The sequence below is a fragment of the Phoxinus phoxinus genome (assembly GCF_949152265.1).
Source record: "Phoxinus phoxinus genome assembly, chromosome: 19".
NCBI lineage: Eukaryota > Metazoa > Chordata > Actinopteri > Cypriniformes > Leuciscidae > Phoxinus > Phoxinus phoxinus.
The window spans coordinates 17,601,220-17,673,308 of NC_136894.1; the positions used below are offsets into that span (position 1 = coordinate 17,601,220).

Below are 72,089 nucleotides of genomic sequence, written 5' to 3' on the forward strand. Positions count from 1 at the left end.
CATGTTATCACTGTGAAGCTGCTTTGATACAATCTGTATTGTAAAAAGCGCTATATAAATAAAGATGACTTGACTTGACTTGACTTATTCCTCTCTTTATTCCACCAAGTCCAAGCTTAATCCTTGTTATTTCAGCTTCAAAAGTCCACTTGATGTCACGGACTCACGGTGACGGATGACAAATTAAACGAGTTAACGTTAGCTGCTAACTCGCACAATAACTTTTGGCTGTTTGCCCTTTTGAACTATAATAACGATTGCTCGTTCAGTGCCATGGCCGCTGCGCTGACGTTATTTATTTGCTATCATCTCCGTGCTCTCTGCTCTGCATCATCGAGTCTGAATCTGACCACTAAAACTTTAAGATTAAACAAAACGGTTAATTGACATTGTAAAATCTAAAGCGCGGTTTGGCTGTCCCTCACTGAAGCTCTGCCTCTGGTAACTGGTTGCCATAGAAACATGACACGCGCTTGACTGCATATATGCGCTCTAGCTGGATCAACCTAAAATATGCTTTTTAACGCAATATATTTTGAGTGTCAAAGTAAACATTCATGTGACAGTTCACCTCAGATTATGTTACTGATTTAAAATATATTAAATATGAGTGTGACAAGACGCATTTTTGAGATTGATGACTCGCACGGGTATTACACACAATGTTAAACAGACCCGGGACCCGAAGTAGGCCTAATAGATTCCGACCCGACCCGGACCCGGCTGATCTTTTAAAATGTAGACCCGAACCCGTACGGGTCCCGGGTCGGGTCCCGGGTCAACGGGTCTCGGGTTCACTGTGAAGACCTCTTCGTCAGAGCCCGCCAGAATGGGGTGGCATATGGCTATAAAAGCCCACCATCTTGCCATAGCATCAGGTTAGATCGACTAAAGCGAAAAAACCCTGACAGAGTGCAATAGTGCAGCAGGCTACGCAATACTCGCTCCTTACTCTCAGGAAACCGAAGTTACGAAAGTAACAGAGTACGTTCCCTTTAAAGAACGGTCACTTCGTATTGCGTAGCTAGTACGCAGTGGGGGTGCAATATAAAGCGCCGCACTATGAGCAACTGACTCCGTCCTGAACCAGAGCCTAGGCCAACAACCTGAGGTTCACAGTAAGACACAAGCCATAAATAATACAACAGGAACCAGACCTGAGTCGGGTCCTTATGACGTAAATGAGGGCTGGAGCCTCAAGGGTCCAAGCTCGCTCATATAAACAATATACTTCCTAGGACAGACTTGTGCTTATGGACAGTAAATTGAGTTAGACTGATGAGACCGGACGACTGTCGCGTCAAACTCATTACACTGAGAGAACTTGAGCTTACAAGCAGGGAGCCTCCAAATTATAGAACCTAACACATATGGACGGCGAGGACCAGCTGGACGCAGCACATATGTCTTCAAATGGTATAACACTGGACCAGGCTTGCCTGATTGCCTGATCTGAGGCCGCCCTTGGGATCTATGTAGGACACCACCGAAATGTTGTCTGTTCGGAACTAAGACATGGTGTCCCCTCAGGTCTGGAAAACATTTGAGGCCTAGACAAACCGCTCTCATTTCGAGGCAGTTGATATGTAAGTTCTTTTCCGGGCTCGACCAGAGGCCGGAGACAGGCTTGGCCTCGTGCAGCACTCCCCAACCTAGGTTGGAGGCGTCCGTGAAAATTGTCTTCCTTCTGAAGACCACGCCCATGGTCACGCCAGACTGGTACCAGTCCGGGGCTTTCCAGGGAGCCAGGGCCCTTATGCAGCCGTGGTTCACTTTGATGTGCAGGCGTCCTGAACGCCATGCATGGGCTGGCAAACGTCGTTTTAGCCAGTGCTGTAGGGGGCACATATGCAGTAGACCCAGTCGGAGTACTGACAATGCCGCGGCCATGAGACCCAAAAGCCTCTGAAACTTCTTAAGGGGCGCGTGCGCACCCGCCCTGAAAGAAGCCACTAGCCGTTGGATAGAGAAAGCGTGCTCTGACGTGAGCCTTGCTCTCATTTGTGTCGAGTCGATAACTGTGCCCAGAAAGGTTACATTCTGGCTGGGTGACAGTCTGCTTTTGGAAAAATGTATCCTGAGCCTGAGGCATTCCAAATGACAGAGGAGCCAGGATCTGTGTGTCAATAACTCGGTCTTCGACTGAGACAGTATTAGCCAGTAGTCAAGATAATTCAGCACACGCACTCCCCGTTGTCTCAGGGGAGAAAGCGCTGCATCCATGCACAGTGAAAAGACTGCAGCAATGAAAGGATAACGTAGTCGCCGGATGGCCACAGGAGAACGGCGACAGAAGAGAAGCGGCTTCTATGCAGTGAAGAAGGCGCTGGTCCGCTGCAGGTAAGGCTCGTTCTAGCTGATATGGCTTGATTCGACGGCGATGGCTTCGTGATGAGGCAGAGACGAGAAAAGGTCGCTGAAAGAGATTAAATCTGATGCTATGGCGAAATGGCGGGCTTTTATAGCCATAGGCCACGCCCATTCGGGCGGGCTCTGATGTGCTTGGCGCTAAGCTGACTGATTGGTTCGGGTTAGCGCGTCTGAGCCGCCTTGCCATAGCTGTGCAGTTGCTGCAGCACAGCCAATGGGCGAGCTAGACACTCTGCTGGTGTTTTCCGTAGAGCTGCACTGCGTTTTAAAATATAGGCTTCAATATTCTCGAGGAAAGGAGTTTCCCCCACCATGCCCATGAGACACGGCCTTCCATAGCTGAGGCTTTGTAAACTTTCATGGGAGAATAATTTAACAGTAATTGAAGAACTGTGTATATGTCAAACTGTACTGATGATGTGATTTGGGTGGAAAAGAGATTGGATCCATCCTTCTGTAATGTGTACAAATCAGAATGTGTACAAATCAAACCCAAAATATTTGGGAAGATTTAAATTTTGCATTGTTAAATCTGTATGTATCAGAAATTACAAATGTATTATATTTACACAGAAACAAACCATCTTAAACCACAGAGAGAAAAAAACACTTGGGAGGATACTATATATATATTTGTCTGACTGTCTTTATGTCTTTATGCTGTTTCTATGTTAATCTGAAATTAAATGTGAAATTATCACAATATAAAAATATATTAAAAACTTTAATATTATGTTTTATTAATCTCAATTAATTACAGAAAAAATGTGCTATTAAGTATTTTTTTTATTGATTGACAGCACTAATATATATATATATATATATATATATATATATATATATATATATATATATATATATATATATATATATATATATAGGCTATATTAATTTTACAATTTTAGTTAATTTTTTTAATTGATTGACAACACTAATATATATATTAGTGCTGTCAATCAATACAAAAATTAACTATTAATCGCACATTTTTTCTGTAATTAATTAAGATTAATAAAACATAATATTAAAGTTTTTAATATATTTTTATATTGTGATAATTTCACATTTAATCTCCAAATTAACATAGAAACAGCATAAAGACAGTAGCCTATATTTTAAATATTTGTTTAATGGCATCTTTTTTTATGAAAGAAGGCCAGCATCATCAATACCATAGTGCTATGAATGTCTCTATGAAATTATTTTTTTTTCTTATTAATTTTAGCAGTTAATTTAGCATTCAGCAATACAGTATAATTGAAAGCTATCTTTTATTTTATTTTTTTATATTTATTAGACTTTAAATAATATAACTTTCAATTGAAGTGAATTTAAAACAATCTTCACATAAACACATGATAATAAACAAATGTTATTGCCCCAGTCAGACTGGCTCAGATTTTTACTTGCCCTGTCAACATGCAAAAAAAATAAAATAATAATAATATTAATTTTGACCCATGTAACCTTGTAAACAGTGCTTTAAGATTTTTAGGTAGGTCTAACAAAAAAATATGGTGTTCTTTGCACATAGTAACAGATCAATTTAGAACCGTATCTTCGTGAAGAACCCTTTATATGCTGAAATGGTTCTTTGTGTTCGAGTTTAGAGTTCTTTATTCCCGCCTTTTTGTATTTCAAATCTGTAACTCAATGTAACGCCGGTGTGGCTGAAGCAGAGATGAGGCAGGATCCAAATGCAGCACACGCTTTATTTAACAGACTAACTCAAATACTAGAAACTAGACAGGACAACGGTACTCGGGAACGGGAACAGGAACAACCAACATTGACGTTAACAGTTAAACATTAAACAAGAACTCACAAGGACATGGCAGAAACACAGGTCTTAAATAATCAGAGACAAACGAGCTAAACAGGATAACAAGGGGGCGTGGAAAATGAGAGACACCTGGGATAACTTATAGACAAGACAGGGAAACACTAAACATGACATAGCCCCCCCACAAAGGAGCGGCTTCCAGACATTTCAAACACGAACCAGGCGGGGGGCAGAGAGAAGGCGATCCTGGGGGAGGGACGGAGGGCCAGGCCCGTGCAGGGGAACGGGACCAGGACGCAGGCACGGAGGGCCTGGACCATGGAGCGTGGGTGACCAGGGCGGAGCAGGGCGTGCCGACGGCCAGGGCGGAGCAGGGCGTGCCGACGGCCAGGGCGGAGCAGGGCGTGCCGACGGCCAGGGCGGAGCAGGGCGTGCCGACGGCCAGGGCGGAGCAGGGCGTGCCGACGGCCAGGGCGGAGCAGGGCGTGCCGACGGCCAGGGCGGAGCAGGGCGTGCCGACGGCCAGGGCGGAGCAGACACAGACGGGGACCTGGGCGGAGCAGACACAGACGGGGACCTGGGCGGAGCAGACACAGACGGGGACCTGGGCGGAGCAGACACAGACGGGGACCTGGGCGGAGCAGACACAGACGGGGACCTGGGCGGAGCAGACACAGACGGGGACCTGGGCGGAGCAGACACAAACAGGAGCATAGGGCTAGACAGGACCAATGACCTGGAAAGCTCAGGCGAAGGTGGTCGAGCAAAAGACCATGTAGCACGTGAGAAGCACCGGTTGAATGTAGCCCACGTGAAGCACCCGTACCTCCTCCGCGAAGCCCACTGCAGACGACGAACCGCTCATAGAAAGAGCCCACTCGACATACTGGATCAAAGTCACGGAAGGATCAGGTCCGGGCATCTGTGACTGAAGTGGATCTGATAATCCCCCGTGGAAGAATATCTTCAAGCACTGGGTGCTCATTTGCGCGAGAGGCGCCAGTTTCATGAACTCCGCGACGTACTCCTCTATGGAGCGATCCTCCTGATGGAGACGGAGAATCTGCACGTCTGGACTCCAGAAAGGCATGGCTGCTGGATCACGATGTGGTGAGTTCTTCTGTAACGCCGGTGTGGCTGAAGCAGAGATGAGGCAGGATCCAAATGCAGCACACGCTTTATTTAACAGACTAACTCAAATACTAGAAACTAGACAGGACAACGGTACTCGGGAACGGGACCGGGAACAGGACCAACCAACATTGACATTAACAGTTAAACATTAAACAAGAACTCACAAGGACAGGGCAGAAACACAGGTCTTAAATAATCAGAGACAAACGAGCTAAACAGGATAACAAGGGGGCATGGAAAATGAGAGACACCTGGGATAACTAATAGACAAGACAGGGAAACACTAAACATGACACTCAAAGGGACTCTGACCCCGGGAACCGGAAGTACGCGGAGAGACTCAAGCGAAGAAGCGAACGAAGGCAGATTGTAAACAAACTGTACCGTGAGTGTAACAATGGGTGATAGCTCAGATGGTAGCGATAAATATGGGAGATTTTCAGAGATGGAGGTTAGCCAAATTAAATTGGCAAGGAAAAAATCTTGGTCTGAAGCGAGTAGTGGAGGAGAGAATACTCTAAGACAAGTTAATAAAAAGAGTAGAGCTAAATCTAAAGAGAATAGCAGACCTGATGATGATGATGATGATGATAAGCGAGAAGAGTGGAAAGTTATAGTTACACTTAGTAATGATAAAGGTCACTTTCACCCAGTACAAGTGACAAAAGCAATTGAGAAAGATATGGGGAAAATCAAATATGCCAAACTTCTGAGTAACAGAAGAATTCTAATTTCAGCAATTAATAAGAAGCAGCAGGAAATGATTTGGAAAATGAGTAACCTTGGAGGTGGAAATATCAAAGTGCATGTACCAGGAATGGCAGCAAAGATAAGAGGAGTGATTTCAAATGTTCCTCTTGAAATGTCTGTGGAGGAGGTAAAGAAGGAGATAAAAGGTGGGGAAATACTAGAGGTGAAAAGACTACAAAGTAATAAAAATGGTGTTAAATCAGACAGCCTGTCTGTTCTGCTTGTTTTTGAAAAATCTCTGCCTTGTGAAGTTAAAATAGGATGGATCAATTACAAAGTTAGAGAGTATGTCCCACAGCCGTTAAGATGTTTTAAGTGCCAGAGAATGGGACATACAGTTCAACAATGTAAATGGAGACAAAGATGTGCGAAATGTGGAGGAGACCATGAATATGGAAAATGTAATAAGGATTCAAAGTTAAAATGGAGGTGAGCATAGTGCTGCATATGCTGGATGTGTGGTCCAGAAACAAGCTAAAGAAGTACAGAGGTACAAGGTTGAGAATAAGGTGTCTTACGCAGAGGCATTAAAAACTATGGGTAGTTATGAAACCAAGGAAAATAAAACAAAAGAGAGTCATGGAAATCTAAATGAAAGTATAATGAATGGAGCAGGTCTACCTCAGAGAACGAGGAAAAAGAGATTTCAACCAGAAACAGAAGACATAATGCCAGTAATCATGCAGCAACCATGTACGCATAAGTGTATAGTGGAGGAGAACACCTTGATGGTGGAAAAAAAGTCAGGGTGGAGGATGTGCAACATATGTAAGGGATGGAATACCATTTAGAAGAATAGAAACAACAACAGAAATAGAATGTGTAATTATTGAAATTTATAAACCAGATGGGCACTTAGTTGTAATTAACTTGTATAACCCCTGTAAATCATTAAAACTAGAAATCTTGGAGGAAATAATAAGTAGACAAGGAAATAGGAAAGAAATTTGGTGTGGAGACTTTAATGCGCATAATAGTCTTTGGGGAAGTAAGTATACTGATAGTAATGGAGAAGTAGTGGAAGAAATTATGGATGTTAGGAATTTAGTTTGTTTAAATGATGGAAACGGTACAAGAATAGACATACGGTCCAATAAATTATCTTGTATTGATCTTACTTTGGTTTCTAACAATTTGGCAGACTCTTGTGAGTGGAAGGTTGAGGAAAGTACAAGTATTGGAAGTGATCATTTTCCAATTCTTTGCTCTTTAAATATTGAAATAGATCTTCAAGAAAGGCCTTATCATAAGAAGTGGCAGTTTGATAAAGCTGACTGGGAAAAATTTAAAGAAATATGTTGTATTTCAGCAGAGACAATTCTAATGCAGGGTGATATTGAGGAATGTGCATATGAGGTTACACATTTAATATTGAATGCAGCTTTAAAAAGTATACCATATAAGTCAGTTGGGGGGAAAAGGAAAATGGTCCCTTGGTGGAATGATACATGTACAGAAGCTATTAAAGAAAGAAATAGAGCTATGAGAATGCTAAGGAATAACTTGAATCAAGATAACTTAATTAATTACCAGAGGAAAAAGGCTCAAGCACGAAGAGTAATTAAGAATAGTAAACGGAATGCATGGAGGAACTATTGTTCTACTAGGGAGGGAAGTTAAAATAGGAGAAGTATGGTCAATGTTAAAAAAATGAGTGGGAAAAATGTGTATACTAAAATACCAGTATTAGAGGGGGATGGAATACTGGCAATAACAGATAAAGAAAAGGCTAATTTATTGGGACAGAAGTTTGCCAGTGTACATAGTGGTGATCATTTAGATGACATTCACAGAATACAGAAAGGAAAGATTATTGAGGAAAATAGAGATGTGTTTATTAAAAAAGATAGAGAGGAAAGCACTTTGGATACAGAAATTAACATGCATGAACTAGTTATAGTGCTAAATGATATTAGTAATACTGCTACAGGAGAAGATCAATTGAGTTACGTAATGTCTCAGAAACTACCTGAAAAAGTATTACAGTTAATATTATATTTATTTAATAAGATATGGGAAGAAGGTATAATGCCAAAAAAACTGGAAGAGTGCATTAATTTTGCCATTTAATAAACCTGGGAAAGATTCTAATAATGCTGGTAATTACAGACCTATTGCCCTAACGTCGCACCTTTGCAAGTGGATGGAGAAGATACTAGTCAGAAGACTTAACTACACCTTAGAACATAGAGGACTATTTGCACCATATCAAAGTGGGTTCAGGAAAGGGCGTTCCACAATGGATGCTGTTGTAAAAGTAAGTAATGAGATAGAGAAAACATTCAAAATGAAAGAAATTATGAGTATTGTGTTCTTTGATATTGAAAAAGCGTATGATTCTATGTGGAGGGAAGGATTGTTAATTAAAATGAACAAAATGGGAATAAGAGGTAGGTTTTATAACTGGGTGTTAGACTTTCTGTCAGAAAGAAGATTTAAAGTTAGAGTGGGATCAGACAAATCTGAGGAATTTGGAATTGTTAATGGAATCCCACAAGGTAGTGTTATTAGTCCAGTTTTATTTAATGTTATGATTAATGATATTTTTGGGAATCTGGACAGAAGGATTGGATCAGCTCTGTATGCAGACGACGGGGCCATCTGGGCAAGAGGACGAGACCCTATAAGGGTGAGGAATAAAGTAAAAGAAGCAATAGGAAAGGTAGAACAATGGTCGTATAATTGGGGTTTTAAGCTTTCTTCAAGTAAGTCTTGTCATATTCACCAGGAAGAAAGGAATAGAAAAACAGAAACTGCAGTTATATGGCCATAATATAGAAACAGTAGATCATTTTAAATATCTCGGAATGTGGTTAGACCAAAAAGGATCATGGAAAATACATATTGAAAAAGTGGAATCAAAATGCAAGAAAGTTATTAATTTAATGAGAGCAGTAGTGGGGAAAGACTGGGGAGCAAATAAACAATCCTTAATGTACATTTATAGGGCGTTAATGAGGTCAACAATAGATTATGGATGTTATGTATATGGAGCAGCAGCTAAGACACATTTACAGAAGTTGGATAGAGCTAGTAATAAAGCATTGAGGATCTGTGCGGGTGTAATAAGATCAACACCAATTAAAGCAATACAGGTAGAGTTAGGAGAAGTACCATCAGATCTGAGAAGAGAGAAACTCATGCTTACATATTGGAGTCGCTTAAAGGGATGTGGGTATGGAAACCATGCAAAGAGTATTATTCAGGAATGTTGGGAGTATTTTTCTTTTAAAGGTAATGGCTTTGGATGGGTAACCAAAGCAAAATCGGAGGAATATGGAATAAATAATATTTGGATTAATTCACCTACACCTATTAGTAATATCCCTATATGGTTGTTTCCAAAAACTGAGATAGATTTAAATATATTGGAACTTAAAAATGAATGGGAAGAGAGTCGGAAAGGATACCTGGCAAGTCAATATATTAGGAACAAATATTACAGTTACTTATGGCGCTTTTCCACTGCACAGTACCAGCTCGCCTTGGCTCGCGTCACCTCAACTCGACTCGCCTCTGTTTGGTTTTCCACTGTGTAAAAGTTGTACCAGTACCTGCTTCCAGGTACTTTTTTTCGTATCACCTCCGGCGAGGTTCTAAGCGAGCCGAGGCGAGCTGAGGCGATACTAAAACGTGACGTGACACACGGGAGACTGCTGATTGGTCAGAGAGAATCGTCACTATTCACTGTGCCATCATTGCACGCGCCAGACGGAGTATCCTGAATAACCCCGGCATTTTTAAATAGTTTTGCCAGAGATTGCGTGATATACATTACTAATATTATGTAAAACAGCATACACTCGATTTCCTCCATTGTCCTGTGTGTGTGGGTAGCGGGTGTGTGTCGCGTCGCTATGACGACCACCAGGTACTATTGTGGAAGTACTATGCAATGGAAAACGGAGCGAAACGCGAGCCGAGACGAGCTGAGACGAGCTGAGTCGAGTCGAGCTGGTACTGGTAATGGAAAAGCGCCATTAGATGTGTATACAGACGGATCTAAAGATGGAGAGGATAAGGTAGGAATAGGAGTGTATATACCAACAATGCACTTAAGTATTGGGAAAAGATTACCTGATCAGTCTTCAGTAGCCTATATACGGCAGAGATGATGGCAGTTATTATAGGACTGCAGTGGGTTGAGGAAGTTAAACCAGATAGAGTGATATGTTGTGTAGATTCTATATCAGTGCTTTATAGTATTCAAAATATGGAATCTAATAGAGAAGATTTAATGCTAGAAATACAACAAAGTTTATTCAGATTACGGAGACTACAAATAGATGTGAGATTCTGCTGGGTACCTGCTCATATAGGTATAAAAGGGAATGAGGGAGCAGACAAAATTGCAAAAAGATCGACAAGGACAAACGATATCATAAGTATACCCTTTGGAAAAGGGTCGGTTAAGGCAATAATTAAAAAAAAAAATCACGAAGAAATGGCAGGGTAGGTGGGATGTGGATAAAAGTGGAAGAAATTATTACAGATTGCAAAAATCTGTTAATGCACAGGGTGTAATTAGAAATAATAGTGCGTTTTAACCAGGCTGAGGTTTGATCACACAGGGTTAAATAAAACAATGTTTTTAATAGGCAAAAGTCAAACAGAGGACTGTTATGATTGTGGGTCCAAAGAAGATGTTGAACATGTACTACTACACTGTAAGAAATATAGGGAGGAGAGAAGGAGTCTAAAATTAAAAATGAGACAGGCAGGAAGAGAATGGAATATTGAAGGTTTGATAGGAACAATAGGAGATGGGGTTAGTGATACTCAGGAAGCAGTGGTACAACATCTTAAAAATATAGGGTTATATAGTAGGATTAAGTTTCGTTTTTTTTTTTTGATATAGTCACAATATAGCTCATGTTACATACTCCTGTACAGTAGGTGGCGGTATGCACCTTATAGTCATGGTTGCAATCTGCCATTAATCGAAAAGAAGAAGAAGAAGATGACACTCAAAGCCTCCTCATTACTGATTTTCTGGAGCTCAGCTATACAACTACACAGACCTTCAACACTCTCTTAACAGGTAAATGATTTCTTTCTTAAAATGTCTATAAATTATAACTTAAAAAATTGTAACAATCATTTCCAAACAATCATGTCTTTTTCTGTTTTTAGTTTAACAGAACATGAAAGCAGCTATGTTCAGTTAAGGACACTCATCTGCTCTTCTCCACAAAGTAAGTAACAGAGATATGGAATTTATGATAGGGTTCTGCTATATTGTTATCAGCCGGAGAACCTTATTTTGGTAGCCTACTGGTTAGAACCATTTTTCTTAAGTGTAGGATTGTAGGAGTGTAGGATATCATACAGAAATTGAATACAGTTATGGAACACTTCACACTCTCCATTGCATAAATTGACAGCACTAATCTATATTTGTCTGCAAGATCAATTCCCCACTCCTTTTGTCCACAGCATCATCAGTAAAGCTTACCTTCAGGGAAACTAAACCAGAAATGTGTTTGTTTAATATATAAATATATTTATTAAACAAACACATTTCTGGTTTAGTTTCACTGAAGGTAAGCTTTTGCTGATGGTGCTGTGGTGGTGGACAAAAAGATTGGGGAACTGATCTAGCAGACAAAGGAGTCTAGACAAGACTGGTCTAGAAATAGATCAACAGGGGGAGTGTCTCACAGAGCTGGTTTAGTGTTCTTCAAACACACAGTCCTACCAAGGAACAGAGTTCAAACAACACATGGGTGGGTCATTATCTAATTTATTATATATATTATCATATTACTGATAAAGCTTATATGGCATTTTAATATCATTCTAAGAGTCTGTTTTCTCTGTGGTTGAAAATGGTTTGCTCCACAGCTGTATAATAAGCAAGGGCAAACATGTGTGAGTGTGTGAGAAAGAGGAAAGTCTCCATCTAGAGTACAAACTTTGTACATAGCATCATAATATATGATTTGTGGGTGGAAATAGCATCATAATTAAAACAACTCATTTGTCATTAAATAATATAATGAAGCACATTGTTCTGGGACAAATTGTTACAACACAAAATGGAAATTAGATACAGTGGATACATTGTATGGGACAACCCATTTATGGCCATTTTATATATTACATTAAGTAAAATGGTATATCAAATCATTCTATTATTGTCATGGAACAAAAGAAAGCAGACACAGGTAAAATCTGAAGAGTTTATTGAATGACACAGGATGTTAGCAGGTGAGTCTCTGGATTGCAGATAGGTATAGTGAAACTGGCATGAAAGCTACTATGGTCTTATCTGTTGCCGGCTGAGATGAGAGGTTACTTTACAGTGATTCACAGAAGACTGGCGCTGAGACAGGCTCACACAGGTGGGTAGTCAGGTATAAGTTCAGTCTAGAACAACAAGACCAGACCAACGTGTATGTTTGGTGCTGGCTTTTATGGAGGAACTGATGAGTCTAATGGCAGACAGGTGTAGTGAGTGTTGATTGTACACAGGTGGTAGCCAGAGAGGATGATGGGAAATGTAGTGTGCTGAGGTGACTGGTCTGGTGACAGAGACATTTTTTTTTTGACTATCCTATATTGTATGTCAATAAACCAAGCAAAATTGCAACTCAGCTTGCAGAGTAAGCAGCTTTGAGATTTTGATAACTCCTAATTTGAATTGCCACCTGTGTTCTCAGTTCTTTAAACTTTATTCAACTCAACTAAAGATGACATCCACAATAATATATAACATAAAGAACAAGAAAAAAGCCAAACTCATGTGTGTGCTCTGCACAATTTAAATATAGTAGCCTAATTTTACAAAACGTGAAAATATGGAAGAGGCATATGCAGTCAGTTTGAATGGACATGACACTTCTGGTGGTAGTCATGAAACTGCCATATCCCGAAGGCTGTTATTTATCATGTCAAATGGCTTGGACCTATCAGTTACAACCAGTGTTCTTAACATTTGTCCAAGTTTGGCAATACTGGCATTACTTTTTTACATTTGAATGAATATGTATATTTTGCTGACTGATGCATGGCTTATTGGCTAAAAATAAAGCAAAGGGACTCATTTTATAGTTGACACATAACTGCCAATTGTTAGATTACTTTTCATGTATTGTTTTTAACTAGTTCAGTGTGTGCTTAACTTACTTGACAACATTTTTTCTTTAAGCTTGCATAAGTCTAGACAAGTCACAACAGTTTATGAATAATTACGAGTCAATGATACATCATCCCATCATTCTCATCCCAAGAGAAACATTCTGTGAAATTTTGACATTTACACCACACTTAAAAATATATCTCAGTTGTTGCATTATATACAAAATATCAAAGCAAGTGTCATTTTAAAGAAAGAAAACAAGTACATTTTCAAGCAAGTGTATTAAAAATCTTGTGCAGCGTTTGCTTGATGACAAATGCTATATATTTTTTTACCTAATTCAATGATATTTAGACTTTTTTTAAGTGTGACATGGTCTCTGTAAATTATTTTGAAATAGTTTCAATAAAAGATTGAAAAGAGCAGAGTTACCTGAAATTATCAAAAAGAAAGAGTTAATTATGATTTCAGCCTAGGCCTACTCCACTTGCAAGAATGTGTAAATTGGAAGAATCAAACAGAGCAATATACATATAAAAACAATTTAGCCACTTTTACTACTACAGTATTTAGAAGAACTATTCTACTAACTTATATATTTTGTTTATCATTATAAAGAGTCAAAACAGAGGACCTGATATAGTTTGCATGTGTAAAATATTGAACAAACATTTAATCTTTCAAATGTAAAAATAGATGCAAATACTCCTCATCCTAGCCCAATATTACACTATGTACAAAAACTCATAAAGATTTTTTATATCAATCATGGCTCGTCCCAGCGAGCAGAGTCTCATTTCTAAAGACAGTCGGCTGAGGTCATGTCTGGTCTTTGATGCTGTTGTCTCTATACTGGCACGTCTGTTAATGTGTTAATAGCTGTGAACAGACGTCCAGTCTCAAGCTGCTGACTGACAGAAGGTGACTTTGAAAGCTGTGTTTTCAGACATGATGCATACTGTGTTGGCAACACCAGTGACAGTGCCACCTTCTCCAACATATGCTGATCACAAACTATCACTGTTTGCTTGGAATAAATACATATTCCATAAGAATCTTTCAAAGTCTTTGTTAGAGGTAACCTGCCTATTTCACAAGTCAAAAATGCCACTCTGATTATCACACACCATAACTACAAGACATAACATGAAAGATTTGTGCAATACACCGGTACCATGACACATATTCTGGTATGTGAAGAGATAATTAATGCAGTAGAGACCAGCATGACATTACTAACACATGATGTGTTAATTTATTTGATATACTGTGCGTTAATATAATTTATTTTCAAACGAGCTCTTGATATATTGACATACCAATAGTATCATCTGATATGTGAATATTTGTAATAGTCAAGTCACATTTATATAGTGTTTTTTACAATACAGATTGTTTCAAAGCACCTTTAGATAACAGGAAAATAATGCACTTTAACTGCTGAAACATATTTGTTTCTTATACCAAAAGACAACATGGCAATGACAATCACAATGATTGATATATGGGTAAACTATGCAAACAAAATATGCCTCTTCCTGTTACGTAACGTGTAGTGTAAACAGGCACGAAGAAGAACAATTAGAAATGGTATAATGGAATAAACTTGGAATCAGGAACATCAGAACAGGAGACTCACACTAACACAACCTTACATTAACGAGAACGGATGAAGACTAAGGGTATGTTTACACGACAACGATATGCTTAAAACTGAGCATATCTGTAAAAAACACTACTCTGCTGCCAGGCCATTAGATGGTGATGAAACACTGTAGACTGAACACGTAATACGCATGTGCAGGACATCATAGTCTTCAGCGTTTCGCCTTTTTATTGTTTACACTGAGATGGTTTTCAAAAACTTGCACTTTGAAACCCATTTTCAAAAGTTTGCATTTTCAGGCACCCAAAACTGCTGTGCTCGTGTAAATGTATGGCCAAAACGCATAAAAAGTGTAACGTTTTTAGTAGAAAATTGTGTTGTGTAAACAGCCGCTGAGGGAGAACACAGGGTCTAAATACACAGAGCAAACAAAAGGAACTAAAATAGATAATTAACAGTACACGAGTAAATGAGATGACTAACAGGGGAAAACTTGGACACAGGACTAAACCAAAAACACTATGAAACATGGGAGACAGACAATACATGTAACAGAATGCCTCCTCCCAAAAAGGCGTGTCCTCACGCCATAAATAGTCCAAATGAGGAGGGGGCTCTTGAGGACGTGGACCAGAAAAAAAAAAATGTTCAGGGTAAAAGCACAAGGAGTCCGTGGATGGTGGGAGGAGCCAGTGAAAAGACAGAAGCGTCAAGATGTTAGGCCAGAGACCAGCCAGGACGTAGCCCCAGGGCGGAGTTATGGTGTAGACAACTTGATGGAAGGTACCCTGGGGAGAATGGAGAAGCTGCCACCAATGATGGAGACCCGGATGGAACCGATGAGACAATGCGCCGACGCAAGACCAATGGCACTGGAGACCGAGGCGGAGCCGCGGTGACGAGCATCCAAAACGGAACCGAAAATCCAGAGGACAACCCTCCCAACCCTCAAGCTCCAAAATCACTCCGTCTGCAACGCACAATGTTGCCGCTCACGCACCTGATCAGACTCAACATATAGGACAGGGGCGATGACTCCGTTCCAACTTCTTTCTCGGTTCAGGCTCGTCCATCGCAGCAGGCCGGTCTCCATGATCTGCGGTGGGCACATTCAACTTCTCGGCTGGTCTTTGGCAGCGGTGGAGTGGGGCTGGTAATGCTTTCATCCTCAGCAGAGCCGATGGTAATTGTCGAGTTGTTATTTACCAGCACCCACTCAACGAAAGCGGCAAAATCTTCCTTTGGACCGCCCGCTGGAATACGTGCCTTCGCTCTGTGCATTTTACCATACCAACATGAGCGAGCGTTCTGGGTAGTGCGTCTGGCATGCCAGGTGGAGAAAATGCTGTGTGTGTTCTTCCAGCGGGCGATCTTCCTGCTCCAGGAAGTCACAGAATGTGACTATTTTCGGGATTCTGATTGGCTAACGTGGGCTTGAGCTTCTTCTACACTGCCACCTACAGGCTTGGCATGCTCTTGACCGCACGGGTTTGTGTAAGCAAACACTTTTCTGAAAACTGACAGGTGTGCACAATGTTATTTTTGAAAACGGAGAGGGGTGAAATGTCCGTTAAAATAGCCGTCCACGTGTAAACGTAGCCTGGGTCACAGGACTAAACCAAAAACACTATGAAACATGGAAAACAGACCATACATGTAACACTTCCATATAATAATAAATGTTCTGAGTTAAACTACATCTCTGGCCTTCATGAATGTCAGTTTGTGTGTTTTCTACATGGCTTATTAAAATAGAAAAAACACTAATATAAATGCACATATAAACATTGGAGCCTGCCTGCTCATATCCATATCTATATATATGTACATATTACTATACGTTTCATCTACAACGCAAAACTAGATCACTTCCATCATAATTAACAGAGTTGGCTACATTTTGACACACTGCAGCTACTCCAACCACTTTTGTTTGCCTGTCTATTTGAACTGAAATTATTTTGTTTACAAATACCAGATGTGTGCTGTGATACCAGTGTATTTTAGTAATTTATGATCATGGCTTCCCATGTAGTGTCGTATAATAGTATTTATTAAAAGTTAGATTTATTAATAGTTACTAATTAGCATTAGTGATTTTGTTTTGTGGTAAAATTGTAGCTCGACTCGCTACTGGCCAGAACATCACTTGACCTAGGTAATCTAGGACATCTACCCTATAGTCTCATGGAAATAACAGACACACAGGCATAAGTCTGCAAGTCCACTGGCAAGTAGCCATAGCGTGTACAGTCAAATGTTATTCTGCACATATACCTTGTCACTGAGGTATTGCCACATTTATTTTTGATTTTCTTTCTTTCTTTCTCCATCAGTGATGTTGAACAGGTGTTCATTGTGGGAAATTTTCAGGATCCATGTTTCTCCTCAGAGCTTTCTGGAGGGAGTGGAGCATCCTGTGATGTTGGAGACTGAGCTCCTCCAGGACCATCTGAAGAAAGAGAGCAAAAGGACATGTTAATGCACAGAACACAAAAATGTGTGTGTATGTGTCATTTGATTTACCTGTGAGGGAGAGTTCAGCCAGTTTGAGTGGCAGGTCGGAGGGGTTGACACCGGCAGGAGAGCCCAGGATATCCGGCAGAGCATTACGACGACCTGACCGACCCGATGACGCAAAATCCAAAGCCGGCTCCACCTCCGTCATCTCACCACTGCCATTCTAGATTCAAAATTAAAAAAAATAATAATAATTTAAATAGGCAATTTAAGCAAAAACTATAAAAGTTGGTTTACACAAGTAGAGGAAAGCTTAATATTCTCTTTTAGATCTTTATGGCCCAGTTTCACAGACAAGGCTTAGATTAAGCCAGGATTAGGTTTTAGTTCAATTAGGACATCTAAGTAGCTTTTTTAAACATGCCTTAGAAAAAACATTAGGCTACTGGTAGCAATTATTACTTGAGACAAAACAATGTTACTGACATATTTTAAGATATGTCAGTGCAAGTTGGTGTCCGTTAAAACAGCACAACATGCATTTTAGTCTTGGAACTAGGCTTAAGCCTTGTCTGTGAAACTGTCCTTGAAAGAAACAATATAATCTGTTTGCAAGAGGAAAAAAAAATGCTATGAGTGAAATTGTCAGAGTCTGCTCTGTCTTTGTTCTCATTGTGTTCCCCCCCAGTTGTCCCATGTGTTTCTTTGATTCATCTTTCACCTGGCGCTTGTTAATTAACTCATTAGGTCCCTCATTTAGTTATAGTAGAAGTACTACATGTTTTTTTCAGTCCATTGTCCTGTCTCGTCGGTGCTTTGCTGTTTCTTCAAGTTATCTTGTGTGTTTCCTTGGTGGAATCTACAATTAAAGGGGTGGTAAAGTATGATTTCACTTTTCTAACTTTAGTTAGTGTGAAATGTTGCTGTTTGAGCATAAACAACATCTGCAAAGTTACAACGCTCAAAGTTCAAAGCAAAGGAAGATATTTGCTTTTAAAGAAAAGGACTACAACAAACGGCTGGCAGGGACTACACAACATTCCTCCCGGGTTAGTAACATCAGCAACCCTAAAATGTACATAAACTCCGCCCCCAGGAACACGTTGAGAAGAGGAAAAGTTGTTGTATAAGAGTACATTTGTGAGTCAGCTCAAACTTTAGCATCCATCTTTTCACATACAATAGAGTCACTCTGTGTGCATCTCACAACAGTTCCTATACGAGCGATTTATAGATAACCATGACAGAATATCCTAATTGAAGATAGTTAACTCCACATCAGCAACATAAATTCATCATCTAACCATTCAGAGACGTCCTGTTGCATATTACATGTTGTCGCTTCTTCTTGAGAGTCTCTTCATCTTTGTCTGACTCTATTTTAACATTAAAGGCAGATCAGTTTCTGTCATTTTAGTGTCTTCACGCGTCACAGCCCGCCAGAATGGTGGTGGCTTAGCTTATAAAAGGACGGGCTCGTGGGCTGCTTAGCTGGTTTTAATCGACTGAAGCGAGATCGGCTCGGGTCATGAGCACGGCAGGTTACGCAAATACTCGTTCCCTCTTCTAGACAGAAGCGAGGTTACGTTAGTAACCGAGTACGTTCTCTTACGAGAGGCTCTCTCGTATTTGCGTAAGTATCTTACGCTACGGGAACCCTTTGTCAACGCCGTGCGCGCCCAGCATCCACCACATAAGTCCAAGGGGCACACCCGGGGAACATACTTTTAGTGGGAGTGAGACTGCCAAATAAGTGGGCCAGTACATAAGCACACAATGTCATAAGGCAAAATGTACGGAGCGGCGCTGCCGGTCCATACTGAGAAGAGAATAACCATCCTTATAGTACAGCTCAACCAGGGGAGCTGGGATAAGCCTGAGAGTAGCCTGCGCATGAACGAATCAGGACAGCTGACTCTATACTCATAAGTCAGACTGATGAAAGTCTAGCCTGCAACGCAGGGACTTCTAGGTTATAGAACCTGACAAACGTAGAAGGGGAGGCCCAGCCTGCTGCCATACAAATGTTGTGAATAGAAATCCCGCTGGACCAAGCCCACGAAGAGGCCATGCCTCTAGTGGAATGAGCCCTAACGCCCAAAGGGCACTGCAGGTCTTTTGACGCATACGGCGCCGTGATAGCGTCCACTATCCATCTGGATAGCCTCTGTTTCGAGGTGGCGAGACCTTTAGCGCGTCCACCGAACGAAATGAAGAGCTGCTCCGAGTGCCTGAAGGCAGCGGAGCGCGTTACGTAAACCCTTAACGCTCTAACAGGGCAGAGAAGGTTAACATCAAGCTCGCCACCGGACGCCGGTAGAGCCGATAATATAAGAACCTGTGCTCTGAATGGAGTGCCAAGCACTTTGGGGACATAGCCATGTCTCGGTTTGAGGATGACTTTGGAGTCATTAGGTCCAAATTCAAGACATGCGGCATTAACAGATAACGCAATGCAGGTCACCCACACGCTTGACTGACGATAAGGCTATCAGAAGCGCGGTTTTGAGTGAAAGAAATTTCAGGTCCACCGTCTGCAAGGGTTCGAAGGGATGTGCTTTCAAAGCCTCTAGGACTATAGAAAGATCCCATATAGGAACCGACAGGGGGCCGCGGGGGACTCATCCTCTTCGCTCCTCTAAGGAAGCGGATGATGAGCTCGTTCCTTCTTATTGACTGGCAGCGCGTCGACTCTGCGAACGCCGCAATGGCCGCTACATAAACTTTGAGCGTGGAAGGGGTCCTGCCCTTATCCAGCAGCTCTTGAAGGAAACAAAGTACCCCCAAGACACCACACGTTTGTGGGTCTAGGTTTCTTTTCGGCGCACTAGCTGGTAAACACAGACCATTTGGACGCATAGAGTCTTCTAGTAGAAGGAGCTCTAGCCTGCGTGATCGTGTTCACAACCCCTTCTGGCAGAACAACAGGTAACCGTTGATTGTCCATGCATGCAGAGACCATCGCTCTGGATGAGGATGCCAGATCGAGCCGCCGGCTTGAGACAGAAGATCCCTTCTCTCCGGAATCGGCCATGGGGGGATGCTCATCAACCGCATCAGCTCTGGGAACCAAATCTGGTTCTCCCATCGCAGGGCTATGAGGAGCACAGAGCTGCTGTTTTTCCTTATTCTCCTGATTACCTGTGGTAACAGCGAGATCGGGGGAAAGGTGTACAGAGGGCAGCTGGGCCATGCCTGGGCCAGCGCGTCCTCTGTCTTTGACGCAAATAGGTTGACATGCGCTTTGCCGAAGCGGCGCCACAGCAGCTGGACTGTTTGAGGGTGCAGGGACCATTCCCCTGGGGGAACGTTGTCCCTGGACAGTCTGCCTGGACCGTCGTTCAGGTGAGCAGGCACATGCGTGGCTCTCAGCGAGAGCAGCGAGTGCTGAGCCCAAACGAGGATGCGTTCTGCCAGAGCATTGAGATTCTTGGATCTGACACCGCCCTGGCGGTTCACGTAGGCCACCACTGACATGTTGTCCGTGCGAACCAGTACGTGGTAGCCCCGCAGGTGTGGTAGGAAATGTTTCAGGGCATTCTCGACCGCCATCATCTCTAGACAGTTTATGTGAAGGTCTTTCTCCTGGTCTGACCATTGTCCAAAGACCGGTCTGCCCTCGCAGAGAGCGCCCCAGCCTAGGTTGGAGGCATCTGTCGAGACAACCTTCCGGAACGAGATAGCGCCCATTGTCACCCCCGACTGGTACCACTCGGCCACTGTCCAAGGCTCCAGAGCTGAGACGCAGTCTCTGAGTCACCCTGATACGCAGGCCGCCGGAAGCCCAAGCTCGGTGCGGTACCCGTACGTTCAGCCAGCGCTGTAGGGGCCGCATACGTAGCAAGCCCAGCTGAAGCACTGCTGCGGCTGAACACTCTCTGAAAAGTTTTCAGGGGAACAAGGCTGCCCTTCTGGAATGAAGCGGCCAGGCGTAGAACGTAGCGCGCGCGCGCTGCAACGACAAGCGGGCCGTCATAGACACAGAGTCCAATTCTATTCCCAGAAAGGAGGCTGAACAGAAGGACGGTGTATTGATATACCTGGCCATCTCAAGAATGCCCTGTGACGGGGTATTATCTGAATCTGAAAATAGCCGTCTTTCAGATCGAGAGATATAAACCAATCCCTCGGGCGAATATGCCCGGGCTCGTGAACCTGAGTCGGAGGTATCGGGCTTGAATACAGCGGCTCGCTGGGAACGGCGGCTAGTTTTCTACATGTAACAACCCGGCCGCTCTGGGTGGGGAAAGTTTCATGGAGGGAAGTCCGGAGCGCGTGTGTAGCGCCGGGCATTTTGTGTTTGACCGTAAGCGTGGGCGCTTGTGAGCGGGCACAGGACTTACAGTTATACCATAGCCGGTGTGTGTCGGCTTTATGTTTCTGTTCACTTGGAACGACTGTGTAGCAGAGTAGGCAGTGAGTAGGCGTGGGCACTGTATTGTGGACACATTTCCTACATCTAACACTCGAGCGGCACGTGCCAGCTTTATGAGAGTGGGCTCTAACACAGGGGAAACAATGCTTGTGTGTAGGGGTGAACAATGGGCACATTTCCTACACTCAGAACACCATCGGCGTAAGCCGGGCAACCAGAAATCACACTCTTTAAGGGATATCTCTGGGTCGCCGTGAAAACGGCGTTTGTGTGCAGGCGAACGGGTTGTACAACGGGCTCGTTAACTGCGAAATACACACCTGCAGTCGCCTCTACTAAGGGGACTGACAGAGCGGGAAACTTTGATTGCAGTCCGGCCGCAGCGGGACTCAACCACCTTTTCCTCTATGTGGCTGCTAGGAGGACTTCGCAGGCTCAGGCTTCAGCGCGATCCTCGGCCGAGGCCCCCGAGGGGGAGGCGGTCCGTAGCGGCTTGAAGAGTGTGATCTGTGGTGTGCGCCCTGGCGTGGTCGCGAAGGCAGGGGCTGGGGAGGCGCTAGCTTGCTCTAGGTCTGCCAGCTGCTGCAACGCGTTGACAATATATACAAAATTAAGGATAATTTTTGGCTTCATATCTCGAGAAAAGATTACTTTACCCGTAGCGTAAGATACTTACGCAAATATGAGAGAACTTCTGGGGACATCAGATATTTATTTTACATCTTGTGAATATAGCATTTTACCACCCCTTCAAAGAATATTTAGAGTATCTCCTTCGTCGTGCTCTTTGTTATCAACCACACACCTTGACCGAAATCAGTGAAGCAAAAGAAAATAACAACATGAAGAACTAAAACAAAAATTAAGCAAAAGAAATCCAACAAATGTGCTATGTTCACAATGGAATAAATGCAGAAACAATCACAGTACTGCTGTTTCTATGGTAATGGATAAAGAATAACCCCAGCTAGACAAACATTTAACCATTCTATCATTTTCTTCTCTTCCTGTTTAGTGGCTCTTTGTGAACCCTCTGCCCACTGCTATTGACTGTACAATTGGGCAAAACAAGAATTGAAACAAAAAACAAACTTGCTAACATTTTAAGGTGTGCTCATTACATATGTTACATGTACTTACTGTAGTAATAACAGTAAATTATGCATAATTACATGAAACTTCTCACACTCATGACATGAGTGGAGGGAGTGTGTGTGCTCTATCTGTGCTGCATTCCAGTCCACTTGTAGACACGCACTTGCAAACTTCCCTAAGCACTTCCCCTTGGGGGAATCCCTGCCACCATTTTGAAATGCGTTCCACTTCGTGAAGTGGACGAGGGAAGTTTATATGGATAGACCCTCGTTCCCTCGATTTTGACAGAGGGAGCGAGTCTACTTAATATGTACACTTCAGGCACCTATATATCCCATAATGCAGTACGATTGTGACGCCACCACAGATCACGTCTAATTACCCCCACAACAAACAACTCTATGATATATTAATTCAATTGTTTTAATTTAAAACAACCCAAACACACCTATATACATTTGGATGCTGCATTAAACAAATTCTTAAAGGGATTTAAAAAAATAATAATACATCAACTCCATAGCTGATTCTAAGTGATCAAGGGCTTAGGACGTTCCAATTCAGCCCATTGCAGTTTCTGCCAGAAGTGGGCACTCGTGCAACGTAAGCAATGACGTATATCCGAGTGAACGAGACGGAGGGAAGTTAGCTAGTGAAGGGCATGACAATTTTGGACTGGAACGCAGCAATAGTGTTGGGGATGAGGGCTAGATGATTTCCAGGTGTGCGTAGTGCCTGAGAGGATTATGGGAAATGCAGTCCATGACAAAACTAACCCTATACCTAACCCTATAGCAATGGTTCTCAAAGTCTGGGGCATAGAGACGTGACAGGTGGGGCGCGCCAAAAGGGAGGACATTTTCCTTTTTATGTCCAGACATCCCAACTGTCCTGGAAGTTCCGGGAGTCTCCCGCATATTGATTGCGGGCCTATAGTAAGTACATGTTAATTAATATTACTCAGTACCTAAATGTATAATTACACTGTAACAATGACACCTTAAAATAAAGTATAACCCAAAGCTTTTATGCAACCAAACATTCTGACTTTTAACAATACTCACATGTAAGTTAATTTGAAGAAAGCATTTCATATACATGCTAATTCTACTGTGGTAAATATGTTTTCTTATCCATTATATAATATTTAATTTTGTGTATGTTCTTGCATACACATATTGTGTGCTATGTAGTACACAATGGAATAAATGCAGAAACAATCACAGTACTGGACAAATTATGTAATATGTTTATGTACATTCATTGTAACTGCATGGAAAATAGTGCCAAGCACGGTCTTCCAAATATCTTCTTTTGTTTTTCCACATATGACAGCAAAAAAAGGTTTGGAACAGCATGAAATTGAGTAGTAAATTCTGACAAAACTTGCCCTGTGGATACCTGTCCCAAACTGTCATATTAAATAGTTGACACTTGACTGAATGTATCCAGTGTGATTTTATGCAAACATATAATTACTTATTTATTTCCATTAGAGGTAAAACAGATCATGTCTGTAAGATTCACCCAAAAAAATTTACTCACTTATTGACAGCAAACCATCTGTTACCACTTCATATAGTTAGGGAAAGGTAAGCATTTCTTTGGCCAATCTGCAAAAAAATGTCTTACCAATAGCTTTTTTACCATGTGTTCCTATAGGTGTCTAGTAACACCTCCCAATTTATCCACGGCCAAATCCTCGGGGAAACGCCTGGAGAGGCCATCAAAGTTGGGGTGCCCAGAGGGCCTGGGTACCAAAAAAAATATATTTTTTTACCAATATTAGCTTTTGAGATGTCTAACTATGGGTTTTTAGGGGTGCTGAATCTATCCCAGCCATTAGTTTTGAGTAAAAATGACTCCAAATCCATACAAAATCCATAAAAATGTTTAAAACCATTACAAAACAAAACTTCCTAAATCAGTTTAAAATTTACCAAACCTCATCCAACTCCCCTGCATCTCCCTCACTCCTGTTATCATCTGGCTGGTTGATGTTCTGGCAAGAGTTACCATGACAGTTCCCACAAACAGAGATACACTTGACTCCTAGCTGCACCTGAGAGTGTCACAGTCCTCAGCACAGTTGCAGCTGACAAACTTCAGAAGGTGGTCCGGTGCAATGGGACCACCTCTGTTGTAGGGACTGGTGCATAACCTTGTTCTCCTTGTTTCCATCCATACTCAAGGACATCCAGTTATGGACTTTGTCAAGTCAAGTCACCTTTATTTATATAACGCTTTTTACAATACAGATTGTATCAAAGCAGCTTCACAGTGATAATATGAAAATAATACAACAAAGTTTGCTTCTAGAAGAACATTGCGGCATCGTCCACCTTAAGTAAGGTAGATCAATAATATTGTTGAATATTAAATGTCCCCAACTAAGCAAGCCAACAGCCAAGGCAACAGTGGCAAAGAACCAAAACTCCATCAGTGACAGAATGGAGAAAAAAGCCTTGGGAGATCCCAGGCTCAGTCGGGGGGCCAGTTCTCCTCTGGCCAATCAGTGAACAGTGTATGATTATGATTCAGGCAGCATTACAGGTCAGTTATGACACAAACTAGTGAGCAAAGTCAGATTGGATCAGAACATTTATCCAGTTCCATCTGGTTGGAGGTCGGAGTCATCACGTCGGTATGTAGACGGGTTTGTTGAGGATCAGTGCTGATGGCTGTCGTGTCGATGAGGACTCCAAATGATTTGGAGTCATTTTTACTCAAAACTAATGGCTGGGATAGATTCAGCACCCCTAAAAACCCATAGTTAGACATCTCAAAAGCTAATATTGGTTAAAAAAATATATATATATATATTATTTTTTTTGGTACCCAGGCCTTCTGGGCACCCCAACTTTGATGGCCTCTCCAGGCGTTTCCCCGAGGATTTGGCCGTGGATAAATTGGGAGGTGTTACTAGACACCTATAGGAACACATGGTAAAAAAAGCTATTGGTAAGAATTTTTTTTGCAGATTGGCCAAATAAATGCCTAACTTTCCCTAACTAATAGTTCAAGTTTATCTAGTTTATTGTAGGTCTGGAGGACATAATCTCACCCTGTGAATGCCCTTCTTGCCTAAACTTGAAATTGAACAAATTTTCTGATATAGAGTTCTAATAACAGTTGTCACCTCTTTCACTGTTCATTCACTTCTACATCTCTATACTCGCCTGTACTTTTCTAGCCAACTCTAGCTTTGTATTTGACATGAACTGCTCTGAGAGACAAAGGTTGGATCCAAATGCAGTATTTATCAAAACGGTAATCCAAAATGGAAACCAAATCCAGGCAAAGGTCATACACAAATAATCAATCCAAACAATAACAATTAATGGTACTATATAGGTACACTGTAATTACCAAAAGTTGCTCTGTAATTTCATTTTACTTATTCAGTACTTTCCGGGCTGTAATCTAAAGCATTACTAAATATTCTTATCTCATCACAAATGGCCTGAATTGCTTTCTGAGACACAAACACAAGCACACACTGGCACACTGACCTGAATTACCAATAGATAGACTGGTTCACTTCTGTGCACTGCTTGTTCTGTGTCACTATGGTTATGTACCAGATAATAATTTAGTTTCTATAATCAGCCACTGATTATAAACAGTCTGGTTGTTATCATCTGCTACTCTGAAATTAGATCAAAACCTAAATAAAAACAAACCTAATGTCAAAGGCATAGCCTCGTGGGCAGCTCTCAGACACATAGCACAGATAGATAGATAGATAGATAGATAGATAGATAGATAGATAGATAGATAGATAGATAGATAGATAGATAGATAGATAGATAGATAGATAGATAGATAGATAAAATGTGTCCTAGATAAAGACAATTTTCTGAATGTGTTGGGTTTCAGAGGGGTGTAATCATTCATGCTGTGTACTGTATCTTAACTTGAGAAGCCAGAACCCCTTTTACATTTAATAGAAAGTATCATGCACCACTCAAAATTGACATAATAGTAATACACAGGATGATAACAAAACGCTTACACAACAACTCTTGCTTTTTGATAAACAAGTAATGTATCTTTCATCCTTGTTATATTTGCAACTATTTACTGGACACTTTTTAAATTTCTGAGGTTCTCAGAACCAACATAATTTTGGTTGCGTAAACATAAATAGTGGTAATGTAGTGGTGAACTACAGTAAGGTGAAACTCGAAAAGTTAGAATATTGTGCAAAAGTTCATTCATTTCAGTAATTCAACTTACAAGGTGAAACTAATATATTATATAGACTCATTACATGCAAAGTGAGATATTTCAAGCCTTTACTTGTTATAATTTTGATGATTATGGTTTACAGCTTATGAAAACCCCAAATTCAAAATTAGAATATTGTGAAAAGGTTTTCATAAGCTGTAAACCATAATCATCAAAATTATAAAATAAATCTTGAAATATCTCACTAATGAATGAATAAATTAACTTTTGCACAATATTCTAACTTTTCGAGTTTTTTATTGGGAATGCAGTCATAATGGGATGATGACAAAAAAAATGGGAATGCAAAGTCATTGGGCCCTATCTTGCACCCAGCGCAATTGACTTTGAACACCAACGCATGTATCATTCCTATTTTGCACCCGCGCACAGCGGACTTTTCCCTCCACAGACGCACGTCGGTAAAAGTGAAATGAACTTGCGCTCGCGGGGGCGGTTCAGCGCAAAGAGGAGGCGTGTTGCGGCGCAAAACTTCCCTGGTGCTATTTTCCAGTTTTAGATGCAATTGCGCCACTGACCAGGAAAAAAACAGTCTAAAGACAGTGGCGCGTTGCGCGTTAGTGATATGGTATTTTAAGGGCGCGTGCTTGGCCATAATGTAGTGTGTTAACGCGCATCCACTTTGATTATCTAATAATTATAAACAGACGCAGCAGTTTTCATTTTTGCAAATCATACATTATTACAAGGAAAAATATTAACACACGAGGGAAATCATTGTTGTGCCCGTGAAGATGTGAAAAAGATCTATCTAGATAATAATAAAAAAAAAAAAAAAAAAAAATAGATTAGGCTACACATTTACCCAAATTATAGGCCCCTACGCCTGTTTAACCGAAGCTAATTTGGGTGGGTTTCTCCCATCATCCCCAATGTCACTTCTCTGTGTTTTACGCTCCTGACGAGAACGTCGGTCTCCTCGGCTGTGAACTGCTCCATGGTGTGCGCTGGCAAATCCGCCGTTATAATAGCGATCCGCCTTGGAACGCGCCTGCTCTTAAAGGGAATGTGAGAGGACGCTCTGATTGGTTTATTTCACGTTACGCCCAAACCACACCTATGAATAATGAAGCTACTTCAGACCAACCCCTTTTAGATTTGCGCCAGGCGCAAGAGTCGTTTATCCCGCCGGGAAAATAGCAACAGCGCCGGGATCCGCCAACAAAGTTACTTGCGCTTTGACACTTGCGTTTCAGATCGTTAAAATAGGGCCCATTCAATTTTATGACTTTGCATTCCCATTTTTCTCCAATTTATTTTAGATATTTTAATGCCAAAAACACACATCACAGTGATATAAATATAAAATGTAAAAATGTATAAAAATTTTGGTCAATTTGCAATGCTAATAACCATGGAAATGCTCAATTACAGTCTGTAAATATCTCTTAACAACACAATGCAAAAGGACTTCCTGTTAATAAAGTATCTGGTAAGAATCTATTCTATATTAACAATGCATTAAATCACATTAAACATTAATAAACCACATTAAATAAAACTCATGTGTCTCAAGTCAAGTGAATTACGGGTCATTGGACAGGCGTCCAATTGCAAGTGACTTCCGGAAAAGGGAAAGTAACCAATGACATTTGAGGTTATTAAGCTTCTTGTCTTAGCTCAGTTTGTAACAAAACACAGGGATTAAATACATGGGGAGTGAAATCAAGGATAAAACGGTACAAGTGTGAAAACTGGTTAACAACTAATTATGGAATTAAAGAAAATCAAGCTTTTAATGTTGTTTATATCTCTATGTGGTGTTTTTAATATATTTTCTCCTTAAAACTGCAACCAAAGGCAGTATAAAAAATGCGGTTTGAAATGGACGATGTTTCTTATGTCATAAACTACTGTGTAACCAATCACGTCAACGTACAGGCGGGTTTTAGCATATCATTACTAAAACTGCTCTGAAGCAGGGGAGTCTCAAGAGAGGTTATCCCAGTATATTTTTCTGTTGAAAATCGGGTACATTTAGCAATATAGTGGGTGAATTATGTATATGATGTATATTATGATGTTATGATTAAATATATGCCTTTTTTCCACTGATGTTCTGTGATGTTCAAAGCGTTTCTGTGGATGCTGATTTTTAGAAGGCAGCTATCTGACTCTGAGGTTGCGAACGGAATATGATTTGAGTAACATTAGCAACACATTATTAGCTGTTTGATAATGTGGTCAGGCAAAAGGTCAATCATATTAATTTCTGTTATGTGTCTGACGTTGTAAAGAGCGATGCCATTGTGCAGCGTTTACTACACTGTAAAAAATAATTCCGTAAAAAAACGGATAATGTACTGGCAGAAAATTACCAGGACATTTTCCGTTAAATTACGGACAGTTCCTTCACCTCTAAAACGGAAAATTCTGTATATTAACAGTACATTTTCTGTACTATTAACGGATAATCCTTATACAGAAATTTCTATATTTATAGAAATTTTATACCATATATTTTGGTGGCAAATAATTCAAGAACCATATATACAAATTTAACATGGTTTATTTTTGTACAAATATTCATGCAAACATTCTTAAATGCATTTAATGAGTAAAGATATATACATATAAATATATATGACAAATGAAACAATGTACAAAGACCCATTAAAAAGTGCTTGTATTGTGGAATAAGTTTAGACATTAAACAAACAAGAGACAGAATTAAAAAAAGAAAACATGAGCAGGTACTTGCACAATATTGGTGTTGCACCAAATAGCTCACAAAATTCTTTGAAAAAAAACTTAACTGTGAAAGTCAAGATTCAAAACATTTTCAAATGCAATACAATACAAATACAATACAGAAAGAAACAAAAACAAATGCAATACGAATACAGGTCTGCTGCTTTTATCATTAAAAATAGCTTTAGACTTAGTCAATAGTAGAGTGAAATGTTAGTGTTAATGCCATTTTTCTGTAAGAGAACACCATATTCCTTAAAGTGTTAGTTCACCAAAAAATTTAAATTGTCATTAATTACTCACGCTCATGTTGTTCCACGCCCCACAAGACTTCCATTCGTCTCCATAACAAAAATTAAGATATTTTTGAGGAAATCGGAGAGATTTCTGTCCCTCCATTGACATCTTACGCAACTACCAATTTCAAGGTTCAGAAAGGTATACAGACATAAATGTAATCCATGTGACTCCAGTGGTTTAACCTCAAATTTATGAAATAAATGTGCACAAATGTTTTGTGTGAAGAAAAAAAACATCTTTTCTCACAAAATATAGATCGCTGAAAAACAGCTTGTTGCTAGAATCTTATCGCATCTGGTTAGGACACCATGTTACTTTAATGATGTCTTTACTACCTTTCTGGAGCTTGAAAGTGGTAGTTGCGTAAGCTGTCAACAGAGGAAGAGAAAGCTCTCAGATTTCATAAAAAAAAATCGTCATTTTTGTTCTGAAGATGAACTAAAGTCTTGCAGGGTTGGAACATCAGGAGGGCGAGTAATAAATGACATTATTTTAATTTTGGAGTGAACAACTTCCGTGAAAAAATTTCCTTCTTCGGTATGTTCAGTTAAAGGTCCATTTTGAGATTTGACAAAAGCTTAAAGGGATAGTTCACTTTGAAATTAAATTTTGGTATGTTTTATCTTACCTGAAGTGCATCCAAGATGTAGGTGTCTTTGTCTCCGCAGTAGTTTCAATTTTGATATTTTTAGGTCAAACCGTTCTTGTCAGTCATATAATGCAGGTATATAGGCACTGTCTCCAAAAGCATGCAGAGAAAAGTCCAAATTAAAAAATGCCCCATCGTAAGTGCACATTGATGGCCTAAGACACGAAACAAGCGGTTTGTGTGATAAAACGAACAGTTTTTATATCGTTTTTATCTCTTTTACACAACGACGTCCAAGTGATCTGTTTACTTAGTCTGCGTAAGCGCCGGAAGGCGAAGTGATCTCTTGCGTGTGGACGTCACTCATTGTTTACACCAGAACCTATGCACAGAACAGAGATTGTAGGTAGGATGGCTAATATAAATGGTACTAGTTTGCACTTATCCGGGATGTTTAAACCGATGTAAAAAAATACATTTCCGCAAGCTCGCGCGAACTCATCCGGGAGAGATCACTTCCGGAGCTTTACGGCGCTTACGCAGACTACGTAAACAGATCAGATGGACGTCGTTGTGTAAAAGAGATAAAAACAATATAAATACTGTTCGTTTTCTCACACAAACCGCTTGTTTCGTGTCTTAGGCCATCAATGTGCACTTACGATGGGGCATTTTTTAATTTGGACTTTTCTCTGCATGGTTTTGGAGACAGTACCTATATACCTGCATTATATGACTGACAGACAAGAATGGTTTGACCTAAAAATATCAAAATTGAAACTACTGCGGACACAAAGACACCTACATCTTGGATGCACTTCAGGTAAGCTAAAACACACCAAAATGTAATTTCAAAGTGAACTATCCCTTTAAACTTTACATGGATTTTCAGTTGTTCATACAGGAACTTCAGCAGTCTTGGAGGAATGTGTAGACGTTTGGTTTCCTTCATCTCAGCCTTTTCGACCTTCATTCAGGATTTCTGCACAGGAAAGTTGCATAAGAAAAAAAATATATGTTTTTAGCTACACACGAAATTAAATGAAGGAAATTGAACTACAAAGTATCATGCAGACCAGGTTGAGGTTGAAAAATAATCGTACAGTATTTTACGTTCGTTAAATTATCAACTGCCATCCCTAATTCTTTCAAATTCAAACACTGTATTAAATGCTAAGACTTCTGTTTCCAGTGGACTCCAATTGCATGTTATGTTAGCTTGTCTGCTCAACTATACCTTATATGTTTCATTATTTTCAATTATAAACAGTAACACAACAACATGCTCTATAAATAAATTCATTAAAAATGTGTTGCTTACCTTTATGAACTCCAGGATAAGTGCCATTTTGTAGCTCACTGCCTCAATAGGGTAGGAGATGTGGTCAATAATAACTTATTGAATGACAGCAATCCTGAAAGCCCATCACCTTAAACAAATAAGATATTACAAAATGAAAAACATTACACGACCACTTCAGAAAACCGCTCCAAAAACAGTTGTTTAAATCTTCCTTATAAAATGCTTTTCTACTGACCTATAAGCGTAAAAATCTTTGAAGGGGGTAGGCTATTCAGCAACCAACTTTTTCTATAAACATTTTTCCTCAGACTTTAAATTTAAATGTGTTTTGCCAATATTGAGAACTCATAATGATTAATAATAATAAAATACTAATAAAACAAAATACAAACCCATAAGGAGCATGCAGGGTAGTGCTTGGGATGCACAGTAACTTACATCAGGAAAGTCCTGTCAATAGATAAGAAAACAACAGAAACTATGAAACAAACTATAATAAAGTATAATAGCAGTCATGTTAAATTATTCTTTCAAGGTCATTATTAAGGGTTTAAAGTCATATGTGTCGTGTGTGTATAATGTCTGTGTGTCGTCTAAAACAAAAACAAGACAATAAAAAGTCTAACGTAAACATAACATTAACGTACCTCATTTGGAAGAAAATGTGGTGTTTTCCTTTATCCAGCTGTACTGCATCTTCACACACAGTCTTCACGTTGTATCTTCATGCCTTTTAAATCAAGTCTTAAATGGCCTTTACTTTTCTCGACGATTTTATCTGGTGGCTTTTGTTTGAAGCCATTAAACTGCTCCAAAAACACGAGTAACGTTACTGCACTTCATCCTGGTGAACGGGTGCGCTCGGCACGAAATAAACCGCATCACCGACCAAATAAAAGCCAATAAACCAGTTACAACGAGGACACTATAACACATACAACCAGAGGAACTTCCACGAGTGTGAAATAAATATTTCAATGTGTGACGATAAGCATAAAATGATAAACGCGACGGCTCCGACATTCATTTGCCTAACAAGCCGGGTGGCAACCAAATAACATTACGTAAACAGCTTATTTGACATTTAGCTAAATATAATTTTAGTTTTTTACCACAGAAGTGTCAGAATAACTTCCACACATCCGAAATCCGACTTTATAAAGCAACTTTGGCCGCGGTCATCTGCGTGTGTAATGGCGGTTGCGTCTCAAACTTTTCGCGCCGATCAGGTTCTAGTTCCCACAATGCAACGCGTAATTCAAAATACGGGTAAAAGTCCTGTAAAAGACAAATACGGAAAATTCCTTCAAATTAATATGGTACATTGTACCGTATTTTTACGGAATTTTTTTACAGTGTACAGTAACTTGAGTAAAGTTGAGCGAGTGTGAGTGAGTGGAGACAGGACTAATTCGCATATTCATGGTTTTGTGTATTATAAATAAAGCAAGGGTGTAGAGTTACATTGAAGCAATCTTAAGGCTTATAATATTTTTTTTCACAGGAAAAAACTTTTAAATATGTCATTTTGGCGATCAAAGATGAGTTTTAAGGGATAAAATGATTGACTATAGGGGGACTTTAAAGCTTTTAAAGCAAAACAGGAAGAGAACAGTGAAAACAAATCTAAATGATTACAGTTTCATTGATTCGGTTATTTTTCTGTTTATTACTGTGAAGCTGTTTGGAAACAATCTGTATTGTATAAAGCATATACATCTTTATCTATATTGGCGAAAGGTGATTAAACTCTTACATTCATCCAAAATAAACATATAAAACTAATTAAAAATAAAACAAACAAAAAAATTCATATCACAGGCTGCAAGCAGTACAGTGTGAATTATTAATACCCCCGCAATCCCATAATGTTAAAGACGTTCGGTTAAAGGTTTTTAATTACTGTCCCTCTATTTATAGAATGATGACATGTGCATGTGTCTCGTCCTCTTGTTCTGCTTCCATGGCAACCGCCTCATTATCATCCACGGATGGGAAAATGTAAAGCACCGACTTAAATCGTCCATTTACACAAAAACTTCCTGTCATGAAAAAAGTAACACTTTTTTCTTTACAGTGCCTTTGTTACACGTTATATGTACTTAGTAATAACAGTAATTTATGCATAATTACATGTAAGTATCCCTAAACCAAACCCTTATCATAACCCTTCAATTGCCTTCCTGATAATGTTCAGGGCTCAGACACACTCTCCTAGTTTACATAGATTGACACTTCACCCATTTGCATTACAGGTACTGGTCATATAATTAAAATATCTTCAAAAAGTTGATTTATTTCAAGAATTCAACTTAACAGGTGAATAATATATTATATAGACTCATTACATGCAAAGTGAGATATTTCAAGCCTTTATTTGTTATAATTTTGATGATTATGGCTTACAGCTTATGAAACCCACGAAGTCAAAATCCCAGAAAATTTGAATATTGCATGAAATCACACAGTAATTACACAGTAATACCATGGTCATTGAAACAGGTTTTGGTTCTTTTGGCAGTGTGGGCAGGTGCAAATCCTGCTGGAAAATGAAGGAGGCATGAAGTGCTCTGAAAATGTCCTGGTAGACAGCTGCGTTGACTCTGGATTTAATAAAGCACAGTGTACCAAAGTCCCTTTCTGAAGAGAGCTAATTTTGCATCTCATTTGGAAATCAAGATCCCAGAGTCTGGAGGAAGAGAGGAGAGGCACAGAATCCACGTTGCTTGAAGTCCAGTGTAAAGTTTCCACAGTCAGTGATGTTTTGGGGTGCCATGTCATCTGCTGGTGTTCAAGATAAGATACGCCAGACCCAACAATGCAGAAGAGCTGAAGGCCACTATCAGAGCAACCTGGGCTCTCATAACACCTGAGCAGTGCCACAGACTGATCGACTCCATGCCACGCCGCATTGCTGCAGTAATTCAGGCAAAAGGAGCCCCAACTATGTATTGAGTGCTGTACATGCTCATGCTTTTCATGTTCATACTTTTCAGTTGGCAAGCATTTCTAAAAATCCTTTTTTGTATTGGTCTTAAGTAATATTCTAATTTTCTGAGATACTTGGAATTTTCATTAGTTGTCAGTTATAATCATAAAAATTAAAATAAATAAACATTTGAAATATATGAGTCTGTGTGTAATGAATGAATATAATATACAAGTATTACATTTTGAATGGAATTACTGAATTAAATCAACTTTTTCATTATATTCTAATTATATGACCAGCACCAAGCTTTGTACTGTTAGAAACCCAGTCATATTTTTGAAAGGTCGTGCATCATTCCCTCATTTTCCCCTGAAACGGGAGAAATACAGATTTCAGCGTTGCAGTTCCTGCTTATAATGATATAAAAATCTTAATTTTGAGTCATTCTAAGCAGGAAGTCACATATCTTTGTAGAGGGGTTGAGACTACAAACACTAGAGACCTATTACAGATCAGTGGGTGGGACTTCACTTGCAGTAAATAAAAGCAATATCCACCATCTTGTTTGGAAGCTAAGCTAACAGGCGCTGTGGAGCCAGCTAAGCTAAAAGGCGCTGTGGAGCCAGATGTGAAGTTAAGACAATGGTGGAAGGTACTCAATATGATATGGAAGAAGGGGATTTCGAAAGTCTGATGCTCGACTGATGTTCGTGGCTACCTTTACGAGCCGCAATATAGCGAAGAGCAGCTGAGGCTGATGGAGGAACAGGAGGCGGCTTCTTCAGCCGAGGCAGAAGACCTGCCTGTCGCGGACGAGGAGCCCAGGCTGGCTCGAGCTGGGGCGGACTGGTGGTGCCTGAACACAAGTCATTTAGACAGTTTATTTAACAGACAACAGTTTATTTTTTTTACACAAAGGTGTATGCCAATGCTTTTGCCCATATTTGTGCGGAAAAAAAACGTGCCAAAAGTGTAAGCGAGGAAAAATAAAAAGTCAGAAGATTACAGATCATATTTATTTTGTGTAAGTGTAACCCCTCCACCCGGGTCCTACTTGCCCCGCTCTGTGCGGGCTTCGAACCCGGTTCTTCAAAGAGGCTAAAAACTGCAGCCTCTAGCATCTGTCGCTAGAGTGCCTATTGAGATCAGAGGAGTGAGGTTTACTCACACAGCGACTACTAGCTGGCCTCCGTTACATAAGCATGAAGCTGCAGTTTCACAATACATGCATTACACTTACGAATAACAGTAAAATGCTGCAAATATGTTTTTCTTACACTTGAAAGGCGATTTACACATTTACAAACCTTCTCTTGCACACGCAAATATTATTTACGATTGCAATTTATGTACACTTTCACAAATCTTACCCTGCGCATGCAATTATTTATGGCATCATATTACCTTCAAAAAAACACAGGGCATACATGAGGAGTGTAATCAAGGATAAAACGGTACAGGTGTGGAAACTGGTAACAACCAGGGAAACTAACTTGAGAATGAAAGACCCCCTCTTGTGAAAATCAAGTTTTTAATGTTGTTTATATCTCTATGTGTGGCAAAATCCTCTCAGAGATCTGTGGGCACACTCTGGATAGATCTAAAAAGCCCAGAGTGTGGTCCTCCAGTGAATGGTCCTTCTGCAAAAGGCAGAGAAGTTGGACGGCCAGCAGTCCATAAGTGAGTAGGGTAGAAAGAAAAACTATTTTTGTTTTTAGAAACTTTATACTTCAAAGTTTACAGTTTGAAAATCTCCCATACAGAGTGATGATGCCACTGGAATATTTGCAAAAAAAATTATTTTTTTTACAATTATAAAAGGTGAACTAAAAGGTTAAAAAATACAGATAGTGTGTAAGCATCGGACAGGGAGATATACAGAGAGAAATAAAGAGGGTATTAAATTGACCCTCTGGGATGGATTAGACGTCTCTCTGTCTATTTAACTTTTTTTTTCACTCACCTTCTCACATTCTCTCTTTTTCTCTTTCTAAGCGTGAATGATCAGAGTCTGTTTTTTACAATTTTTCTGTATAGATTTCTGACAGATTAGTGAGAAACTTCATACCCCTGGCTAAAATGTATCTCAATTAGACACACACACACACACACACACACACACACACACACACACACACAAACACACACACACACACACACACACACACACACACACACACACACACACACACACACACACACACACACACACACACAGACAGACATTAAAACAATCAATTACATTTACATTCTGGATATACACAGAGAATGTATTTCTTGGTGAGGCACAATAAAATATATTCAAATATTACAATCTCTTATTTTGTAGTATTAATCCAGACAATAGACCACAGTCCTAATAACTATAATTCTGAATGTTTTAGTTCTCTCTTGTGCGTGTACTGGGTGGTTGCAATGACTCATGAATCATTTAGCATATGTGCACCAGCCATGAGATGCCATCTGGCTCAAAGCATTGGCACTGCATATGGCATAGACGCAGAACAAGGGTTATCAGGCTTGTGTTTGCCCTGTGGCAAAAATCAGTTTGCCTCTGAGCATCTTTATAAATTAGTAAGAAGATTAAAATACACAGACTGGATGGAGGGATTGATGGATGAATGAATGCGGGGGAAAGCAATGCACACACATCGTAAACACATACTGTATGGAAGTACAGTAATACAGGCATTCTGTCGCAAGTTGGGAAATGCACTGCATGTTATGTTAGTGGTGATCACCCTACATTGATATTACAGTTCAAGTCTCTGAGTGAATCTCACAAAGCCTGTTAAGAACATGTCAAATTTCACTGTCATGATTTTTTTTTCATGTTCTTGATTCATGTCTGTCATGTGATCCCCTTCCATAGTCATGTGATCCTGCATGAACATGAAAAAAACATGAACGAGCAGACAGAGAGTGATCATATGAAAGAAAACCAAAGTAAGGCATGCATGGATCTGAAATTTAAAGTATACAATCAGTTAGCAGAGCGTGTAAATAATTGAGTTTTGAGATCAGTTTCTCTTACGAGAGTACTCTCGTGTTGCGTAAGCTAGCTTACGCTATGGGAAAATCCCTTTTCTGAAGAATACTGAAGCCAAAAATTGTCCTTAATTTTGTATTGTATTGCTGCAGCGAGCAGACCTAGGCGAGGCAGCTTGTGCGCCTATTGGTAGTGATGGCCAAATTAAGCATTATTGCTTTCTGATACAATGGACATTATGCACAGCTGCACTACTTCCTGAACTTTAGCCAGCTCCTGTGTTTCCTGTCTGCCATTATTGAACAAACTGATTAATCCAGGTGTGCCTGACCAACAACAATGGGCTGCCCGTGACGTAAGCACCAATGAGGGCACTGGTGCCCTCAGTCGTCATGGCCCGCCAGAATGGGCGTGGCTTATGCCTTTATAAGCCAGATCCCGATAGAATGCACTTTGATTTTTCATCTCTTCAGCAAAGTGTTCACTTCACATCGCTGGATCTCTGGAAGAAGCCTGCGCCGTCGAAAAGGCACTGCAGCGAGACGAGCCATCTGATCGAGCGAGACCAGATCGCAGAGCCAAGTGTCTGAGGAAGCCGGCCATCTTCTCGCCGCCTTCAGCCACTGTTTCTGCTGTTGCATCCGGCGCCCATATCCTATATACTCTTGCTCCATGTGTGTTCGCCGCCGCGACACTCACGTTCTTCGTAAAAGAGCCGAGGCGTTGTTTCAAATGCCTCGTGTTTCCAAATGCGGGTCGTGTATAGCCCCTCTCAGCGACGGGGACTGCCACATCCTGTGCGCTTCCTGCCTGGGACGTAACCACGCGGACCACGCGCTTTCCCAGGGTGGCTGCCCGGAATGCGATACCATGACTGTGTCGACCCTGCGGGCTCGACTAGCCATCTTCGATGTGGACTCCGCGCCTCCGGCCCCGTACCGGACCCCGCCCCTTCGCTGCAAGAATCCAGTGGAGTACGGGCCAGCATCAACTCCGAACTTCTCCGCCTCCTTACCAAGGCCGTGGATGACCTCGGCCTCGATTGGTCGGTGCCCGAAGAGCCCGCGCCCAACAGGTTTGACGGCTGCTTCATCTCTAGACACCGCTCAACACCTCACTCGAGGCCCGCTCCCTTCCTCCCCGTACTGCACGAGGAACTGTCTAAATATTGGAAGGCGCCATTTTCGGCCAGGCTACGGACTTCTGTCTCTTCGACGCTCTCCACTGTGGACGGCGCGAAAGACAAAGGATATCAGTCCATTCCTCCCGTCGAGGAAGCTGTGGCAACGCACCTTTGCCCACCGTCCGCCGGATGGCAGTCTAAGGCTGCTCTTCCTTCTAAAGCCTGCCGGACTACTTCGGCCCTCATCGGTTTCGCCTATGCCGCCACCTGTCAGGCCGCTTCAGCTCTTCACTCTATGGCGGTGCTTCAAATTCACCAGACCAACCTTTTCCGCTCTATGGACGAGGCGGACCCAGATCCTGAAAGCTTCACAGATCTAAGAAGTGCCATGGACTTAGCTCTGCGAGCCACCAAGTCCACTGCACAAGCCATTGGGAGGAGCATGGCGTCTCTCACTGTCACCGAGAGACACTTGTGGCTCACGCTGTTGGAGATGAAGGACGCGGACAGAGCCACCTTCCTCGATGCGCATGTGTCTCCTTCCGGCCTCTTCGGCCCGTCTGCAAACGGCTTTGCTGAGCGCAAACAGCAAACGGCTTTGCTGAGCGCTACACAGAGGTACAGAAGACGTCTCGGGCCATGTGTTTCAAATGTAGGAAATGTGCCCGCTGTTCAGTGCTCACCCCTACTCACAAACACTGCCCGTTCAGTGACACACACTCACTTAGAGCTCCCATCAATAAACACCCAGGGTGTTTTAAGTGTAAAAAGTGTGCCCGCTTCTCAGCGCTCACTAATAAACACTGTACGCCCTGTGTCACACACACATATAGGGCTCCCTTCAATAAAACACCTCCCTGCCCCTACGACAGGAGTGTTAACTCCAACGACCAAGAGTTCACTGTCTCCCAGCCAGAAAATCTCGCACGAGTTGCCAAGATGAGATAACCTTTGACGTTTTCAAAATGGCTGAGAGCAACAATAAACATTGTACAAAATTTTAAGATTTTTGCTACTGCTAGCGGATAGTTTTTGTAGCCTATGCAATGTTGTGTCATTAACAATGTAATATAATGCATTAAGTGTCAGTTTTAAAAATACCGTTATATACCAAAAATATACAGCATATTATTTACTGTTTGAGTTTTGATAAATCATCTTCTTGCTGTAGCAGATGACTTAAGCAATCTAAAATTGTTTTAGCCAAATTACAGGTCTGTATCAGTGAGTCCATCTTTTCCCTACATTACGGCAACAAAAGCACTTGAACACAACACACTGGTAAATACCAGTTCACAAGTGGAAAATATAATATTTTCCATAGCACGTGAAGTTTCCATTACTCTGTCTCTCTCAGCATTGATTTCTGACACAAAGTGGAAATAAGCATGAGGCTTTCAGTGCATTCATTAATATCCATGAAGTGAGACATTGCTATTAAAGGATACAGTGAATCTCCCACGCATCCCACCAGAACTGTTTCCGTAAAAGTTAAAATATATTTGTGTATAGGAAACATTGCAATTGATTGCAAATGACTTTGGGATGCATTTTGCTTTCTTTAGTAGTCTCACATCGCTTTGTTGTGTCCGCTTGAAAGCGATATTATGTCAAGTGACACACGTAACGACACATTTCGCCCTCTCGCCCTCAGATTTCTAACTTTTGTCCACCTCGTCTATAAGCAAGGACTAAAATAAAGCAATTTGATTTGAATGAATATTGATAATGAAGAAAAAAAAATCGTAAACAAAATCGCGATAGTGAGGTGAATTTATTTTTTCTACCAGCACTAGTGTGCAGAGTTTGTGCTCAAATTGACTTCATCATCATTAGAAAATGTTAGAAGTCTAGTGATTGAACTTATCAGGCAAAACAACAAAAAACATTTATCATTATTGGTGTTTGTTATTCCTATTGCCCATATTTTTATCCTAAATATTACTCAGGCCCGCACCATGTGCCATGAACAAGATTCATACCTCAAACTGTGCGACTTGTATTACTTTTCTATGAAGCCCTGCACATGATATGCAAAAAATGCCATGAATTAAGAATTAATTCCCACAATTTATACATTTGTGGGCATGTTTCATTAATTAATTTTCTCGTTTTAGTTAACTTGTGGCCATGTTTTACTAATTTGTTCCCTTGTTATGATTTATTTAGATAGTGGCAACAAATGACATATAACAAAGGAATTATTTAATAAGTTGCAGGGAAAAAAATCTTCATTCGTGGCCACGATATCTTGTCTTTTTTCCCCCACGTCATCTGTGGAGCTTTATACGCTTCTAAGCAATCAGGCAATTTATTTATTGCTGATGATAAAATGAGTAGAAAAAGTAGATCTACACTGAAGGGACAAATCTAGATAACAAAATATCATATGAGCCTCCTAGGACTCTTGGCCAGTAAATAACCTCCAAGCAACCACCCCTGCATAAGTGATGCTCAAATAACCATTGTGGCAGCAACTTTTTCACAGGCAAACAACTCACAATTTAAAAATCTAGTTTGCTTAATATGTTTGTTACACACTGTTAACAACAACCAGCTGTTCTCTCTTATAGAGTGAGTGTCATCAGATTGAAGGAAGGCTGAAAGATGGTTAAATGTATTGTCAAGGTGAACACAAAGAGGCAGTAAACACGGAGTGAGCATCTTACAAAGCAAGGAAAAGCGTGGGCTGACTGTGCTGAATTACCCAGAATACCACACTGAGACATCTTACACAACAACCACATGTTGCTGCGAATCAAAAGTACGAAGAGCACATTTATGCATCTCTTGCTCTTCTCTCCAGTGCACAGGATAATAGCTGCATGTTCTAGAACACCATGTGGGGCGTAAAGAGACAAGACTGAGCACATGCATATGAGGAGTACTTATTCTGCTCTGCAGTGACTCATTTGGTTAAAGAGATCATGAGATTTCTCCTATGGGAGAACAGCAGCTCAGAGAAGGCTTGTCTGTGTGGTTCTCTGAATCCGCTGGATACGGAGAGATATTTCTAAATGTTTACTGCTGTAAAATTAAAGTACTGAGTAATAAAGCAACACATACTTTAGGGTTAGGGTAGGATTGGAATTTGTTAGAGGGTTGGTTAAATGTAATTATGCATACTTTACTGTTTACTAACATATGCAACAAGGACACTTTAATAAAGTGTTACCCAATTATTATGTACATTCCGCAGTACAACTCGCATTGAGAAGGAGATTCCAGGGAGTGTTATAACAGCATCAGTTTAGTCAATTAGAACTGAGCTACGGGGGGGAATCACTAAGTGTCCAACAACCTCTTGGTTATTGAAGTTGTGAGGTAGGTTGTAACATCAGCACTCTTTGTACTTGACACTAATTAACACAGTTATGGGATGATTATAGATTTCTATTTTATAAAAGACTTCAGTAAGAAGCAGATAAATATGTTTATACTGTATTAATGTTATATCAATAGACATGCAAAAAAGTGCACCTTTATTCTGACTTGTGTCACTTTACAGTGGTATAGGATTTATCAGCACTTTATTTCTTACTTGTGTTATGACTTATACTTTATATTTACTTATTATCATTCCATTGTGATTCCATCTCAGTTCAAATCTACCTGACTCTTTTCTGAATTTATCAGTTTGACGGATACAAAAAATACATTCTCAAGCAACCTGCCATTTGGGTCATTTCAATTACATTTCAATAAAGCAGCCAAGCCAATGTAACGGGGAAGGAAGCTAATGCCAGTTTAGGCCAAATACATAATTGTATTACTAGTAGAATTCTGAATTGATGTATCAGTTTCCAGATAATACACTTTTTTAATATATTACTGATAAAGTCCTCTGAGCAGACTAGCCTTTGGCAGAATTCTGATTGAACCCTGACCTTTAGTCAAAACACTAATGTGTAGATTTACATATTATAGTCTTAAATGGCCTCTGCAGAATTATTATACAACATAATAAAAAATAAAAAAAATGACCTTTTTTTAAAAGATGATTTTCACAGTCATTTACTTGTACGGAACTGTACTAATAAGTAAATGTTAACTGGATTTAAAACTGCTATAATAATCAACATCTTCACACAGATGATTGATTATTTTCAAACCAAACAAACAAATATGTATTTAACATAATGTTTAAAGAAATAGAAAACTGATCAGTTAAATACTGCTCATCTAATATAAACAATTTAATGTTTTAGATTTAATATTTTAGAATATTTAAAAAAAGCTTCACTTACCAATAATGAGCAGCCCTACAGCAAAATGGTTTTCATTTCTGCGTTTATCGTGTTTCTCTTGGACAGAACAGGTGTGTATCAGGGCATCTTCAGACAGTCTGTGTGTGGCATTCAGCCTCTTGAACAGTTCACAGAGCATTTGGAAACAGACTGTACCATCTTCACCACACTGAGGGGGAGGACAGAATCAAAACAGATTGGTTTGTTTGCTCAGTGCTCCACCTTCATGAGTAAAATGAAACTTAACCCTTCCAATCTGAGTACACATCAAAATGTGCTATATTTTGAGTTTATTGCCTCAACAAGTTATGACATTAAAAGTAAAGGCTAATTAAGCTACTTTGTAAACACAACAGTTTAATCAAAATTGTGTGACCATGAAATGCTCCAATATTCGAGTCACTTTATTCCAGAAATAAATTTTAAGATTGATGTACTAAATTAAAAGTGTCATAGTTAAGTCTGAAGTTTAGTTTTGTGACAAAAAAGTGTCCTTTAATGTAAAATTACAACGTGCCACTGAAAAAATGGCATTGCATAGGTTGTAATTTTACATTAAAGGTTTTTTACATCACTATTTATGACCACTGTGCAAAATTGTAACGTGTAGGCCTACTGTATTTTTCAACATACCCTCTGCAGACTTTGTTTTGCTGCAACTTGTATTAAAGTGAATAAATATTTTCTTACATTTCACTCAGTGCTGCTATTGGCTGAAGCCATCTAGTGTTTTTAATGACAGTTATAATTTTCTGTTCTCACATTAAATGTTGCCCAGATTAGAGATATTTGTGATCTCATTTTTGTTCTATATGACATATTTGAAGACGCTGCATTTACCACACCATCTTTGCCAGACGGGCTGTATTATAAATTACTAATCTGGAGCGCCATGATAGCCCTATAATATACACTCACAAAGAGCCGTTTATCGCATTATCCTCCACTAGATGTCGTTGCAGTATATTACATGAAATCAAACAATGTATGTAAACGTTTCAATTGGAAAGAAGTGAAAGATTGAAAGCCTGTTGGGATTGAGAATCTCAGGAGGAACTCAAAAACTACGAATTATGATGGATGAGTTCGAATCAGTTGTTGCCAAATAAACATTTTAAGTGTGATGATAATTAAAGGGTTAGTTCACCCAAAAATGAAAATAATGTCATTAATGACTCACCCTCATGTCGTTCTAAGCCCGTAAGACCTCCGTTCATCTTCGGAACACAGTTTAAGATATTTTAGATTTAGTCCGAGAGCTTTCTGTCCCTCCATTGAAGCTAGGGTGACCAGATGCGATTGGTTGAAATTCGGGACGGGGGTGGGGGGGTGGGGGGGGGGGGGGGGGTAGTGTTAAAAAAAAAATTTGTAAACACCGCGCGCTGGTGACGCCTGCTGGTCAAACGAAATAAAATTACTTGTCAAATAAATTAAACATAATGAAACATTAATTTGAGTTGAAATTGTTTTATTAGCATCTAAAGATTGAAGTGATGCTGCATATCTAAATTCGCGCCTTCGGTATCTTAGAAATAAAAGATAACAAAAAAAGATGCCGCAGCCCGCAGCCAATGAGCCGCCGGCCGGCGGGGGCTGGCTCATATATCATAATACACTGGCTGCTTTTGGCTGCGGCATCTGTTTTTGTTTCTTTTTTTCTAAGATAAAAAGAAACTCAACCTCCACGGACAGTTTTTAATGTTTTATCATACAAGTTCTATTCAAGATTTTGTATAAGTATAATTTTCGGGACAATTAGGGCCGGATTCGGGATTCGGGACAACAGCTCAGATTTCGGGACTGTCCCGAATTTTTCGGGACATCTGGTCACCCAAATTGAAGCTGTATATACAGTATACTGGCCATGTCCATAAAGGTAATAAAAAGATCATCAAAGTAGTCCATGTGACATCAGTGGGTTAGTTAGAAGTTTTTGAAGCATCGAAAATACTTTTTGGTCCAAAAATAACACAAAATAAGACTTTATTCCGCATTGTATTCTCTCCCGGGTCTGTTGTCAATCCTTCACAGTTACGCTGATCGCGTAAGACGCTGATGACGTGTATTTCTGGTGCGCCCCAGCTTCGTTTACAGTCTGAGGGAAACGCACGCTGTAAAAGTGTCTCATCCGCGACATGCACATTTACGCACCATTAAAAAAATTATATCCACGCAAACAATGTAGAATAGCTTGAATATAGCGTGCGTCTCCCTCAGACTGTAAACGAAGCTCGGGCGCACCAGATAACACGTCATCAGCGTCTTACGTCAGCGGCGTCACTGCGGAGTCCTGAACGCAGATTCACAACAGACCTGGGAGAGAATACAATGCTGAATAAAGTCTTATTTTGTGTTATTTTTGGACCAAAAAGTATTTTCGATGCTTCAAAAACTTCTAACTAACCCACTGATGTCACATGGACTACTTTGATGATCTTTTTATTACCTTTATGGACATGGCCAGTATCTCGGACTAAATCTAAAATATCTTAAACTGTGTTCCGAAGATGAACGGAGGTCTTACGGGCTTAGAACGACATGAGGGTGAGTCATTAATGACATTATTTTCATTTTTGGGTGAACTAACCCTTTAAGTTAACAAATGATTCTCTGCAATCTTCACTAAATAGGCTTGTTTGAGATGAGCAAAATCTGCGCAGAACCGATCACCGGTGATCACCGCGAGATGCATGCCGGTTAGAAATGTGTCCGACTGCGTTCCGCCTGGCTCTGATGTCATGCTGACGTATGTCAAAAATCTCTCGCGAGCGCAAGGCACACCTGTCGGATTCTGCAGTTGCGCGCAGTTGCTCTCCACCGACTGCGCGGATCAAAAGCATGATGGGAAACGACTTGCTGACGACACAGCTTAATGCTCATTGGTTTAAACAACCATGATGTAATGTTCTCTTTTAAAATGTTTGATATTAAAACTCTGATATCATGTTTTATGTGTATAAATGATCTGTGAATATTCCCAAACTCTCTGACAGTGCGATCTCTATATGGATTATGTGATTATGCAATTAATATATATATATATATATATAAACACATGTATTAAAGAAAGAAAAAAAAGATTGATAAACACGTATTTAGAATGGGATTATATAGCCTAACAAGTGATTTGGGTGTCTTGTTCATTATATTTATTTTCATATTTAAGCAACAGAACTTAAATTACATCCAGTTTATTAGCAACACTGTGCACAAGCGTGAATCCCGTGAATCCCGCGATATCCATCTTTGATCTCACAGGTGTCAGATCCACTGTGAGAAGAGAGAACTGTCCGGCTTGCCTGCACTTTTTTCACTCCTCCCCTCACTTCAGCCGCCTACTCTCGCATACATTTCAGGCGAGGCAAGGCGCATCTCAAACAAGCCTAATGTATTGTCTGAGCCAGAGCCCGTCTACGGAGAGCCTGTTCACTCCCTATTAAGTCCTATTGTACCGAATTTTGGTTGTAGTTCCACCAGAGTTCCACTGGGGGCGATCGCCCCCGAGTGCAAAATGAATGGGAGTCTATGGGGCTAGACGGCTAAATTTGTCTCTTTTAGCCGATTGCCGTTGAGAAATCTCAGATTTGATTGTAGGTTTGGCAAGTTCAACATGGGTTATAGGTCGAAAGTTGAATGAACGAGTACTTATATCCTTTCGATTTCTTACAGGTTGAGTTGTTGTTGCCCATAACACGCTAGCATTCTGCTAATGAACGCTGATTGGTCAGTGAAGGACTGGTTACGACCAGAGATACCGCTTGATGGCATCATGGCATCCGAAGCGGGAACAGAATGTATTCTAGCAGAAACTCTTCTAGCCCGTGTATTTACCTGTGTCAGCTGTGTTGTCGATGCCTCGAGAGAAAAGAAAGTGCAGAGCGCGAAAGCACCACAGTGACTGAAGGATTGCCGTAAAGCAGTATCTCTGGTCGTACGAGGTGTATGACGTCATTGACATTTTGAAAGACTTTTTAAAGCAAATAAGTGACTCTAAAAAATCTAACACCCAGCAATGTGCAATTTCTTTGCATCTCCTTTCGAATACAACATTCAAATTACTAGACAAAAAATTATATCTTGAGAAAAGTGGATTTTGAGGGGTATAGCTCCATAGACCTCCATTCATTCTGCACTCGTCCTGTGAGCGCCCTCATATGGAATCAGAGTGGAACTGCAACCAGTCAGAAGCCGGAAGTGTAGCGAGAGTGAACCTTCTCCCCTTATTAGACATTCTCTGGTCTGAGCTTTCATGTGTGGGGCAGAACGTCATATAGGGGCGGGGATTTCACATAGGGATGCGGAGCTGTGGACGTGGGGGAGGACTTCTGATTTCAGATTTATAGATCCATCTTCTCTGCCATTGACTGCAATAGACTTGTGGAACTTCCATGATGACACCTACCGATGAGAGAGATCTATGGCGGGACTGAGTGAGGGGGATTGGGGGTGGAGATCAAATAGGCTATTAAGTAGCCTAGATTATTTCATGAAAAACAAGTGTCTTTGTCCAAAATGCGTAACCGCAAAATAAATCATTGTTTGTAGCATTATATGGCCCAAATTAACTATTTTGCTAATTACCATTTCTATAATTCTAAATAGGATAAAACGTGACTATCATATTCTAAACACAGGCTACATTATAAAACTAATAGTTCCAACTAATCTGACTGGATAAGCAGCAGTGTACATGTGATAGGAATGTTTGAAATGCATGTAGCATTCTGTTTCAAATACTGTTTGAATATAGTATTTAGTATATGACTTGCAAGTTTTCTCTCAAAATTTGAATAAAAAGGTCAAATTATCATATTTATTATAGATGATAGCAAGAATTAAACATAAAGTGGTAACAGTGTTTAAAAATGCATATCATTGCATACTACGTATTGTTTTACATACTACTTATAAAAACATATGCTGTTTTCAGTACATTGTGCCATTGTGAACACAGACTGTGTCCTTGTTTGAGCATGCGTGCATCGTGACAAACCCACGAGACTCCACCTCCCAGTAACAAGAGAGGGTTTATCATGAGCTGCACAGTGGCGACAGACTCACAGAAATCAGCCGATGTTTTCACAAAGCCAGTGCATCTGACGTGAAAGTGTTTTAAACCGCGCAGAAGGATTAGAAAAAAAGATCCACTCGTGGGAGAACACGAGAGAGAGGACAGCGTTCAGTTTGCGAGTGGGAAGCAACAAAACGGTGATGTGATGATAAGTACATGGAAGCTTTTGCGTCGAATTCAAACGGGCGCGTTCGTTGTGCTTTGTTGATTTAGTAATATAGCGAGTGCTGTCAGGTTATAAATATGCCGTAATAAATAATGTGGGCTGGTTTGTCAGCTTAATATCCTCGTTGCATGTTTAGAAATTAATCTTAGCTATGTTTTCCAAAATCTTTATAATTTGCTAATGAAATAAAGATAATGGCTTCTTGACGAGCCGAGGACTAAGCGACAAACCCGGGAGTGCCAAATGCAAGTCTGATAGACAAGAGGGCAAACTGGAATTGGAGATGGAACACAAGAAATTGACAACCTACTTTTGGAGGCCTCGACCATATTAACCTCTTTCTGAACTATCTTCTCTAGCACCACGGACAGCGACCATGAACAGGTTACGCAGGAAAGCGTGCGTGGCTCTTTTATTGTTCACTGTGTTCATTTTTGGTACTATGATGGGCCTACGAACCCTTAAACCCACTGATGGTTTTTCGGATCTTGCTCCAGGAATGGAGTTGATGCCTTTGGTTGGAGAGCGAATAGACCAGAGACCAAATAATGTAGTTGAATCAGCAGGTCAAAATGGTGGTGGAGGAAGTGACACTAAGATAGTGTTCTCCAACTCTGGTCCTGACCACAGCATATTCTATGACATTCACATCTTCTATTATTTATGGTATGGCTCACCACAGATGGATGGTAGTTATATACACTGGGACCATGTACTGGTACCACACTGGGACCCCAAAATAGCTGCCAGTCACCCGAAAGGACGACACAATCCTCCAGACGACATTGCGTCCAGTTATTACCCTGAACTGGGACCCTACAGCTCCAGAGATCCAGATGTCATTGAATCCCACATGGCGCAAATCGAAGCTGCGGCCACAGGTTTTACAGCCAAGATACAATTTGCTTCTTTATATTATTTAACATTTATAATATTTGTTTTTCTTTGACTATTATAGTGCAATGTGGATGGTTGTTTATCATTAAAAGACTAAAAGAGACGTAATGTTGCTTGTAGAGCAATGCATTTCCACTTTTGATGCCAGGTGTGGTGGTCCTGTCCTGGTACCCGCCTGACGTGGCAGATGAACATGGCAAACCCTCAGAGGATCTAGTGCCAGCTGTAATGGATGCTGCCCATAGACACAGTATCAAGGTAACTGGTGAGAGATCCATAAAACGTATCTGCTTACACAAACACTTTGTTTATGAATTTTTATTTTGATGTATTTTAATGCTGTACAGTATCCTTAATGGGACAACTTTGTACCTTATCTACCCCTAAAAAAAATGCATGTTAGTACCTTAGAGCATGTGTTCCTAAACATTTTTGTTAGCTGCCTTGAACTCTGTTAGAAGTAAAACATTTACCTGAAGTATCCCTCTCAGATTTCAAGTATTATTTATATGATTTAACAACACATCTGCATGTTCACGGTTCTCTGATGTCAGTTAATAATCGCATAACATGCAAGTAAACAGACAAAAGCAATCTTTTTATTTTGACTGTTTTTATTTGAGACTTGGCAAAATATGGTAATATGACATGTAATTTCATATGAAAATGTATCATATTGACACTGCTGAGACATCCAGACAAAAAAAGGCCTACTGTTAATGAAAATAGTTACTTTAAAGGGCATTCAAACTTGGGTTCACTCTTTACTAGAACCTGTTTCACTCTTGTTCTTTCTCCAGAGTGAATAAATAAATAACTCCGACTGACGCCTTATGCCCGTGACTCTACATTTACTGAACAGCATTCAACTCCCAAGGTGCCACATACAAAAGGGTCCGTGCTACAACATGAGTTAGATAACAGTCATATTGTTACATCCTTCCTTTTTTTCACAAGTATGACCTTGAATATTTATGTCTATATATGAACGCTTGATGACCAGTGTGTCAGATGTACCTTCTGTTTCTTCTGTCTAGTTCAACCGTGTATGAATGTTTGTTGACAGGTTCCAGGACTGTTTTTTTTTTTTGCTGGCAAAATTTTTGTGACTGTGTTGGTTGTACTCTCACTTGATCACCTGGTTTCAGAATGTTCACGTCTTTTGCGTGTCTGTTGTAGTAAGTTTCCTGTCGTCTTTGATTTATTCTCAGTCCTTGTCTCGTGTCAGATTGGTGTGTATTGGGAGGAGTGTGTGTGTACTCCTGGTTAACAGTCTCTGAGCAGGGCTTGCATTCACGATTGTTGAATACAAACAGATCTGTGACCACCTGAGACCACGGCCGTTCAGGTAGTTCATGTGGGTGGAGTGGTTCTTTCTGTTGTTTAATTTACAGCACTTTTTTTTTTTTATCTGCACATTCATACCTGGTCAATAGAGGCTTTCCCTTGCTCTCCTCAAACATATTTTTATACCAATGTGTGCAGAGTGAACTCGGTGTAACATCTCACTTCTGAGTGTATGTGGTATCACAGCTTTCACCTTTGAACACAATCCTGCACAGTTAGTTCATCTAGTAGTGAACTATTTCGCTTGGTATGTTTCTTTTGTTTGTTGGCCATCCTTCTCTGTTTCTCTTTATCAGTGTCTGAAGTGTGTAGTTTTTTTTTTTCTCATCTCTGATTACTTTTATTCTCTTATCAGAAATTGGGAGGTATTGAATCATTTTCACACTCTCTATCTCTATTTCCACTGACCCTTCCAGGTACGCTCGACTCCGTGCATCTGCCAACAGCATCTCCTTTCCTGGAACATAGTTAATGACAAAATCATATTTATGTAGTCTCCATAACATCCTTAGGAGTCTCTTGGGTTCATGCAACGGTGGTTTCTTGACAATGTTCTCAAGAGGCTTATGATCAGACCGTACGATCACTTTCTGTCCATATGTGTTTTGATGGATTTTCTCCATGCCGTACCTATAGCTGGGCACTTTTTTCAATTTGGGCATAACGCCGTTCAGTTAGTGATAATGCACGGCTACCAAAATCTACAGGTTCTCCACCCTGCAACAATCCTGCACCAAGGCCTGGCATCACATTGTAGAAATAACTGTCATGGTCATTTGCAATGTTTCAGTGTTTCTCCTTCCCCTGCTTATCAGCACATCTTCAGCGATTGTGTATGCTCTGCCTGAGGTCCTTCTAATGCCTGGGTGCTGGGCTTATTCCCATAGGCATTCTCAACCACCTGTATCTCCCATAAGGCGTTGCAAACGTGGTGAGATATCTTGAAGGGAACATGCCAGAAATTTTTTTTTACATCACAGACTGTGAATACTCTTGCTTTTGACAGCTCAGGCTCAGTGACTCCTTTTTAAAGCTTTGTTCAATGGTCAGGGGTAGGGATGCTCGATTATGGAAAAACATATTTTTTTACGATTATGCGCGTCATTCAGAACACAAGACAAAATAATAGTGTTCTTGCACAACAGAACATGGCAAAATAATCGTTTTTACTCGATTGTACTATTTTGGTGATCGTTGGGAGCCAAAATTGAAATTCAATTAATTGCACAGCCCTAGTCGGGGGTCTATGCAGATACTCAACTTCCCACTGGGTTTCTTTGCAACAACAAAATTATTCAGTCGGTGCTTTGCTCTACAGGTATGATTATACCTCACTCTTGGAGATTGTTCAGCTCAGTTCTCCTCCATATGTCCCATCATCGCGACTGGTACTCACCGCTTAGGGAGTTTCACTGGCTCCACCCCAAGTTCAATCTCTATCTTGTAGCGGCCTGCCAGACAACAATCACCTGTGAAAACTAGAAATGCACCGATTACGCTTTTTTAGGCCGGTTCCGATTTTCTCATTGAGTTTGACCTGCCGATACCGATTTTAGCCCATTCCTATTTCATTTTTTCTAACCACTTTACAGCACACCATATACTTTTTGCCAAACTGAATAATAAAAACAAGTTTAAATGGGTACATTTTCTGGAAATATTTTTGAGTCTTACATTTTATTTTCTGACATAGACTAGTCCAGTTCTTGTTAAAACACACTAGACATGCAAATTCTGTGCATTTTGGGCACTTTTTGTGTGAAATCATATTTATTTTGTACATCAAAAGTGTGCTTTCACTTTAATTGACCGCTTCACTGCTGCTCACGCGACGCTCCTTGACGCACGTGCTGCTCCTGCACCCGGTGTGTATGCACTCATTGATTGACATGCACGATGAAAAAAATTTGCCGATTTTTGAACGCTGTTCACGCTCACGCTTGCAGTGTGAAACGGACGTAATTCACGAGGTTTCCTACGTGTGTGTTCCGTATGCACGTGTGATGCTGATGTTGCGCGATATTAATCATGCGGCGCATGAGTGCATTTGACCGGCTTAAAATCGGCAATGGCCAATCACGAAAAAAAAGACGTCACCAGCCGATCAATCGTAAAAAAAAAACGTCACCAGCCGATCAATCGGTGCATCTCTAGTGAAAACATCTGTGAAGTCACCATTTATATAGCGCTTTCAACAATACAGATTGTTTCAAAGCAGCTTTACAGTGATAATAATATATTAATGGAACAGAGATTGTTTTGGTTTTACAGCAGCTCTAGAATTTTTTTTTATGTCCAGCTAAAGTACGTTGTTCAATTGATTTACCTGTAAAAATCATTCGTTATTAATTAAGGGGCTGATTACACGACACCGTGAATCTTATGACATCTGTGAACTCACTCGTTATCTGTTCCATTGTCCGACTGTATCATCTCTGTCTATCTTTGTCACAACATTATCCACCACCAGGATATTCTCAGACTGCACTTTGACTAGTTTCATGCCCTGGACTGCTTTGCTTCCTTGTAACGGTACTGCAGAGTTTGCATCAGTGACTATAAACTCCTGTCTGTACAGCTTTTTGTTAAGTGGATTTCTCAATTTCAACTAGCATTTGCCTAAACTGGCTTCAGTGTACTTTTGTTTTACATCACAAGTATCTGGTCTGTTTTCTCTGCTTGAACGTCTGGATTTACCAGATTTATGGGTATAATCTTGCACGTTGCACCACAGTCCAACTGGAATTTGATCAAGTTGTTTCCGAGCAGCATACCAGCAAACAGTTGACTCGGCTGTCCATCCATACTCTTTGTGAACGTTCACAGACTCAGTTGTGATGCTCCAAATGTCCTCCTACAACTCACTCTCTGTTTCCGTTACATTATTCACAAATTTTTAATGCGCTCATTTCAACTTGCACAGAGCAGCGAAATGATTGGCTTTTCCACATTTCCAACATGTTTCCCCATTAGCTGAACATTTTAATTTAATCTCTTTTTTCAGTCTTTCCACAGTATTTGCAAGTAACGACAGCTTTCCGAACGTCATCCTTTACTGTTTTATGTGTCTGTGAATTAATGTGCAAAGCATGAATTTCCTCTACTAATCTTCCCTCTATTGTTTTGCTGTTCGGACACATTTGGACACATTTCTGCAGCGTCAAATTTTCCTCTCTCAGCAACCTATCTCTCAGGCTTGGAATATTTGTGCCGCACGCAATCCTGTCGCGGATTAGAGAGTCTTTAATATCACTAAAACTACATGTGCTAGTGATTTTCATTTTCAGTTCAGTAACATATTTGTCAAATCCTTCATCAGTCCCTTGATCTCTCATAAAGAAACGATATCTCTTAGCAATTTCGTTCAGTTTAGGGTTGCAGTGTTGATCAAAAGCTTCTATTAATAGCTGTACAGTTCTGCCCTCCGTTGATGAGCCTAGTAAAGTTTCACATAACTCTCTACTGGTTTCTCCTACCAGATAGAAGAAAAGTTTCTGCTTTGTTCCTTCCGACGCCTCCGTCAGAGTCAGATCAAGAGAGAGCTGAAATTCCTCTTTCCACGCCTTCCATGTCTTTGCCAGATTGTTTGAATCCAGCATCAATGTCGGAGGTGGTTTTAATTCAAGTGTGCCGTCCATCTTATTCGGTTCAACAGGACACTCTTCTTTGCTAGCACGACATCTTCCTTCGGCAAACTCAACAAGTGTGCGGTTAGGCACTAAAATAAAACACGTTTGTCAAAAAATCTCGCCACTGCAACCATGTTTCACGCTTGTTCTTTCTGAATAAATAAATAACCTGCGACTCTACATTTACTGAACAGCATTTAACTTTTAAGGTGCCACATACAAAAGGGTCTATGCTACAACATGAGTCAGATAACAATCACATTGTTACAGAACCAAGTTACAATACAAATATTGTGAAACTATTGTGAACTATATAAACCGCAGCCTCCGATTAATCGTTATTTGATTTTGATTAATTGCACAGCTTTGTTGGTTTCTTTTAATGTTACATTCTATTAAATGATTAGCTTTTCATCAACTCCAAACCTCCTTGCAGTTCCCTCATGAACCCTGGTTTGGGAAACCCTGACTTAGGGTAGTCACCTTAAAGTATTATTGAACCTTTTATGGACCTTTAGGTGCAAAGTTTTCCCTTTTGGGAGTTCTGCGCCAGTAATGAGTACAAGTGTTTTTCTGAGTGAAGGTATATCGGAGCTTATAATTATTTGGCTATGTCAATTCAGCAGCCATAACCTAATACCTCAAGTCTGTGCATGTTATTCCAAAGAAGAAAATGCTAAATGAAATGTTGCTCCACATCTGAAAGTACTTTCTTTTTGACTTGCGTTGTCTAGACTTGAAATCATGCTATCCTCTAGCTATGTAGGCATTCTTTAAAGGAATAGAGCGCAGTTGAAATCTGCTTAAGGTTACTGCTGAAATGCAGGCTTTCTAAAATCTTGCCAATAGTTAACGCAGTGATGTTATAAGTTAAGGCAATAATAGCAAATAACAATAGATTTGAAAAATGATTCACCGGAAATAAGTGTTATCATTGCAATATGTGACTCTGAATGGTGAACATGACTTCCCCCTGTATTAGAAGTCCATTTAAAAACTCAACAAGAGCTATGAGCTACTAAAAATAGTTGGTAGGCATTTAAAAGCTTTTCAGTTTTGTTGCAGCAACTGAATTGTTCATGCTTTTGTGGATGAGCCACTTATTATAATTTCTTGAGCTTGCTAGTGGTTGCATAAGTCTTTGTCTTTACTGCCTACAGCTGTGTTCACCATCTATTCCTGATGAGCTGTTGCTGAGCCTTTTTGTCAGTCATGTTTTGTAATCCCCTGGTGTAAAGAGAAGCAAGTCTGTAACACCATGCCTCTGATTGTAGTCATGTTGGTGTCCTTCTTGCTTGGTGATTTTGAAGGTAATTCTGTCACAGTGCGGTCAGTGTATGAGTTGTGTTTTCCCCCGTGGCATGGAATTATTTAATTTTAGCCGTAATATTGGGGATTTGAGTTCTAAAAACAGCTTCTTCAGTATGTCCTTTATCTGTACAGACGTCGAGCTGTTTCTCGAAGACCTTGAATTCTGCACCTGCTCAACTGTTCTGTTTTAGGTAAACAAAGCGTATAATTCTGTGGTGCAGGTGCCGTTTTAATTCTTGAAATGCACAAGGGGCTGCATTGCAAGGCTATTGCAAAATCTTTTAAGAAAATCTTTGAATTTGTTTGCTAACAGAATGCAGTACAGTCATTTGTACTCATTCATAATTGCTCCCAGTGGCTATAGAGGCTGCTTGAGCAGTGGGGTGAAATGAAGCGTATCTCTTCACTGCATGTGCTTCGTTTCCCATCAGAATTGACAATGCTGGAGTCTGGGCTTTATGTCTGATCACAATCCTCACCACCACACTGTGATGTCTGAGCTCTTCTATGATCCATGGTGCCATCCTTTTGTTGAAGTCCTTTCTTTAAAAAACACAATAATTCGATTTTCCATTTGTTGATAATGTGAATTAACAGTCAAAAGAGTTTTTATGACAGATTAACACTGCTTTACATGCTCTTTCAAAATTCTGTGATGGAACATTCTGGACATTTAGACTCTTTCACTGTCAAAAGCTATCTTATGAAGCAGTTTTTCACCCACAAAGACTCATGATTTGAGCTAGATTGGATAAAATATTTCCTTTGTCTATCTATAGCCAACACTCATTTCAGTTCTGTAATATTTCTTGGCTTAGTTGAAAGGTTTGAGGCCAAATTCAGAGAAAATTAGAATTACTGAATTAAGGACTGAGATAACAAAAATGTCCCAAGAAGTTCCGATAGGAGCAGCCGAAAAACCCAAAACTACATCTAAAATGGTCAGCTCTGTAACTCTAGCCAGCATAGCTCTAGTCTTGGGCCCGGATTTACTTAACAGGGCAAATAAGCGTGAGACCGCAATCCCATATAATCGCAAAATGAGGATTTATTTAAATACTCTTAAATTATGTGTCGGAAAGGTTAACTACAAATATAAATGCGTATGCAATTAGTTCAGCCACAAAATAGGTTCAGCGTCCATGCCTTTTCTTCACTCATTTTTCACTGTGTGTAAATCCTGACATTAATTATTTAATGCCAAAAGAGGGTTTGCAATGGCCCAAGCAGTTTGTAAATCTGGCCCTTGGTTTCTGGCCAGAATGAATGGCTTTTGTTTTTAGAATTTTGGCCTATTGTGTTTATTCTTATCAGTATAATTTCACACTTTTCCATGGCTGCTTACATTAACTGTGTGAAGCTGTTAGGTTAGTTGGGGCACAAACATTTTTATACTGCTATCATCTTTTGATTCATCTTCTGCAATTTTGTACATTGTGCTTTTGACCTGGTAAAGATAATTTTGACAGGTTCAGTTAAGCCTTTTAAAATCATGTTTTCGCCCAATACATTACTTTTTTTTTTCCCATCAGGAAAGTTGACGCTCTGCTAATGTAGATTTATTTCTACGTCTCAGTCTACCAGTTCATAGTGGGCCCTACAGGGAAACTACGATACTGCATATACCTTTAACAAAGCTGTAGAACAGTGTAAAACTCTTAAGAGGTTACATCAGCAAAAACTTTTTTTGTTCAGGTTGGAAATAAGAACGGAATGGCGGAGTATTTTGCTAATAATCATAACAATCAATCACTGCTGATTTTCGTTTTCAGAGACATGCAGTTGTAACCTAAACATATTATTTGTGTAGCCATTTATCATTTTTAAGGGTCTACTGCAACAGAGCCGTCAACAGGAGTTTGGGAGCCGTGCCTTCAGTTGCGGATGCCACCTTTAGCTTCAGATAACCATTCTAAAATTATTTTGGATTCAACCCACTTTATTTTCCTCATTCGTTAGAAATAAAATTAGGCCTACATTACATATTGATAAAATGTAAGCTATATATACAATAATTGTATTATTTAATTATGTTTTCATTAAATTATAAATTATTAGGTGAACTAAGCATCATGTTGGTGATTTTTATTTTTATTTGTCATGTAATCAGACTCGTATTTATGACATCAATTACTGTTTTATTTGTTATTAAATGGAAGTAACTTAACATTTTATTTGTGTATTGTACTTTTCAATTTTGTTGTATAGTACAATAAATCTACAGGCTTCCCGTAGGCTATTTTATGGAGCTGTCAATACTGGAAACTCCGATGGCATGCCATCAGCGTGTAGTGCTGTCAAACAGTTAGATATAAGGGCACAGCAATGCTTATAGGCTGAGAGGGTGGACTGATGTCACTCTAGTGCTTCTAAAACAACCGCTGTATCGTATAGGCTAACCATGCTCAAGGCCATGCCTCGTTCTCTACACATTCAGACATTGAAATGAAACCGGATTTATCAGTAGTTTTGTTTTTCTGACTATGTTTAAATATTTCCCACTATCAAAGCATACGTTTTTATTCAATTCAATTCAATTTAAGTTTATTTGTATAGCGCTTTTCACAATACACATTGTTTCAAAGCAGCTTTACAGAAAATGCATTTCAAAAATATACATACAAAAATACAGTTAGTTAATCATGAAATTTAGGGCATAACATATCGCCGGCGTTGGGTCGTCTCTTCACAGGCGTCGAGTCGTCTCATCACAGGCGTTGGGGCATCTGAAGTCTCCATGAGAGGCTGGATACATAACTGGAGCTGACGAACTCTATTTGAGTTATCTCGGGACAGGCGTCCTGAGATAACAACAAAAAAGGCAGATGGGAAATAATTAGCGTAGCTGCTGTTCATAATATGAATGCATTTGATCTGATTTAACTGTAGTATAAAAGGTATGAGATGCATCATGTGAATGCTTGGCTAAAGAGATGCGTCTTTAATCTAGTTTTAAACTGGGAGAGCGAGTCTGAGCCTCGGACAGTATCAGGAAGGCTATTCCAGAGTTTAGGAGCTAGATGTGAAAACGCCCTCCCTCCTTTAGTGGACTTAGATATCCTAGGTATGACCAGAAGCCTCGAATTTAGCGATCTTAAAGAGCGCGATGGAATATATGGCGATAGAAGATCTCTTAAATACACAGGAGCTAAACCATTTAGAGCTTTATAGGTCAGTAACAATACTTTGTAATTGATACGGAACTTAATAGGTAACCAGTGTAGAGATGATAAAATTGGTGTTATATGATCATATTTTCTTGACCTAGTAAGAACTCTAGCGGCTGCATTTTGGACTAACTGTAGCTTGTTTACGGAGGATGCAGGACAACCAGCTAATAAAGCATTACAGTAATCTAGTCTCGAGGTCATGAATGCATGAACTAACTTTTCTGCATCAGAAACTGATAGCATATTACGTAGCTTAGCAATGTTTCTAAGGTGGAAAAAGGCTGTTCTTGTGACATTTGAAATATGATTTTCAAAAGACAAGTTGCGGTCTAGTATAACACCCAGGTCTTTTACTGTAGAGGATAAAGTAACAGGACGTCCATCTAGATTAAGGTTGTATTGTAAGAGGTTTTGTGGGCAGTTTTTTGGACCAATCAGTAATACCTCCGTTTTATCTGAATTTAATAGAAGAAAATTACACGTCATCCAATATTTTATATCTTTAACACACTCTGTCATTTTAGATAATTTAGTGTTATCATCTGGTCTAGATGAAATATATAATTGAGTGTCATCAGCATAACAGTGGAAACTTATTCCATGTTTTCTTATAATATTACCAAGTGGCAGCATATAAATTGAGAATAGCAGGGGGCCTAATACAGATCCCTGCGGCACTCCATAATTTACTGACGTTATCTTTGATTTTTCCCCATTTAAATGGACAAAATGGTAACGGTCTGATAGGTACGATCTAAACCAGCTTAATGCCTGTCCCTGAACACCAGTGTAATTTTGAAGTCGATCTAAGAGTATTTTATGATCTATTCTATAGTGTCGAACGCAGCACTAAGATCGAGTAAAACTAGTTTTGAGATACAGCCTTGGTCAGAAGCTAAAAGTAAATCATTTGTAATTTTAACCAGCGCAGTTTCTGTGCTATGATGTGGCCTGAATCCAGACTGAAACTTTTCATAGATATCGTTTTCTTGCAAGAAAGAGCACAATTGAGCGGACACAACTTTTTCTAGTATTTTAGACATAAATGGAAGATTTGAAATGGGTCTGTAATTTGCTAGGTTATTTGGATCTAATTGTGGTTTCTTAATAAGAGGTTTTATAACTGCCAGCTTGAATGTTTTTGGAACATGTCCTAAAGATAGAGACGAGTTAATAATATTGAGAAGAGGCTCTTCCACTACAGGTAACACTTCTTTTAGTAGTTTAGTGGGTATTGTGCAGAGAAATACACGGAGTAGAGGAGGCCGGAGTCGAAAAGTTACTAACCACTGACTTGTGAGCATCGGCGCGTGATGCTTCAAGCGCTGATGCTCACAAGTCAGTGGTTAGTAACTTTTTATGAAGTAAAAATGTTAATCTCATTAACATTTCATGTTTAAAAACATTCCGTAAAGAGACCTTTCCTTGGCTGTAAGATATTTGCAAATTCAAATGAACGTTCTCCTGTCATATAGCATGATGTTATTTGTTGTTTTAACCGGAATATAAGTATAGCGTGGCATTCATTATGTAATGAATAGTAAATGAGTGAACAAATTATGGGAAATACAGTAATGCCACAATCCTTTTTTATGCATCATGGTGAGTGAAAAAAATAGGGTTTTTCTATATTGACAACTCTACCATTACAAGTAATTTCCATAACAATCGGTTACAGAAGAACGTTGCAACACTTTAGGTGTTGAGCACCTGTGATTTTGAATTATCAGCAATCTCCTTTTTGTGTGATTGTTTCAGTGGAACAGTTGTACTGTAGATGTTCTCATCCAAAGTATGTGATGTCAAACTGTCCATGGCGGACTGAGCTGTGTCGCCAAATGCAGGTTGTCATGGAAACAGCTTATGAAGACCTTCCAGATTGGCGGTGTGGAAAAATGGTGGGTGTTTGTGCTTGGCTTTTATTTTTTCAAGGCCCTGAGGGTTTTGCAGTTCAATCAGCCATGTGCATGTTGCTGTCACTGAAGTGAAGAGGGTCTGTCTCCTTGGAGTGTTCAACATGACGCCTCTGCGTCTAAAGTTACCTTTGTTTCTGGGACTTCAGAAAGTCATCTGACAGCCACCTGAAAAAGGTGTTGCAGTAGTATAGAGCAATATGTTCAGTAACTGTTCAGTAACTATATGTTCAGTATCCAAAGTGACTTATATAGCATTACAATTAATAATTTTATCAGCTTCTTTTGCTTTCCCTGGAATTGAACCCATGACTTTAGCATTGCTAGCGCCATGCTCTTGAGCTACAAGAAGGTTGTATAAAGTCCAAAAACGTAATAGTGCATCTGTTTTTTGTTTGTTTTTTTGTTTTGTTTTTTAAAATTTTTGTTAAACGATCAAATCAACAGAAAAATATATATTGTGAATACATTAATATATTTTTGAATACTTAAGATTTAGAAAGTATGATTGTATAAAACATGTACTTTGTATTAAATTAAACGTAGTTCCCTTTCGAGACCGGTCACTTCGTATTGCGTAGCTATATGCAGTGGGGAGCTCCTTTCCTCAAGAATATTGAAGCCTATATTTAAAACGCAGTGTAGCTGCACAGCGACTGCACACCCAATGGCGAGGCTGACGCGCGAACCAATTAGGCAACTGCGTGCCAACGCACGTCAGAGACCGTGAAAATGGGCGGGGCTTATCTATATAAGATTCGCCATTTATAGCTGATTTTCTCTCCTTCAGCGACACTTCACGTCTCTGTCTCCTCTGAAGCCATCGCCGTGGAAACGAGCCTTTTTGAAGCTAGAACGAGCCAAGTGTGTACAGCGGACAGCGACTTCACTCACCCGGAAGCCGCTTCTCTCCTGTTGCTGTTCTCCTGTGGCCATCCGACGATTTAAGCATTTCCTTTTCTGCTTTTCTATGACTCTGCGACAGTCAGTCTAAAAGAGAAATTTTGTGAGCGTTTTTTCAAATGCACAAGCCCGACAGGCACACGAAGTGCGTCACATGCCTGAGAACCGCGCCCTGCACTCTCTGCCGGAGGCTGCTCTCACTGCGAGAGCCTGCCTGTTTCGTTGCTGCAGACGTAGCTAGCTCTCTGTAAAGACAGCGACACCGCTTCTCCTGTTCTTCCTTTTCACACTCTATTTCAGCTGAAGAAAAAGAAGCGCCGCAGCCCGAGCACATGGAGGTAAGCAAGCCCACGCCGGCCGTAACACCTCAGCCCTCGCTAGACGCGCTTTTTCGGCTTCCGGTCAGGCTGGATGGGCCCTGCACACAATGGCGGTGTTGCAGGTCTTCCAGGCCAAACTTCTCCAAACCATGGACGAGTCTGGTCCGGACCCTGAGGCCTTTCACGACCTTCGCAGCGCCACAGACCTAAGACTACCGCTGAGGCTATCGGCAGAAGCATGGCTAACCTTGTAGAGCGCAACCTCTGGCTAAACCTCACCGACATCAAGGAAGCGGACAGGACAGCTTTCCTCGACGCTCCTGTCTCCACCACCGGGATTTTCTGAGAGGTACACCGAAGTGCAGAAGTCGTCCTAAGCTATGCAACACTTCCTGCCAAAGCGCTTCAGCTCTGCTTTGAGCCATCAAAGCCAGCCAACTCAAACCGAGACATGGTTATATACCTAAAGTGCTCTCAACTCCGTTCAGAGCGCAGGTGATCACATTATCAGCTCTTCTTCCATCGGAGAACGATGGGGAGGCTAATTTGCTCTGCCCTGTCAGAGCTCTAAAGGTCTACTTGGAGCATTCTGCGCCTTTTAGGCAATCAGAACAGCTCTTTGTTTGCTTCAGTGGTCGAACCAAAGGGTCTCTGATCACGAATCAGAGACTATCTAGATGGATAGTGGACGCCATCTCTCTAGCATACGCCTCGTGGGTCAGGTTTGCCCCATAGGCACTAGAGTCCACTCTACTAGAGGCATGCCCTCTTCATTGGCGTTGTCTTCTTGTATACCAATCCAAGACAAATGTGTGGCTGCCGGTTTGTCTTCGCCGTCCACATTTTATACTCCACAAACTTACCCCAGATTTTATAACATGGAGGTTCCTTGCCTGCAGGCTAAAGTCCTCTCTATATGATTTAGACCCGACGGTGTCCGGTCTTATCAGTCTGACATATTACTGTTCATAAGCACATTAATTCCCTTATTATAAAACCCGACTCTGGTCCGGTTCCATCACTTATGGGTTTTTTTTTGGTTTTGGCTCGTTTCTGTGAGCCTCGGAGAGTTTCTAGGCTCCAGTTGTGCAGCCAGTTACTGATAGTGTGGCGTATTACATTGCGTCCCCACTGCGTATAGCTACGCAATACGAATTGCTGCAGCACAGCCAATAAGGGAGCTAGACACACTCTGTGCTCGCTGTGCAGCTGCACTGCGTTTTAAATATAGGCTTCGATGTTCTCGAGGAAAGGAGTTCCCCACTGCGTATAGCTACTCGTTCCCTACTCTCAGGGAACCGAGGTTACGTTAGTAACCGAGTAATGTGCGGTTTACTTGGTCATGTGTAATGTGCACCAGCATTTTTCATGTATTAAAATTTTTTTTTTTTTATATTGAGACTACATCAGTTTTCCTTTTTGTACAGTAATAATTTGATAGGAAAACAATGTAAAACAAACCTTAATTAACTTCCTGAGGGAAAACTTCCTGAATTATTCTTTTAGTAGAGGACACGAGATGTCCGTTCTCAAATTTGTCCAGTTTTAATAATGATAATAATGTTTTACATGTATATAGCGCTTATATGGGTAATCAAAGTGCTTTACATATGGAATGGAGGAATCTCCTCAACCACCACCAATGTGCAGCATCCACCTGGATGATGTGACGCCAGCCATATTTCGTCAGAACGCCCACCACACACCAGCTTATTGATGGAGAGGAGACAGAGTGGGTTAAACCCCTACTTGTTTGCGAAGGACATCATGGGATTTTTAATGACAACAGAGAGTCAGGACCTTCGATCTCATCCGAAGGACAGAGCTTTTTGACAATATACTGTCCAAATCACTATATTGGGGTGTTAGGACCCACACAGACCACAGGGTGAGCACCCCCTACTGGCCTCACTAGCACCTTTTCCAGCAGCAACCTGGTTGTCCCAGGAGGTCTCCCATCTGGGTACTGACCAGGCTCAACCCTGCTTAACTTCAGTAGGTTTTTACCTGGTTTGGCACAGACTACCCAACATTGGGTCACAGTTACCCATTGACCCGAGAACACAATTTCAACGAGGGGGACACCCTGGATACCCTATCTAAGGCCCTGATTGAGGATGACCGTGGTGATGATTTACCTTGGGCACGATTGAGGCCCCATCCACACTTTTGCGTTTTACTTTAGAAACGGAGTCCTTTTGCTACGTTTGCACCTCCCGTCCAGACTAAAACAGCAAAAACAAAGACCTAAAACGGAAAAGTTTAGAAACGCTGCCGACCCTGTTTTGCGATTTGAATCTCCGGAGGGCGTTTTAGTGAAGACTGGTCAAAACGGAGGACTTTAGAAACGATGACGCAGAGGCTCACGCTCGGCTCTATGATTGGGTGTCATCAGTCATGGCGTATCCTTCCCTTATTCGTCAGCCACCCATCACATGACCCGTCCCCGGGAAGAAAACATGCAAAAACAGCCTGGACTAGGTAACATTAGTGACTGCAACATGGATAACAAATTACAAGCGTTACTGACTTTGATGTCTTTGCTAGCAGCTGTTGTGCAAGTAAATTCTGCATTTTACAATGCTATAACTGCCTACATGCACCTGTTTACACCGGCACGCGTATGCCCAGTGTTGGTGAATGGTCACGTGATCCGCGTTTTCAGTCATTTTAATGTGGACTGAGATAAATTCTAATACGCAGCTAAAGCGCTGGTATGGACGGAGATCGTATTCGTTTTAATTCTCCGTTTCTAAACTAAAACGCAGTAGTGTGGATGAGGCCTGAGAGTAAGGGTGCAGTTATATACTACATAGAGTGAGTCCAATAAAAGTGGCTAATGAATGGCTCACAGTCAGATACATTTTTTAAAAGAGTCCGTTTGCAAGTAGCAGAAAGCCGCCTTAATGGACACAATCGTTCTCTCTGCTGCACATAATAGCACCACATTTATAATAGAAAACCAATATATTGAACCACGTTCTGTTTTCTATCATGCGCTGTGTTTGTTTGTGATGCCGTAAGAATGAAAGCAAATACACCAGTGTTCAATAGAATAAAGTGAGAGTATAACCAGACTAACGCTGCAGGGGGGCGCCGGGAACATTCCAGCAAATGTCCCCAGTGTGAAAACCCCCAAAAAATCATTGACACACCAGCATAAAATTTGTCCTGCTGCATTTGTGTGATCAGATGACACTTGCTTTGATATTTTGCATGTCATGCATGTCATTCAATCACACATTTAAGTGTTACTTAATGTCCACATACGTTTTTGTTGCATTTCACTCTATCATTATAAAGATATGTATCAGTTTATTAGAGGCAGATGTTGGCTGTATGTTTGAATGACACATTTAAAATAACTGATTTAGATACTGCTAGGGATTTATTTTCTTCCTTATTTAATGAAATCCAATTCTTTACAGGTTGCGTTTCACCTGCAGCCCTACAAAGGCCGGACAGACCTCAGTGTGCATGACAACATCAAATACATCATTGACAAGTAGGTTGCAGCTCCTCACTATCATCACTGTTCCGACAGTAAAGTTCAGAGAGTTCCTGTCTGCTAACTTGAAGGTCTAGCCCTGATGGGAATGGAATTCAATCCAGCCTGGCCAAAGGAAAAAGAGAGTGGTGTTTTAAAAATAGAGGACTTTTCTTCCATTAATCATTCATGAAACAGAACATATAACATTACCTGATGCAATTGCGGCTAACCCACTCATGTTTAAGAGCCTGTAACAATGGCTCCAGTCTTTAAATCTATAGCACTATAACAATCTACTGACTATAACATGCTGATTTTTTTTTTTTTTTTTTGCGAATACGTTATAAAGTTATTTAACCATGAATTGTTCTCCTTTAGCAACAGGAATACTTTGGAAAGAAAGACATTATGTAAAACTGATCTAGGTTTAGTGTAGGTTTACATGGTCTAAGTATCAGGTAATACAGACAGCTGTAATGCTGTGGAACTATGTGTTCTGAGATACCTTTAGAACAAGGACACATAACATCCCAGCAAGATCAAACCCTTTTAGAACACTGTACAATGTGTACAGTGTACTACTGGGTACCACTGTACTAATGGGTAATTAGTTAGGTTCTTTTGTAAATTTGTGTATTTACTTTTTTTTTTGAGAATGTTCCATGTAAAAATAAACAATAAAAGTAAAATAAAATTTACAAACATAACCAACAGACGATGTGCTGTTTAAGTATTTTTTATTTTAAAATGGGTCATTATCATTCATGAACCCATGAATGCAAAAAAAAAAATCTGCATCTTTGAGAAAAATTACATTTTACTAATACATTTTTCTAAAAGAAAATGTTTTGGAAAGGATTGTGAAAATACTTTGAAGTTTTCACAACAAATGTTTGAAGCATTTAGAAAAAACAGCATGTACATACATCTTTGTTATATTTTGGTAAAAATTTACGACATTAGTTAATGCATTAACTAACAATATAAATGAGCAAGACATTTGTTAAAGTATTTATTATCTTTGTTAAAATTATTTAATAAAAATACAACTCCACATTGTTAGTTCATTTTATCTCAGGTCCATTAAATAATATTAATATTATGTAATATTATTATAATAAAATCAACTTTTGATTTTAATAATGTATTAGTAAATGTTGAAAATTACGATGAACTAAGATTAAGAAAGGCTTTAGAAGTATTTTTCATTGTTCATGTTAACTAGATGGAACCGTATAGTAATCCCATTATTTATTAATCTTTGTTAACATTAGCTAATAAAAATACAACTACTTATTGTTAATTCATGTTAGCTCCATTAAATGAATATTAAAATCAACTTAACAAATTAACTCATTTATAAGTAAATATTTCAATTGACATTTAACTAAGGATAAAGGGATAGTTAACCCAGAAATTTTCATTTTCATTTTACTCCCCCTCACACCTTTCCAATTATGTATGACTTAACTTCTTCTGTGGAAAATAAAAGAAGATATTTTGAGAGGTGCCTCAGGGTTTTTTGTGTGTGTTTTTTCATACAGTGGCAGTCAAAACTGTGTGGTTACAAGAATATCATCTTGTGTGTTCCACAGAAGAAATAAATGGGTAACACTTTACAATAAGGCTCAATTCATTAACATTGGTTATACATTAGGTAATATTAATTCATAAATATAATATTCACAGTTGATTTGTGCATTCACAATATATTAACTAATATTAACTAAAAATGTGTTATTAGTTCATGATACCTAATGCATAATGGTAATTAATTGAGCTTTTTTAGTGTTAGCAATAAATGTCATATTTTTATGTAAAAAATCATATTAGTTAAATAACAAATACAGTGTATGTATATGTACTATAATATCATAACTGTGATACATGCTTAGCTCCAAAATTATCTCCTGAAATCACAAATCGCTCCTGAAATCTTTTTACAGATATGGGAAACATGGGGCTTTCTACAGGTTTAAGTCCAGCACTGGGAAGGTCCTTCCACTCTTTTATGTGTATGACTCCTACCTTATGCCACCCGAGACCTGGGCTGAGCTGCTAACTGTCAGAGGATCTCACAGCCTCCGAGGAACTCCTTATGATGGCATCTTCATTGCCCTCATTGTGGAAGAGCGCCACAAGCAAGAAATCCAGGCTGGTGGTTTTGACGGCATGTACACCTACTTTGCTTCTAATGGCTTTTCCTTTGGATCTTCTCACCAGAACTGGAAAACAATCAAAGCTTTCTGTGACAAGAACAACTTACTGTTTGTGCCTAGTGCTGGACCTGGTTATATGGACACTGCAGTTCGGCCGTGGAACAACCACAACACGCGCAACAGAGTGAATGGACGATATTACGAGACCTCTTTGCAGGCGGCAATATCAGTAAGGCCTGATATCATCACAGTCACGTCATTTAATGAATGGCATGAAGGAACTCAGATTGAGAGGGCCGTGCCTAAGAAGACTGTGGCCCGTCTGTATTTGGACTACAAACCCCATCAGCCAGACCACTACCTGGAGCTCACCAGGAAGTGGGCGGAACATTTCAGTAAGGAGAAAGAGCAGTGGCTTATGTGATTGGACCTCGTAACTTCTTACCATTGTTGAGTTTTGTGTTTAGATTGTTTTAACACTAACTTAGTCAATTGTGATCCTTCAATTTATGCATACATTTTAATGGCAGCTAATTAGAAAGGACAAACCACCTTCTCGCTCACATTTGGTTCAGATGGGCAATACCTTTTGTTAATGTGAGCTAATTTCAAAATCAAAGATCGCGGCATCCTCACTGGTACAATAATTTAGTCTCACCACTTTTAAGGAAGATGATTGTGTTTTGAGCTTTAAGATGCGACACCAAACTGTCAGTTTCATTTGTGGCAGTTTGTGCATCAGCTTGCTGAAGAGATAGACTGTCATATCTGGCTACCGTTGCCTATTATGCGCTGTCACACATTTATTTATTTGTACCATTTTGGGTGCAGTAAAATTAACATATGTGGCTTTAACAACCAGATACATTTAGACTTGTCCAGTTTCATCTGGAATGCTTCTCAAACCACCTCCTATAGTGGTTTGAGTGATCAGATTTAAATCTGTCCCGGATGAGTTTCGGAGAGCATTTACACCTGGTCTTTCACGATCGGATAGAAAAGTGACCTGGTTAAAACAGGCCATAAAAGACTCCATCCTACTGCATTTCGCTGGTTTTATTTGGGAGTATGTGCTAATTTACAGTGACTAACATGTGTCATCTAGTATTGCTTTAACAGTTTTACAGCTGAAGGATCACTTGCTCATCATTTGAAATCTGAATGACTTTTATTTATTTCCTGGAACTCAAAAGGAGATGTTTTGAAGAATGTTTGCTGTTTTTTTGTTTTTGTTTTTGTTTTTTTCAATATTACAAAAGTCAATGAGGACGGTCCAAAAAAGTAAGTTGTGATTTGCAGAAAACCCCTCTGCGTCTCTCCAATCTCATTCGCGTAAGTGTATATTCATACATGAGGCATCATTAACACCTTTAGACACGTGAGAAGCAAAATTCACAGATTTCAAACCTTGCTCAAAGTTTTTTTATGTGCCATATTTGTATGGGCATGAATGCAAATGAGATTTCAGAGCTGCAATTAACATAGACTTTGAGCAAAATAATGTGTTCTGAACACAACGCTAGTGCACAATTTGTATGGTATGCTTTTATAGTTTTCTTTTATTTTGTAATTTTTTTGGAGCTCAGCAGCATCCATCCTCATTCCTTACCATTGTATGGAGAAGGGAGATGTGAACAATGTGCTATATTCCTCCTGTATTCCACAGGGGGGGGGGGGATGAACTACTGTTTGGAATTACACAATGTGAATTTGCAGTTTTAGCTATTCCTTGTAACATTAGGTCTTGAATCTGGGAATTTGGCTTCTGCTAGCAGCAAAAGTGTGGCCTCAGTATTTAAACACTGTACCTTTTATTGTGTGTTTGGATGACATTTAAAAATGATTGGCGATTGTGGTTATGGTTTGTTTGGATAATGGCTGGGTTTATTATGTTCTGTAAATCCTATTAATTATGCATATTGTAATCCATGTTTAATATTAAACTGAAAGAAAAACAATTATTTTGCCATAATGCTGAATGATGCAGAGTATAAAGAAATTAAACAGAATGCATTTGTGTAAATCAATTCTTATGCAAATTTCACATTCAAGCTAGTGTTTAAATTTAAATAAGAGTTTTTTTTATAAACAATTGCTTGTTTTTTCATGAGGCGCAACATTACCCAATAGTATTATTTATGGAAAACTCACTAGAATTACCTTTAAATTAGCATTGATGTGCTGTGTAGATTAGAGATAAACTGAGTTTCATTAAGCTGACTTTATCCCTGTAGAACATTGCACAACATTGACATTACTTGATACAACTAGGACGGTGTCGTCATGTATGATGAATAACGTTTCGTTTCTGGGCAGATTTTTGTCTCTATTTTTTTTTTTTTTTTTTCGTGTTGAGCTAATGTTAGCCAGTGCTGTTACAGCAGTTTATGAATGTCAGCCCTGCACAAAGCAACACTTAAAACAGACACACACTTCAACGGTGTTGCATAACCAGAGGACAAATTGCACCACACTTAACACAATCAGCACCATGCTAAAATAGCCACAGAAGAAAAAAAAATACAGACTTTTATTCAACAAGCTGACTTAAGCACAAAGAAATAGTTACACAATGTGGGTGTATTCCAGCTGTCTAAGAAGTCGCCAGATAGTTGATATTAAAATCCTTTCTTGTGTTCTTGTTTCAAATTTAAAGTTGACTTGTTACGGGCAGGGGGATGGTGGCTGCCATTAAGAAGAGATGAGAATACCTTATACTTATTTAATATAATTAATTTTCACTTATTTTATAAGCCATCTTCCAACAAAAGCAGTTTATATTTATAGTGAAGCTTCTCCTCCTTTGACATCCATTAAAAACACAACCTCTGATTTCCTTCCCTGCGTACCATAGAGTTAGCTGGCTTTTTTTTTTTTCTCTCTTTTTTTTCAAACCATTTCAGGTTTGCCTTCGGCTTTGTATGTTGGCAACTAAGGAAACAGGAACAAGAGACACATGAATACTAACATAACAGGGTGAAATTAATGTCCAAATAAAAGTCCTTGAAACCAAACTCTTGACAACTATGACTTTTGGAAAAGTCTAAATGCTGTGATGCTTTATAAAGCTATATCTGTTTAAGCAACCCAAGATAACATTTTATTTCAATATTAGGCTACATTGAAATTATGCAAACCTAACATTAAACCCTATAGTAAGTACATGTAGATACTTTTTTATTAATATTACATGTGTAATTACACTGTAATAATGTCACCTTAAAATAAAGGGTTACACTTTAAGGTGTCATTGTTACAATGTAATTATACATTTAAGTGCTGAGTAATGTTAATAAACAACATGTAGGCTACTTACTATAGGGTTAGGGTAGGATTAGGATTTGTTTGAGATTTAGTTGCATGTAATAATTCATAATTTACTGTTATTACTATAGTACATGTAACATAATGTAACAAGGACACTGTAAAATAAAGTGTTACCAAATAAAGTGTAACCATCAATGATACAAAAATCAGGATATAAAACAACCAAAGTGTACTTTGAGAGCAACATTTATTCTGATGTTAATGCCCAGAGGCACTTGTTCCCAGTCCTATCGTTTCTGGCCCATTTGGGTGGAATGACATGATTAGTTGACTATCCCACATCATCTCTTTCCTGCTCATATAACCAACTTACACCATGCACAAAATAATGTCGAACCTAATCATAATTGTTGGCAATCTTTTTCCTCGGGTGACAAGCCTGTGCTCGCAGCCTTCCATCAACAATTCTCAGTAAGATTAGAGCTGAAAAACAGCACAGGAAATAGAAAATGACATGACGCAAATAGAGACACTTAAAGTGGCTTGACATGTTTTGTAATACAGCTAGTGCTTATTAAATTGAGGAGAACAAAAATACTATAAAGTCACCATTAAATTATTATTATTATTATTTTTTTAGAGAATATTGAAGTGCTTTTTATAACCCTTTAACTGCCTGCTCAATCAAATGGTTGAGCACATTTTGAGTCACTATATGATGTATTTTATGCCAAAAAAATCCACTAGATGTCACAGTGTCAATCACTTGTCTGTTTGGAAGAAAACACAGCAGATTATTGCTGAATTGAAAGTATGAACAAGTTGTGGAAGTTAAAATGTACAATATACTTAAAGAGGTGGTAAAATGCCCTTTTCACAAGATGTAAAATAAATCTCTGATGTCCCCAGAGTGTGTGTGACGTTTTAGCACAATATACCCCACAGATATTTGTATATAGCATGTTAAAGTTGTCACTTTTTGAGGGTTTGCAAAAACGCTTCGTTTTGTGCCTTGCCCTTTAAATGCAAATAAGCTGCTGTAGAGGGCGGGGTTTCAAGAGCTGTGTGTGTGTGTGTGTGTGTGTGTGTGTGTGTGTGTGTGTGTGTGTGTGTGTGTGTGTGTGTGTGTGTGTGTGTGTGTGTGTGTGTGTGTGTGTGTGTGTGTGTGTGTGTGTGTGTGTGTGTGTGTGTGTGTGTGTGTGTGTGTGTGTGTGTGTGTGTGTGTGTGTGTCAACAGCTACGAATACCTCACGCAGACAGACTAAAATGACAGAAACTGTTCTGCCTTTAATGTTAAAACGGAGTCAGACAAAGAGTCAAAGAGAGACTCAAGAAGAAGTGACAATATGTAGAATGCAACAGGACGT

At 39.9% G+C, this 72,089-nt stretch overlaps 2 protein-coding genes and 1 long non-coding RNA gene across 5 annotated transcripts; 1 reads left to right on the plus strand and 2 right to left on the minus strand.

Annotated features, from left to right (window-relative positions):
* Positions 1 to 12,206: 12,206 nt before the first annotated feature.
* On the minus strand, positions 12,207 to 43,204 carry LOC306986787 (cAMP-dependent protein kinase inhibitor beta-like). Of its 2 annotated transcripts, XM_079590423.1 has the most exons (4): positions 43,080 to 43,188; positions 35,439 to 35,576; positions 17,251 to 17,407; positions 12,207 to 17,176 (listed from the first exon to the last, which is right to left on the minus strand). In XM_079590423.1, exons 3-4 carry the CDS (start codon positions 17,390 to 17,392, stop codon positions 17,094 to 17,096), a joined length of 225 nt encoding a protein of 74 aa, XP_079446549.1. In that variant the 5' UTR covers positions 17,393 to 17,407; positions 35,439 to 35,576; positions 43,080 to 43,188; the 3' UTR covers positions 12,207 to 17,093. The 2 variants fall into 2 exon arrangements, with proteins under 2 accessions (XP_079446549.1, XP_079446550.1); XM_079590424.1 differs by lacking the exon at positions 35,439 to 35,576 and having other exon boundaries at positions 43,080 to 43,204.
* On the minus strand, positions 31,285 to 33,141 carry LOC306987246. Of its 2 annotated transcripts, XR_013795123.1 has the most exons (5): positions 32,901 to 33,141; positions 32,436 to 32,573; positions 32,181 to 32,238; positions 31,807 to 31,915; positions 31,285 to 31,467 (listed from the first exon to the last, which is right to left on the minus strand). It is a non-coding gene; the product is annotated as an uncharacterized lncRNA (long non-coding RNA). The 2 variants fall into 2 exon arrangements; XR_013795124.1 differs by lacking the exon at positions 32,901 to 33,141 and having other exon boundaries at positions 32,436 to 32,797.
* Positions 43,205 to 48,104: 4,900 nt separating the features above from the next.
* maneal (mannosidase endo-alpha like) lies at positions 48,105 to 69,516 on the plus strand. Its single transcript, XM_079591032.1, has 4 exons — positions 48,105 to 49,197; positions 49,362 to 49,471; positions 65,235 to 65,311; positions 67,243 to 69,516. Exons 1-4 carry the CDS (start codon positions 48,693 to 48,695, stop codon positions 67,877 to 67,879), a joined length of 1,329 nt encoding a protein of 442 aa, XP_079447158.1. The 5' UTR covers positions 48,105 to 48,692; the 3' UTR covers positions 67,880 to 69,516.
* The last annotated feature ends 2,573 nt before the right edge of the window (positions 69,517 to 72,089 follow it).

Bases quoted from the DNA above. Each gene is read 5' to 3' on its own strand.
- LOC306986787 (XM_079590424.1), bottom strand. From the start codon at position 17,392: ATGACGGAGGTGGAGCCGGCTTTGGATTTTGCGTCATCGGGTCGGTCA. The intron at 17,177-17,250 runs GTAAATCAAATG...CTCTTTCTTCAG, and splicing joins GGCTGAACTCTCCCTCACAG to ATGGTCCTGGAGGAGCTCAG.
- maneal (XM_079591032.1), top strand. From the start codon at position 48,693: ATGAACAGGTTACGCAGGAAAGCGTGCGTGGCTCTTTTATTGTTCACT. The intron at 49,472-65,234 runs GTAACTGGTGAG...AATTCTTTACAG, and splicing joins CCCATAGACACAGTATCAAG to GTTGCGTTTCACCTGCAGCC. The intron at 65,312-67,242 runs GTAGGTTGCAGC...ATCTTTTTACAG, and splicing joins ATCAAATACATCATTGACAA to ATATGGGAAACATGGGGCTT.